Source organism: Phyllostomus hastatus, unplaced genomic scaffold, assembly GCF_019186645.2.
Source record: "Phyllostomus hastatus isolate PE091 unplaced genomic scaffold, TTU_PhHast_1.1 phas_scaffold_177, whole genome shotgun sequence".
NCBI lineage: Eukaryota > Metazoa > Chordata > Mammalia > Chiroptera > Phyllostomidae > Phyllostomus > Phyllostomus hastatus.
Window position 1 is genome coordinate 1,346,540 of NW_025334012.1, and position 71,586 is coordinate 1,418,125.

At 41.5% G+C, this 71,586-nt stretch overlaps 1 protein-coding gene and 1 pseudogene across 9 annotated transcripts; one reads left to right on the top strand and one right to left on the bottom strand.

Moving 5' to 3' along the window:
* The first annotated feature begins 4,667 nt into the window (after nucleotides 1-4,667).
* On the top strand, nucleotides 4,668-53,060 carry CTNND1 (catenin delta 1). Of its 9 annotated transcripts, XM_045858406.1 has the most exons (20): nucleotides 4,668-4,901; nucleotides 26,052-26,165; nucleotides 27,355-27,644; nucleotides 29,664-29,735; nucleotides 30,877-31,029; nucleotides 32,201-32,736; nucleotides 36,049-36,512; nucleotides 37,593-37,776; nucleotides 38,624-38,741; nucleotides 39,471-39,624; nucleotides 40,517-40,585; nucleotides 41,132-41,259; nucleotides 41,357-41,507; nucleotides 42,484-42,676; nucleotides 43,027-43,141; nucleotides 43,693-43,780; nucleotides 49,041-49,103; nucleotides 49,992-50,095; nucleotides 50,508-50,594; nucleotides 50,876-53,060. In XM_045858406.1, the coding sequence occupies exons 3-20, from the start codon at nucleotides 27,450-27,452 to the stop codon at nucleotides 50,885-50,887; spliced, it is 2,886 nt and encodes a 961-aa protein (XP_045714362.1). In that variant the 5' UTR covers nucleotides 4,668-4,901; nucleotides 26,052-26,165; nucleotides 27,355-27,449; the 3' UTR covers nucleotides 50,888-53,060. The 9 variants fall into 9 exon arrangements, with proteins under 9 accessions (XP_045714362.1, XP_045714361.1, XP_045714364.1 ...); XM_045858405.1 differs by lacking the exon at nucleotides 26,052-26,165; XM_045858408.1 differs by lacking the exon at nucleotides 26,052-26,165 and having other exon boundaries at nucleotides 50,879-53,060.
* Nucleotides 53,061-69,941: 16,881 nt separating this feature from the next.
* Nucleotides 69,942-70,901, bottom strand: LOC123831405 (annotated as a pseudogene).
* Between the last annotated feature and the right edge of the window lie 685 nt (nucleotides 70,902-71,586).

The window sequence follows — 71,586 nt, forward strand, 5'->3', positions numbered from 1 at the left end:
AGTGTGATGAATGGAAACAGAGCGGCCACCACCGAGGCCAAAAGAAGGTAGAAAAGGAAGACGCCTAAGGGGAGGAGAACCTGCAAAGGGACGAGACGTGGAGGGGTGAGTAGTATGGTGCACTCAAATGTGTCTTTATTGGCATCTAATATTTTTTTCAAAAAGGATTTGCGGTAGTTGACTAAGCAATTGGGGAGGGGGCGGGTGGAGTGTCGAGCATTTCCAAGTCAGGTAATATTTTCTGTAGTTTGAGACCTCTGCTCTTAAGATGGAAAAAGAAACCAGAACAGAAGACATTTTCGGTCGCAGTTGTCATATTTTGAAGAGGAAGCAATTCGTGAAAGGACATAAAACTTAACAGAAGGACAGATTGTAGATATTGTCTGCAGCGTGCAGATACACAAAAAAAGCAAGCAAGAAAAAAAAAAAGACAGAACAATACTTGTTTGTGGCATCTGTTACTGCGGAATCAAGAAGGGACTACACAGTGGCGCACCGGTGCAGTTATAGATGATTCTGTGGAGTTCTGTAACAAAAATATAAATGCCCTATCCCCTTATGAATATACTGTTATTAGATGAGCAGAGAGGACTCACTTCTTGGTTGTTTTTTAACCCAATACTATTTTAATGAAATCTTATATTGAATTTCTAAAGGGAATGTTAAATGGCCATCCTACCTAGGGCTTCAAAAATGACAAACTTGGGATGGTAATGTGTAGCCACCAGAGGGTAAAAAAGGATAAAAAATGTTTTGTTTTCCTCTGTATAGATAGCCAGTGTTTTTTTTTAATTGATTTTTTAAAATACCTTCTTGGCATATATAGTTTCAGTCTATTTTATTTTTTTAATCACCCTAAGCAGAGACTGAACCCACAACCCAGGCATGTGCCCTTGACCAAGAATGAAGCCGGCAACTTTTCACTTTGCGCATTGACCCCCAGCCAGTTGGGCCACATCAGTCAGGGCTAAAATGCAGTTTAATATCCCAGTTCTCCCCGAATCTTTCACCATTTAATGGTATCTTGTCTTTCTTTGTGTGCAAGTAAAGGGCAATGGTTGTGAGTGGGAAAGTTAAACTTTGAGAGTTGTAAATTGACTGCTGAATGTAATATTTCATGCATATAAAAAAGGCAAAAGAAAGAAAGAAGGAAGGAAAAAAAGCAGAAACAAAAAACTACACTGTCTCTCTAAATATGTCCTCAATCCACTGACTTCTCTCCATTTTTACTGCTACCACTGTAGAGAACTGCCTGTCACCACCACTTGACCTTCAAACTAATGTCCTTGCTTTCACTTTTGTTTCACATTTGTCACATAAGTAGCCTGATCTTTTCAAAATGTGAGATCATATCTTTCTGCTCTCTAAAACCCTCACAGGCTTTCCCCTACCTAAGAATAAAATAAAACTCCTTTCTTTAACCTATAGAACCCTTCATATTCCGATTCCTGCCTATTCCTCCCTCCCCATTTGCAAAGGCTCTGCTGGATCCAGTGTGTTTCAGCTCCACACTTCAGAGCTTTGGCATTAGTAGTTACCATTGCTCATATCTTCTCATGGTTGGCTGCTTCTTACCATTCAGATTTCAGCTTGAATGTCACCTCCCGGGGGTTTTGTCCCTGACAGCCAATCTAAAACAGACCACAAGTTCCCATTAGTCTGTTTTAAATCTCTGCATCGTCCTCCATCTGATATTTATTAATCTTTCCCCCGCCCCCTTAGAATGGAAGCTTTCTGAGAGTAGGAAATGTGTCTGTCTCATTATTCTTGACACTTACTAGCTTATAGTAGGTGCTCACACTAACCCAAGTGGAACTACTCTTTTTATTTTCTATTAATGGAGTGTAAACAGTTTTTCCCTGGTGCATATTAATCCTTGAGGTACTTTATCTGAAGGTAGCTCTTTCAGATAAATTTAAATTTTAACAACTTTTCCACCACTGAGTTGTTTTTTTACTTGTATATAAGTTTATTTTGAATATAATCTACAAATTCACTGGTGTTAAATTACTTGTCCAGGATTGCACAGTTAATAAGAGACTTTATTCACTCACTCATCTGTTGCTAAATATGAGACATAAGGCTGAGCTCTTGGGATATACTGGAACTAGAAGGACACTGTTCATGCCTTTATGGAACTTCTGGTGGGGGAGACAGAAACACACATACACACACATGAAAAAACCAAGGCAAAACACTTGTTTTTAGTTGTGGTATGTTAGTGGTGGTATGTTAGTGGTGGTATGTTGGGTTGTTAGTGGTGGTATGAGGGAAACAAGACCAGTCCATCTCTAGAAAATCATTCAGTATTTAAAATATGGCTCTCATCAATGAACCAATGAGGTCAGCAAACATTTTTGTGTTGTTTTACTTTGGTAATCATCTTTGGCTTTTGAACTTGCTGTGGAGGAGCAGGAATAGATGGAAAGTAGAGGTAGAAGACATGATAAGTTAATAGGAGATGATTCTTAGATATTGAGAGTTTAAGGCTGTTGTTCATTTCTCTGTTAAATGTATTCATTTCCTACTCTAGTTTTTTTCAAGCTCATCAAACAAGTGCTGTGATGCCTGCTTGGTTTTCCAACACTTATGAGGGAGTCTTTTTTGGCCACTTTCGACCTAATAGGAGGGTTTGTGAGACTATAGACCAAATACGAGGGGGTAAATAATAACTAGATCAGCCTGATGAGAAGTGCACATTTATGCCGAGGAGGAGTGGAATTGGAAGTCCAGTTTAGAGAATAAGGAAAGGTCAGATTAGGGTTAATAATAACTGTTACTTTAATGTTTTGAATGAATAAATGTGGCACCTTGAAAGCAGATGAGGAACTTGGCCTTTTTCCTGATTATAGTGTAAGGTGATGGAAAGAGCATGGGCTTTGGAGTCAGACTGTTGTGGGGTTCACTTCTTAGCCAGATGAGCTCAGGCAAGTTTCTTAACCTTGTTGAGCCTTGATTTCCTCCTCTGTAAAATGGTGGTAATAGTCCTGGCTGGTGTAGCTCAGTGGATTGAGTGTGGGCCTGCAAACCAAAAGGTTGAAGGTTTGATTCCCAGTCAGGGCACATGCCTGGGCTGTGGGCCAGGTGTCCAGTAGGGGGCTCATGAGAGCTAACCACACATTGATGTTTCTCTGCCTCTCTTTCTCCCTCTCTTCCCCTTTCCCTAAAAAAATAAATAAATAAAATCTTTTTAAAAATAGAGGTAATATTATCTCTATGGTGGTGTTTTAGAAGTTAATAGATAATGAGTGCAGAATACCTCTTATCTGATAGATGCTCCATCATTGGTTGCTATTATTGGGCAATGGTGAGCCAATGAATGTTTCTGGGCAGGGTAGATATTGATAATAATAACAAATCAATCTTAGTGAGTTTATACTATGTCATACATTGTTTTAAGAACTTTATGTGTATTTTAATTCTCACAGAAGTCCTGTGAGAGAGATATAGCTATGATCTGCCTTTTATAGTTAAGGAAACTGAGGCACTTAGAGCTTATATAATTTGTCCAAAGTCACATAGTAAGTATTATATTTACTTAAGTGACTGAATGTACTTAGAAGGTTTAAAGCCAGTCATTTTGACTACAGAACATGTGCTCTTAACCACTATTCTAGATTATAAAAACTTTATGATAATTCATTTGGCAGCAGTCTACAGGATAGATCTGATTTTTCAGTAAGATAGAAAAAGGAAAATTTCATCTCATCATTATCATCTTTGTTTAGTAACCCCTGAGTGAACATGAAATAGTAGTCTTTGTCAAGCATGTAAAAAAAAAAATCCAGTCTCTGTTCTTCATGGCCTAATTTAAGAACATATTAAGATAACTCTTAACTCATAAAAAGAATACTTGTATAATCTTTATTTTTTTAGGACAAGTGTAAAAGAATATATGAACTAGATAATCTTAAGTTTGAAGTTCACAAAGAAAGCTAATTTTCTTGATGTGAGACTTTTCCTTACACATGCTGTTATCTCCCCTAAAATATTGCGTGTTTATTGTGTTCCATTTATTCTGCCCCTCAAACCCACATTACTTTAATTTGGGGACAAATGGAAGGACAGTGATTTTCCTCAACAGCCCAGTGGATTCAGCTTCCTTCTTGTTGAGAGCATAGACACTAAGAACTGTTAAGTACAGGCATTTATTTTTTTAATTAGCTTGAATGCAGTTAAACCAAAACAATGATATCCTCTATCATCCTTATCAACACATAATAGTCCTATTTTTAGGATTTCTCTTTTCCTCCCTTCCTATCTTCCTTTGGGAAAATGCTTTGGGGTAGAAAGCAACACACCAAATAGCAGTAGGCAAATAAAATCAGTTCTTTTCTCTTTCCCCACCTGGAAAGGAGAGGGAACAAGAACCCCACCATCAAGAGAACCGACTCTCCGGCATGTCATTCTAAAAAGCCCTGTTCCTTTGGGCCCCCTGGAGCTCTGCAGTAATTCCTCAGAGATTGTACCGTCTCCACTTTAAATATTAATATATATATAAAACTTCCCTCTGTCTCTCTCCTCCTCTCTCTCCTTTTTTTTTTTTAATTTCCTATAATAAAGTTTCCTATTGGATAAAATCAGCTCCCTGATTTATGCCTGGCTCCTATTGGAAGTTCTCAGGGGCTGACATCACTTAGGAAAGCGAGGGGGTAGGGCTGCCAGATCAGTTTGTCACCACCCAGGCTCCCTAGCCTTTGGCTGGGTGCAACTTCCATTTTAGGTGTTGGATCTGAGAGAAAAAAAAGAGGGAGAGAGAGAAAGAAGACCAGGAAAGATCCTGAAAGGAGGAAGAGGTGGCGAAAAAATCAACTGCCTTGCTGGATTTGTCTTTCTCGACACATTGACGAAGCCTTGGGTTTCTTTCTGAAAGGACTGGTTTTTACAAGTCCACATTTGAGGTGTGTGCCTTTTAAAAAAATGTGTATATTCAGACGGGTAAAGGAGGATAAGCCAAGTCGAATTTTTGTCTTACGGTAACCAGAGGGAATTTAAAAATGAGAGAGACTGCTATGCTGACGGGTGACTTTTAAGCAATTACTAATTTTCCTTTCTACTTACTTCGGGGAATTTTATTGTATTAAAAAAAGGTAAAATATTCAAGACCCAGAAACAAACTTCTAGATCTCTCTAACAGAGGGAGATGAATAGATTTAGAGGGGTAAGAGCAATTCCATAAATTTACGTTTTGGAGTGTTACTTGATTTTATACTTTTTTGTGTGTTAAACTAACAAACTTGTATTTTCAGAGCCCAAACCAAAGGTTGGGTTTTTTTTGGCATGTTGTGTGTGGGTTGGGAAAGGAATTTGTCCGGGTAGAAAGCTGGTTATACATATGGTTCTTAATGTGTTTCGAAACTTTTATCCCTCCTTTTATCATTAGATTTGTGGAAGTGGAAAGTTGCAGGGAGCTTTGCAGCTTAAATGGTGGTGTTTTTCCCCCTCGGAGAGTTTGAACCGCCCAGATGGCTTTCAGCCCTGCTATTCCTGGGTGGGTCCCTCTTTTACTTTCCAGGTGTGGTGGGTGGGAGCCTCATTCTCCTGCTAGACGTTGCCTCCCTGCTTTGCCTTATAAGAGAAAACAGATGGGTCCATGTTAGCTGAATTGTAATCTCCTTTTCTTCTAAAACTACCTTTGATGGCAGAGATTTGTGGAGTTGTATGTTCAGACTGTAAATACGATAACGTTTGGTTTATGAAAGGGATAAGGAAATTCTAATCATGCTGTTTAGTTCACCTGAGTAAAGTGGCAACACACCTGGAAAAATGTGCAGTTTTGTACTGTCTTAAAGGACCATGGATTAAATAAGGTTAGGCTAAGAGAAAACACTTATACAAACTTTAGTGTTCAGAATGCATTTGAGAGAGCACAAGGGGAATTCTTATTTTAAACCAAACTGAAAGTTCTTTTTTGGAGGTGAGGTTTTTGTTTGCTGTGAAATCAGAAATCTGTAAGAGCTGAAGGCCCATGACTGTGCTTTCATTATCTTACATTTAATCTTAAGATCTGTGGTGTTCTTGCAAATACATTCTTGCAGAAATACCGATTCTAGATAATTATATAGCCAACTCATCAGTAGTTGAAAACTGGTATTCTCTTCCTTCTCCTTTTGAAAATGCGAATCAGTCTGAAAATTATAGCTGGATTAGATGCTGCCCTACTTGTAACAAGATGGGCCTTAATATGTAAGCTGCTTATTAGCTTTAAAGTGATATGTGTCTGTTATCTCTGACTTTTGTGCTTCCCCCACTCAATTCTTTTCAGACTAGAACACTTCCTTGTATTTCTTTTCTAGAAGTGAGAGTGTACATTTTGCAGGATGATTTCATCCTTATGAGGTTGTGGCTTCATAGGAAACAACTTTGTTTCTCCTTTTAATACAATCTGTGCAAGGGCTGCAGTAAGATTTTTAATGTCTGGATGTCATGATTATAGCAAGTGCAGTTAAAAAGAAAAGAGACAATGTGTACTAGAGTCTGTTGAGCGGTAGTTCTTATTTAATATTTTCCGATTTTTCTTTCAAATGCTCTTTCTGTCTTGACTCCAGCCTAAGGAGGTTTCTTGGTGCATCTTTGAAGGGTTGGTCATGTTGCTGCCAGAGTGTCGGTTTTCCATTCAACCTTTAGGGGGAGGGATGAGGGAATCTGAAGGAGTACAAAGGCAGTTTGAAAATAGGTTCTGGATGACTGGATGGTGGTGAGTTGGGTCCAGATTTAAATACTGGGCTTTGTGTAGCTGCAGCGAGCATCCTAGTCCAGGACTGTTTCCACGAACTGAAGCATTGTTTTGACTGGTATGTACTATAGAGCCTTTCGGATGATCAAATGGAAGATTGTCTTTTACCTCACCTCTGCTAGTTCTAGTTCAGGAAATATAAGGGGTGCATATAAGTAAATCTCTTAATTTTTGTTTTACTCCTCATTTTGGTTTTAAGATAAAAAAATGACAAGCAAGTATAAGTTGTGCAGATTTTTCTCTCCTTGTTTGACTCCGGTATACTGTTGGTTTCTTTGTTACATGACTAAGGTATGGTCCGTGCTCCAGGTGGGGGTCTCTTGTGGGTGGTTAGAGTTCCAGTGCTTTTCTTAGGGTTTTCAATTATGGGGAGTCAAGAGGGGCTAGAACATGTTCTTTCAGCTAGTATAAAGATTGAGACCGTTGGAAATTAAAAAAAAAACTCCCAGTAATTGAAATTCACCCTTAGGTTTATGAGGTAGTTGCTCTCTATGGATGGATGCAAATAAATTAAGCAAACATCACTATTCAAATGAATAACACAATGATTAACTCTGTGTAATTTATTGCTTTCTATTTTGGTATCTGATGGTCCTGTTACTAACTGCCAGCCCCTTTCCCTCTTCTTTCCCCCTCTGTGTGCTACTTAATTTCCCACAAACAACTGTTTTTTTTTGCTTTGTTTTTATGTGTTTTAAGGAATTTGAGCTTCAGAGAAGCTGAGGTTTGTTGAAAATCTCACTGTCTGTAAGTGGCCAAGGCCAGAATTAAACACTGGACTGACTTTCTACAAAGTCTATGGGCTTAATCACTAATACACTTCCATTTTCCAGAGAGAATAGGAAAAAGAGCCAAAACTAAAATAAGCCCTTGCTAGAAGGAAAGGTGTTTCATCTTGCAGAGGGTCAGTCCTTGCTTTTGATTACCAGTGAAATTACTTCTTCTAGAGAATTTTCAGGCATGTGGTTTAAAATGATATTGCCAATTTGCAGGGCAGAGGGCCATAGCAATTAGTTCAAATGTTTATCACACTGTATTAAAATTGTTTATTTTTGTCTTCCCCTCTAGACTGTGAGCTGCTTGAGTGTAGGTACTAGCTTATTTCTGTATTCTCTTCTTCACAACTGTCTTAGTGTCTGATATATACCGAGGTGCTGCTCAGTAAGCCTTGTTTAAATAGGCACTTGATGGAATGATTGAGGGACCTTTCTGGGGGAGGCTGAAAGGAAGTTGAGATAGGAAGCAATACCACCTAGATTAATAAAATTGCAATGTAATTTTGAAACTTTTACTGTAGTCTATAGTTTCCACCTTTGACACTTTAAGGAAATTTTGACGCATTTTTAAGTAAAGTTTCTTGACATACTGAAGACTTAAAATTTTAATATTTCTTTAATCTTATTTATTTTCTGGGCAAGCATTTCAAAGAATAGTATAAAAAAGTAAGGGTCCTCATCAGTTCATTTCATAACATAAGCAGCTGTTAACTTCAACCACTGAGTGGAGAGGAACTAGGGGAGAGGAACTTGTTACCCAGAACATTTTAGGGTGGCACCAGGGAAGTATTGCTTTGAGCCATGTCAGAAGTGAATGGTTTTTATACTTGTTAATAAAAACATAAAAACCTTGGGGTAATAGTTTGAACATCAGTGTTTGAACAAAAGTGTGTTCAGATATCATTATGTTTTGTCACTGCTTCCACCGTGAACCTTCAGGAGATTTTGTTCACAAATTGTATTGGGAAGTTTTATGAGTTTAAGAACCCACATTTTCATGGATAATTTAGAATAATAACAAGGAACTTGCTTAAAGGAATGAATTGTAGTTAATCAGTATGTGATTTCATGTTCTCTTCCCTCTCAAAAGGGGTTAAATGCCATTAGGAGCTGAAATAGGGATTGCTCTGCCTAAATGCAGCTGCCTTCAAGGTTTGCAGTAGAGAACATTGACGTAGCCTGGCAGGGAGATTGTATGGACAGAAGAACAGCTGTTCTGGTTAGAGCTAATAAGGGGAGAAAGAAGAATATTGATTGATTTGTATTCATTCACATTGTATAATGTACTTTTGGAAGTAATTTCCCCCCCTAATTCAACTTGGAATTGCATGTTGTTGACTATAACATACTAATCATTGAGAACACGGCCCACATTTACAATTCCGGTTCAGGTACAGTGTTCCCCATTTTTAGGGCCACTTCTCCAGTGAGTGCTTCAGTCTGACTCCAGAGGTGTGGGCAGTTTAGATCAGGCATGTAGTGGGGACACTAAGGATCCAGAGTTTTCTTTTTCTAAAGCTGCCGTTGCTGGCCAACAGGTAATGTGGTCACTACTTTCACGAAACATGTCTCATGATATAATGTATAATGATAAAAGCAACTTTTAACTTTTTATTTTGAAAAGAATTTCAAACTTACAGGAAAGTTGCAAGAATAGCACATAACTCCTGTACACTTATATTCACATAGACACCAATTGTTAACATTTGCCACAAATGCTTTATTCTTTATTTTTTGATCAATATGCTGACCAAACAGGAACTTTCCAATCTGGGAGTTCCATAAATGTGGAGAGGCAAGGCAGCATAGCACAGTGTTAAGAGCATGGATGCTGGAGCCAGACTGCTGGTGTTCAAATCTTGCTCTGCCACTTACTAGCTGTGTAACTTTGTGTAAATTGTTTAATTGCTCTAGGCCTTAGTCTCCTTGTCTGTAAAATGAGGACAATAATTTTAACCATTTCATAGGATTATTGCGACAAGTATGTGATAGAATAAATGGGCTTCCTGGATGGATAAGCTAGCTTTTTTTAATGGGGAAAAAGTATCTTTAGTAATAGGTACGTTTGGGGAGTTGCGTGGATGTGGTTACCCAGAAGAAGGGTGCTGGGGGGATGGATGGATAACCTTTAATAAAGTAAAGTGAGATGTGAGTGGGGCAAGAGAAATAGGTGGCAAAGCTTGAGTATCTTACAGTAATTTCTTGAGAGGCTTAGATGCTTTAGGAAAGAAAAAACAAAGAAAACAAGTTTCCCTCATTTTTTTGTATCTATAAGAGACAGAACTCTAGCATCCCTGGGTAAACTTTAATTTTGGCAGAGAATTGATTGAAAAAGCTTAGTTTAGGTTTATTACTTCCGACCTTGAACCAGATTTTTTAGCTCGAAGTCTCACTTGTCCAACCAGGATTTTGTAGGATAACATTCCATTATGAGTGGTTGTACAGGAAACAATTATACAGAAATGAAGACAGGCTTTCACTATTCCTTTTCTTGAAATAAACCTTCCTCTTTTATGTTCAGGAAACATTCTCTGTTTCAATCCTTGTTTGTGGACATTTGCAAAACTGAGACATATAGAAATTTTTAGTTCATCAGTGCTTCCTGTGAGAAGTGTGCTTCTAAGAAAGAGGTCTGCTTTTACGTATGGAAAAGCCAAACATGACCTCTGGGAAATACATATGTGTTAGATGCACCCTTGCTTGGAAACTTCTAGGTTTCTTCCATCCCTTCTGTTTTTCCTTTCCCGTATACTAAGTAACTCATGAAATTAGTGTTTTGAATAGTATTTAAACTAATTTCTGTTGGTACTTCATAGCTTCCTGTCATAACTCCCTCACCCAGCTCTCCACATTTTAAAACCCACATAGTCTCTCTACTGAGTTTCCTACATTTGCTGTTTCTGTTTGCTGTTCTGTTCTCTGGTGTCTCCCTTTGCCTGCCCTATCTTTTTTTTTCCCTTTAGGCTATTGGTCTTTTGACTGTTGCTTTGCCTCACTAACAATATGGAAAAAGTTTCTGATTTTTACTGTAGAATAAATTGTACTCATGTGCTAAAGGTACAAGTGTTGGGATACCGCTTCTGGTTTGTTTCAGTTAGATCTAAATTAGGATTAATTGTTGCGATCCAAGAAAATTGATCCCTTTTAGTAATTCAGATTTTGATATGGGATTTTAGTAATTCAGATTCAGATTCAGACCTCATCCACATTTGCTAATTAATTACTCATTTTGGTTCATTTAACAGTAGAACAAGTGAAATTTACTTTTCCCACAATAAATATCAGTTTTGTGTGTGTTTCCCATGTTGTTCTATATTGTGGTACAGTAGCACATTGAAAGTTCTTTTTGAGGAGTGGAAAGATTTTTGTTTTAGGGAGCATATATTTTAAGAAATCAAAATATATTCTGATGGTTTTGGACATAGGACATTGTTATAGAAACTAGGTCAACTTTTCAATACCTTTATCAAAGCACCTACAGTTCATTGCAAGTGAACTAAATCTCATTGAAATAAAGTAACTGGTGTATATTCAGCACACTTTTAAAATAGAGTAGTCTATTTTAAAGGAGAAGTTGGTGCCAATCTGATTTCTTTCCACTGTGTCTTTGTTGGAATGGGAGTTCTATAACCCTTCTGCTGTTCTCTCTCCATGGACTATTTTGTTAAATCAGGGCAGAGTTGGCTGTTTGAATGTCCGCGCTCCCGAAGGTCAGCCAAACCTGCAGGTGAGGCTACAGGAGACCCTAATTGACGGGCCTAAGAAAAACAATTGGAAAAAAAAAGTATAAAAACAAAAATGAAGCAAAATTTATTTATTTTTCTAAAATTTAACTTTTTGTTTTCATTGAAAAAGTAAAATGTCTTCATTCATTCAAAAGAAATTTGAGAGTCTGCTGTATGCCATGCACTGGAAATAAATGGTATATACCAAATAGACCTCACAGAGCTTAACATTCTAATTGAAAGAGACAGATAAATAAATAAGCAATAAATACATAATATGTTAGAGTGTGATACTATTGAGAAAAATAAAGCAGAATACATAGGATGGTGAATAAGTGCAAAGAGGGGAAGTGAGGTTTTTTTAATAGAGTGGTCAGGGGAGGTTTCACTTAAAGGTATATTTGAGAGAGACCTCAAAGAAATTAGGGTGGAGTCATGTAGATGTGAATAGAAAATGCAAAGGCCCTGAGGCTGGTGGTTACCAGTGAACAAGAGAGATGTGGGAAGTGGACCTTTTCAGAGAGGTCCAATGGATGTGTGTTGGGGAGAAGGGGAGGATAATGTAGGAACTTGTCATGCACTGTACAGTACAAAGAAATGATGACCTTGTCTCATCACTTCAGACCCCGTAGACAATAGCTATTAACAATTTTTGTGTATTTGTAAGGAGTTAACACCTGACCTAGCTTCCATCTTGGTTCCACTGCAGAAGTTCATGTGAATATAGTCAGCAAATAATTTGCAGAGGAGCAGATTTTGCATAGGTTAATGACCTTTGTCTTGGAGAATAATAGTAGGGCAATTACTTAGAATAAGTTTGTATGTATTTGGGAAGTGAGATCAAAATTTTCTTCCCTAAAGAAATGTATTTCTCCATCTTCTTATCTACATGGTCAATCTTCTGTGAACAGGAGAAGTAACAATCTAGACCTGGTACAGTTTCCTTTTGAGTATACTTGTTGGTTTGGTTTATGTGCTTTTGACCAAATACTATGCTTGCCTTACGTATATGCTGCTTTTTCTTTGCTTATTTGACAAAAATTCCTGGTTCCCCAAAGCTCTAATCATTGGGATTTAATGGCTTTCAGGGACTACTTTATAGGTCACCATATCCATATTTCTGTCTTGAATATTGGGGGAGATAATCATTCCTGGTAACTGTATATCTGCTTTCCTTTTACATGTGTATATTTAAGCAGTAAGGGTTATTAAAGCATATACTGAAGTACTTGGCCTCATCGACTTTGGTAGGATTGAGGAAGAAGCAACTAGTAATGTTCTGTGGTAACCCCTTATGGAAAATTAAAGATTTTTGATTAACAGAGTACTTATGTCTTGAATCATGCATTCTTATTTTCCCTTCTCTGGATTTCTGGTTTAGCTAGTCTGTCCCTCAGTGAAGGAGTCTGTCTGTCTGTCTGTCTATCTGTCTGTCTCTCATTTGGAGTTTAGCCCTGGAACTTGACTTGGTTATCCTCTGTTCTTCCTTTTAATTATACCTATCTAGTTGTCATCCTGTTGCTTAATATCATCCTTTGGAGATGACTTCAGTCATGTAACTTTTTTCCCCTTTTCCTTTGGTCAGGTAACTGTTATCATCTTTCATAGGAAATATTCTAGGCAATCACAGATTCTCTCACATTTTGAAGTTGCTTTAAAATAACTGCTTGAGCCAAGGCTGGTGTGGCTCAGTGGATTGAGCGCTGGCCTGAATCAAAGGGTTGCTGGTTTGAATCCCGTTCAGGGCACATGCCTGGGTTGCGGCCAGGTCCCCAGTGGGGGGTGCATGAGAGACAACCACACATTGGTATTTTTTTCCCTCTCTTTCTCCCTTCCCATTTCTAAAAAGAAATAAATGAAATCTTTAAAAAAATAAAATAACTGCTTGGTATGTATTACCTTAATAGTTATAGATGTTTATAGTTGTCTTGAAGGTATCTCTTCCAATGCCATTCTTCTTTTCTAAATCTTTAGTGACTACATGCTACCTTGTGGAAATATTTCTCTTTATGTTTTTTTCTAAAAACAGTTTGCTACTCTTCCTCTTACTTAAACCAGAATTTGAAGTGACTTGCTTGGATATGCGTCAGAGGTAACACTTGGATTCAGAGATTTTGGTTATTTCTATTATATTGCCAACTGGGCTAGAGTTATCTAGGGATTTAGGACTTTGGCACTTTTGGGATGGAGTACCAGACCAGTCTTTGAAAACGTGGGATAGCTCTTTGTTCCCTGCAGGAAAGTTAAAATGAATTGTTTTAAAAATAATCCTGTTGTCCAATCTGCACTGTAAATAAGGATATCCTCCAGTGTAGCAACTCGGGATTCCAAGGAAGGGAGACAATTCTTTCTAGATTCTGAGTCTAGAATATAAGGATTTAGGATTGTGTCATTCCATCTATCCTTATATTTAAATCCATGCTTTCAAAGTGCCTCTGAATGATTATTCAGATTGAATAATGACGTGAGCTGTCTGGTGAACAGTAAAGCAGACCTAAGTAATATATTTTATAACGACTGCCTTTAAAAAAAGATTTTATTTATTTATTTTTAGAGAGAGGGAGAGGGAAGAAGAAAGAGAAACATCAATGTGAGAGAGAAGCATTGATCAGTTGCCTCTCGTATGCGCCTGGACTGGGGACTGAGCACAAACCCAGGCACGTGCCCAGACCAGGAATTGAACCAGCAACCTTTTGCTTTGTAGGTTGACATCCAACCAATTGAGCCGCACTGGTCAGGGCCCTGTGTCCTTTTTGCAAGAGGAATGTGGTGAGAGGGTTGTCAGAGATAGGCCAATACAGTGGTTCCCAACATTTACATCAGGATCACTTTGGTAACATTTTAAAAATATGAATTTCTAGGCATTCTCTCCAGAAATTGATGTATGGGGGATGGAGAGGTAGATTTGGGAGACTATGTTTTAAAAAAAGTGTTCCAGGTGAGCCTGATCATTCAGATTTGAGGACTACAAAACCTGAACGTTTGAGTTAAGTTACATATTATGTAGTTTCTCAGGTGGATGTTCATTTAATTAGTGTGCGAAGTAGTGAAGACTGGCTCATGGTAGTGGGCGTGATGAACAACAGATGGGTAATTTCAAGTTTTCTGTCATGGTATCCTGTATTGTTTTGTAATCACAGATCACACCTGATTTGGGGGTTATGCTAGCACTTAGCATGTTATGGAGGACTTGCCCTCTCCATTTTAAAATTGTGGAATAAATTCAGGAGAGGATGTTAACATTGAAACTCAACCGGACGATTTGTTTAAAACTTGGCAGGAAGGGCTAATGTTACTTCCTGTCTGAAAAGGAAGTGCTGGCTTCCTTCCCTTCCTCCTTGGCTAACTCTGGTCAACTTAGAATATGGATGGGGGAGGCGCTGATCATGTTAATACTTTTAATGGCCACCCATGCCTTGAGAAATCAGGTTACTAGTGCGGAAACATAATGTTCCCTCCCTTCTTTCCTTACTTGAAATGCGGAGAAGGGTGCTATGTCCCGTCTCCTTGCCCTCACAGTCCAGGAAGCCTTCCAATCTACCAGATATTATTTTACATTCAACCTTATACCTCCCCTGTATTTTCTGACATTTGAAAATAGATCAAGGAGTTGTAGAGAAGAAACTGAGATCCTTTTGACACTGAGAGATAGGTTGTGGAAAGGAGAACATAATTGAGCAGAGGGGAGTGGGTGACAAAGGTTTCTTATTTTTAAATTGAGCCAAGAAAGCATTCCTTCTAAGTGGGACCAGTTGGCACTCTTCCTGCTATTTTAGTCCAGGCTTCTCCTTCCTACTGGCCTGTCAATTGTATTAAGTGTTTGATGTGAGTTTGAACTGTGTTCTCTGGAGTTGGGGGGAGGGAGAGTGGTGGAAACAGCTGGTGCCTTCATCAAGCTATCTCAATTACGCTTCTTTTCAGAGTGTGGCTTTTTCAGAGTGTGGCGGGTGGGGGATGGTGGGTGGCAGAGGGACTGGATGTGTGTTAGCCGAGTTCCAGCAACTGTCACGCAGTGGGATTGGATTCTCAGGCACTCTTAAGTCTGTGCGGGATGTTGTCTAGTGGAATGTAGCTAAACCTTTCCCAAACGCATTCATTTCTCTGCCTCCCCTTCCCTCAGTTCTTTCAGCTTTGGATATGATTTGGTGAGAAAGGGGTATATGGGAAGTTAAATAGCAAAACAGATTCATGCTTTTCCAGCCATTGAGTATTCATTCAGCTTAAGTCTTTGGGCCCCTCCATTGACTTTCTTTTTACCCATTCATTATTATTGTACTTTGGTGGGTTTTCCAAATATGTCTGCAAACACCTAGAGATAAAATTAGAACCAGAACTTCTGGTGAAGTCATGCTGAATTGTAATCAGTTGGCTATACTGGTCTCCTACCTTCCCTCCTCCCCTGGGGTGACTATATTTCTGAGTCAGCACTCCCTTTTACCTCTCTCCTTCTCGAGTTGAGACAAAGAATCTATCAAGCATCCTTTCGGAGCAGTAGCATTGATTTAGGTGTGTCCAGTTCTTTGTCTTCTGGGGTGTGTCTTTTACATTTGTCTTTTTAAGTACCTCAGAAAGCTCTCCCACTAGACTCTACTATTTTTGTCTGGTTTTCTGTATCCACCTCCCACTATAGTACTTAATTGACTGATTTATTTGGCCTGGGCAATGAAGTGAGGGAGAATCTGATAAGAATACTAACAATTATAACTAATTTTTCAGTTGTTCTTGAGAGAAAAACAGTCTGATTCAATGCTACGTAAGAGATCTTAAAACTTGTTGTGTGCTTCAGTGATGAAGTTTGCGGCGGCTAGGTCCTACTGTTGAAGTTTGGTTCTAAAACACAATGTGGCTAAATATTTTGTATCTAGCCCTAGAATGGCTGACTGTTGTGTATATTCCAGCTCTACCTCTTTCCACCTAGTTATGTCGGATACAGACATGGACTAATTTCTTCTAAGTTGTGCTGTTTTAGCTCAGTTCCTTTTGTGTCATGTACTATCTAAATCAGGGTTTAGCTCAGAGTACTTCTGGTAGATCCAAGAAGGGGGAAGGAGTCTAGGAGGAAAAAAGGTAATAGCGTATTACTGGTTAGTTGCCTGGAATATCCCTCTAGTCGGAGAACACTCTGGTGCTGAGCCTTGTCCTGTGCGGAGAGAGCCTTTATACAAGGAAAATTGAGCCCTTTGGGCAAACAGTGTTATTTTGGATTTCAAGAATCCCTGGCTAACAGGCTTGACTTCTGTTTGCATCTTTGCTTCTGGGCTTTAGGGCTAAGGTCCATTGGGCTTGTACAAGACAATAGAAAAATGTATCATTTATCCCATTCTTGGAAGCAGCTGAGAACCCTTATTAGGAAGAGAGGCTTTCTTTTCTGAGGAGGCTCCAAATCTACAGCTTCTGACCATTGTGGGGGAGTGGTAAGCAAAAAAATGCTGAGGTTGTTGTCTTGACCTCTTTGTTGCCAGAGCTACTGTGCAATTCCTAGTCATTCTCCTCTCAGTCCCTAGCAGAGTAAGGAACTTTGTACCTCGCACCTGCTAGTGCCTATATCCTGCCTCTTTGTAGGGTGGAGTCTGCTGCCTTTGTTTGCTCTCTGTGGGGCCTCTTTGGAACCAACTTTATGCTTGTGGGGAAAAGTGTTTGAAAGACTTTGGAATCAGTGGAAATGGGTGATCTAGAAGGTGACAGAGGTTGTGCCCTAAAGTGGTTCTCCAGGAGGGAATATTCCATTGACTGATTCAGGTTGGAGATCAGATTGTCATGATGGAGCTTTCTTTGGGATGCATTTATTACATGTAGCTGACCTGAGTGTATTATCAGTGGTAGCTTTAAAATCCTCAGTGCAGTGCCTCCAGAGTGAAGAAACTTGCCAAGTAGAAATCTGAAAAATTCCCTCACCCCCTCCGAACCCTTAGATCCACACACAATATCTTTCTGCTGATTCTTAAAGGCTTGAGCTTTGTCCTATGCAGTGTTGGCTTGGGGCAGGGAGGAGGGTTGTTTTCCCGAACATGATAAGGAACTGAACAGGGCAAAGTGGGAGCTCTGGCTGGTGATTGGTAGACAGGATGCCCTGGAATGCGGTTGGCCTGCAGCCCAGAATCCAGCACTTTGTATTTGTTTGTTTCTGGGAGACTGTGGTCTGGTGCTACTGTGACAGGAAGTGAGAAAGCTGGGAGTGGGGAAACGGAGAGGGGCGATGTCTTTGTGGTTCTCCTGTGAAATCTCTTTGTCCCTGGAGAGCAGCTCTGCTGCAGGACTCTACTGAGAAGAGAGCAGCCTTTGTGTGTCTAATGGGTCTCAGAGCATCTAGCTACTCTGAGGGATTAGGGAGTGTGAATTCTGACTGTGGCATTTTGCATTTTAGCACTGAGTTATATAAATGAACTCAATCTCTTAGCATTGGGGATCTCCCTGAATTTTTGCACATATTACTATTATTTATAGACCTCTAGGAATTAATTATGAAAGGAATTCTAGAAGGAGATAGATGCTAATTTGTATATTTTTAAAAACTGTATATTGCAGATACCTTGTTGGTTCTGAAAGGCATTACTGAGGCTCTACATTCTAGGTATCATCCTTTGAGTTAGCACTCTATTACATCCAGAGCTGGAGAAACCTACCCATTCTTTGATTTCAGTATTTAGAGATACTGGCAAGTCTCTGTTTGCACATAACTAAGGAATGAACGTTGGTAGTTTTTCTGGGATTCTGCCCCCCTCCTTTGTCTAGACTGAAATAGCACCTGTAGCACTTCTCTGTTCCCCTCTGCCCCCAACCCCCCGTTGTTTTGTCTTTTCCCTGCCCTCCATTCCAGCTGTGAAACGGGCATCTCTTCTCACTTTGTGGATTGGGTGGCTGAGTCCTTAAACTTCTTGCCAAGCTGGCTAGCCCCTGAGCACACACACACAAACCAGCCTTTTATTTCTGGGAAGGACAGCTGCCCTAGAGGCAGATTGCTAACATACCTCTAGAACAATCCCTCCCCTCTGTTCGGATACTGGCTAGCACAATCTTTCCTGCTTCTAGTTCCTTCTGTTTTCCACCCCCAGCTCTGATCTCTGAGTTTGGTTTAGTGAGATGTCATATTAAATATGAGAGTAGAGATATTTGTGATTAGATTTTCTTTCTTGAGGTGGGAGTGATTAGAGAACATGGCACGTAGCTAGATTTCTAGAATAGCCCTTCTAGTAAAAAGTTCAGTGATTTTGTACAAAGTGGTACTACTTTTATCTCTCGTACCATCCCTCCTTAGTTCTTGTTTCTTGTAAAGTGTGAAATCTGATGTAGATTGCAAGCTCTTCTTCCCCAGAATTGAAAAAGGTCTCGTTCTTTAAAGTGAAGGGAAGACCAAAGGTTTAGCTGCCCCCACCTCACCCTTTCTCACCTCCCTCGCCTCCTCTCCCAGGTTTACTTTTGGTCAGCTCTATTGGTATTAGAATGCCCTTTAACCACAAGAAGCATAGAAAGTTCATACTCCTTTCATTCTGTCCAGGAGAAGGAACATGGACTTGGAGTACAACAGATGCTTTTCCAACACTTAACTAGTATGTGGCCTTGGGCAGGGTACTGAATGCTTCTGATACAATTCAGGGGTGTCAAACTCATTTTCACGGGGCGGGCCACATCAGCCTCGAGGTTTGCCTTTGAAGGGCCAAAATAATTTTAGGACTGTATAAATGTAACTACTCCTTAACTGTCAAGAAGTTGAAATTACATTAGGCCCTTTGAAGGCAACAGTGAGGCTGATGTTGCCCCTGGTGAAAATGAGCTTGACACCCCTGAGTTGTTAAGATTTTAATTAATTTATTTTTAGAGAGGGGGGAAGGAAAGGAGAAAGAGAGCAAGAGAACATCAATGTATGGTTGCCTCTTGCCCACCTCCCACTGGGGACCTGGGCCTGCAACCCAGGCATGTGCCCTGACTGGGAATCAAACTAGTGACCCTTTGGTTCTCAGGCCACCGCTCAATCCACTAAGCCGCACCAGCCAGGGTGACACCCCTGAGTTTTAAACTATGTATCAGATACATAGATTAGAAAGGGGCAAATAAAAAAAATAAAAAGGGGCCAATATTAACTCAGAGGTTGTTTAGAAGATTATGTGATAATTTATAGGGGAAGATGAATAATTAACAACTCACAACTTTTCTTTCCCTGTGTGGTCAGATTTTCTTTTATATAGGGAGAAACATTTCCTTTAGCTCTCTATCCTATAGATGAAATAGGACCTTCACATTTGCTCTGATTTCCTCATAGACTCACACCTTCTCTCTCTTTGTTGCTTGTCTCAGAAGGGAGCTGTATTCTAAACTTGTTGGAACAGATGTCTTTTAGAGAAGAAGGTGAGGGGGGAGAGAAATATTGATTTTGTTGTTCCACTTATTTATGCATTCATCGGTTGCTTCTTGTATGTGTTCTATGAGGATTGAACCTGCAACCTCCCGGTGTATTGGGGTGATGCTCTGACCAATTGAATTAACCTAGCCAGGGCTGGAGGGGATGTCTTGTTGCTCTTTTTAAAGAGGTTTGAGGAAGCAGGACTGTGTAAATATGACTCACTTATATGCTTCCAACTTTTCTAAGTGATCTTCAAACAGCGGGAAAGAGATGGTAGGAATGCCATTGACAGAAAGTAAGGGGGCTGGTGAGAAGCTGCCTCTTTAAAAAGAAGAATGTGAGCTCAGGTGGGTAATCTCTAGTAAGGTGAAGGTTAAGGTTTTTTCCCCATGAAAATGTTTTTTCTCCCTTAGGGTAAAGGAAGAGTAAGATATCCTGGTTAATTTTAGGATTTCTCTTTTATGACAAGAGTTAAATAAATACCTTTCTATTTTGATTAGACTTTTTCTTATTGTCCATTGTATACCTGACTCCCTCTCTTTTTCTCCTTTTTGTAAGAAGGGGAAAGGCAATTGGTCTCTCCCCTTCCTCCAGTCTGACACCTCCCTCTGTTTTTGCCCCTCCCTCTTATCTTTGTTTTCTTTTCGGCCTCTCCTAAAGCTTTGCTTTCTCCTTATAAGGCTAAGTGAGGCGCCTTTGGCAGGGTTGCAGCAAGGATGCAGGTAAGTAATTTAGTGTGTCTCAGACTCTCAGGATTCAGAGGAAATTTTGTATCGTCTGTCCCAGTGGAGGGCCTTGGAGAGGCCCTGGGTGCTGGGGGAGGAGAAGAAGGAGGCCTGGCCTGAGAGATCAGAAGGACTTGTTAGACCAGTCCTGTGTGTGTGTCATACATGCTCTAGAGAGAAGCAGGTTTTGTTTCTTCACGTACCCTTTCAGTCCTAGTCCCCCTCACTAGTTGAGAGCCACACCCTTTGCTTCAAAGCCAGTCCAGTCTTTAGCCATTTCAGTATGTTATCGTTTGCGGGGGGGGGGTCCCCAGAATACTTGGGAGGGCAAAAGAGAGCAAGAAAAATGTTCCATCTGGTTTCTGAATTTAAGGTTAAGGTGGTGGAGGTGTGTTTTTTATTTATTTCCCTTTTAAAGTCACAATAAAATTTTAAATCCTGACAGGTAACTTTGGGCCAGGTCAACCTCTTTTTAACAAGAATATTTAAAAAATTTTAATGTATTTATTTTCTTCCTTTTCTTTGAAACTCCAATCGGATAGAATACATCACTCTTTGCCAGAATTCCTTAATTCATCAAAGAGATTCATGGTGGGCACAGTGAGATCTTTGTAACAGTGAAAAATCCTTCAGTCAACCGTTTCGTCGACTGGGAGAAGGGGGAAAGGAGGGCCTGGTATAAAAGATCCACAGGGAAGTACGGAAACCGCTAACACCTAAACAAAGCCTTTTTTTGGGATATCCGTTTAGTAACTCTGAAAGTGCTCAGTTGAGATGAGATTGTGAAGTGAACCGAGTTCTCTTTTGCCCTGATGCAGCTCATGTCAGGTTCTTAGGCTTAGTGCAGGAGTGAGACTTCCCAGCCAAGGGAGAAATACTAGAATTGTCTGAGCTTCTAATGGTAGAACATCAGGTGATGGTGTTAACCTAGGCTTTGGACCTCTGGTAGTAAACACTCTTTGTGATAAGAAGCCATGGAAATACTATTGACAAAATATCTTCTTTTATTTTAAAAGTAAAATGGCAATTTTCTGTGCATGGATGAACAAGTGAAATAATTGCTTTGAATTCTGGGGCAAATGCCAGTTACGGCAAATGAATAATACATTTTAGGTATCTAGAAGACCTACCTTTCTTGGCTTGAATGTTTGTAATACAGTTTAATAGTGTTACAGGTGCTATATTTTATTGGTCAGTGTTCTTTAATAGGAGGGGGCTCAGTGTGCTTTAACAAGAAGCCATTTAAAATGGCTGGGATGTCACGGAAGAGAAGTTTTGCTTATCATTGATTTTAGAGGGAAAACATTTCTTTGTGACACTGGTTTTGATTTCATAATGAGTAAGTAGGAAGAAAGAAAAAACTGATTTTAGGGCTGGCTACAGAAGATAAAATTTCTTTCCTAACAACCCAAAGACTATTTTGGGGGTTTAGAATTTTCAGGACAAATAATTTTCCCTTTTTTCTGCAGAGGTTTGCTTGCCCAATTCTGGTCATGTCTTTTACATATACTTAACTGAATTGCAGGGAGGTATGATTGAGGTTTACAGTCACCCAGGCTAAAATTTTACGTATATTAGCCCATTAAAGCTAAACTCTGAAAAGTAGTAGAAATTGAAGCTTGCAGGGGTTATACCTTCTCTAAGATCTTACAACTAGTTTTTGGCAGAGTGAGGACTTGAAGAACTCCAGGTCTTTTGACCCCTAGTCTGGAGTTTGATATTGTTTTTCCCTTTGAGAATGTAAAGAATTCCTGTAGTTTACAGGGCTACTGTAGATGGGACAAGGTAACATGTGGAGACACGTGTGGTTTATTCAAAAGCCCTACCAACACCACCAAACCTCTAGTCCCTTGTGTTGCTATTTCTTGTAGTATTTGTATTAGCAACAACAGCTTTCTGTGCGTCAAGACGTTTTTCTTAGCACTTTATGTGGTTTGTCTCATTTAGTCCTTACAGCTACTCTGTATTTTATTTCTTCCATTTTTACAAAAAAGGACCCTGAAGTTTGTAGAGAGATTGTGGTACTTTGCCCAAAGTCATATAGGTAAGAAGCAATGAGGCTGGTATTTGAACCCAGTCAGTTTGATTCCAAAGTCTATATTCTTAATTGCTAAGAATTGTAACTCCAAATTATATTTCTACGGCCACTTCACAGCAGAACAAATCGTTATAGGGACTGTGCTATTGGCAAGTGATTTTTGCCCTGCTGTCTGTTTGGCATTGTCCAGCTGTTTGGTCCTTCTGGCTATTTGATTGAATTTAACTTTTTGTTTGGTATTCTTACATAGGAGACTGAATTTTTACCATTGTCATTGCTTGAATGCTGAGCCTTGTAGTAGACTCATAGGACCTATGACTTGTTAAGAATAAAACTAGTTATTCTCAGAAAAATCTAGTCTTAGGGGAATAGCAAGGTTCACGTATATGCATCCCCCCTTCACTTTGGGAGTTCCTTGATGGTATTTTTTTTTAAGTGAGAGCAAGTATAATTCATTTGAAAATATTAAGTGGCAAACCTGGAAAGGTGTTGTGTTGGCTTAGGCTCATAAGACCTTCCTGACTCTTAACTACCGAAGTCAGTTAAGCCCTGGTTGGTGTCAGTGGGTTGAGTGCTGGCCTGAGAACCAAAAGTGTTGCTGGTTCAATTCCCTATCAGGGCACATGCCTGCGTTGCAGGCCTGGTCCCCAGTAGTGGATAAGCGAGAGGCAACTATTCATTGGTGTTTCTTTCCCCTTCTCCCTCCCTTCCAATCTCTAAAAATAAATAAAGTCTTTAAAAAAAAAGTCAGTTAATGGTTTGCAGATTCTGGTCTATTGCATGTGTGTGTGTGTGTTTGTTTATATTTATATTTGATGTATATGGCATGTAGAAGGATCTTTCCTTAAGTGTCTGAGTTATGAGGCAGTATACTGTAGCTTGCCTTCATTCTCTTCCCTCAAGTATGCTTTCTTTTTCCTCCCATTTATTTTTGTTCTCCCACTTGTCTTCTGTGTAAACATATGGATGAACCTTTTTTTAAAAAAAGATTTTATTTATTTATTTAGAGAGAGGGGAAGGGAGGGAGAGAAACATTGATGTGTTTGCCTCTTGCATGCCCCCAACTGGGGACCTGGCCCACAACCCAGGCATGTCCCTGACTGGGAATCTAACCAGTGACCTTTTGGTTCGCAGGCTGGCACTCAGTCCACTGAGCCACACCAGCCAGGGCTGGATGACCCTTTAACCTGAAGATAAATGGAAACTTTTTCTTTTCCCTTTTTTCCTGTGATATAGGGGGAAAATGCTGACAAGGGTTGTAGGGGAGAGGGGCTGGACCATCCATCTTATACTGGACTTGTATTTTTTGGACTTGAAAGTGTGCAGTAGAAAGAGAACACAGTCTTTGGAATGGCATAGATCTGGGAATAACTTCAAAATTTACTATTAGCTGAGACCTTGGGTAATTTCTTCACCTAGAACCTGTTTTCTGGTTTGCAATAAAACTTCCGTAGGGTAGTGGTAAGGATTGCCAGGATAATAAATGTAAAACATTCAGTAATTGTTAGTTCTGTTCACATTAACTTTCTCCTTGGTAATAACCTGCAAAGGCCTTGAATAAGGAATCAAGAACTCATAGCAGAAGTGTAATGCGATGACTGCCAGGCCCTAGAGAAGCACCCTGTGTTCCAGAAACACTGGTCTAGGTGGGACCTCCTAGTAGATAGAATTGAAGTAGGCAAACCAGCTTATCCAGTCCTTAGAACCCAGTTATGCTCTTGATACAGTTAATTTCATCTACTAGTTCACAAAATAGTTTTGGGCTGAAGCATTACCATTAAGTAATGTAATTGGAAGATAGAAACTAGCTCTTGAAATAACTTAATACCTCATATTTGTATAACATACATTATCTCACCTGATCCTTATGGTACCTCTTGAGTTAGACTGGGCTGGTGGTATTGGCATCTTACAGATGAGAGCATGGCAGCGACTTACGGCCATTGTGGGCAAGTGGCTGAGCGAGGACTGGGACCCGACTTCTGAGTCCTATTCTGTTTCTACACAGCCTCTTCTACCCTCTTTCAGGCAGAAAAATCTACCCATGTTTTTAGGCCTAAGAATGCGATTTCTTTCTACTTAACTGTGCTGTCTTCAAATTAGAGCCAGGTGGTCAGCTTTTAAAGCCATGAAGACAGGCAAAGATATTGTTTCCTGACTTAGAGCCCTGGGTAGTTTCCCTCTATCCTTCCTAACTCCCTTGTTGAATTAAAGTCATGAGGGCAAAAAATGGCTGTTTATGTCAGGGTGACAGACAATTTCTGTGCACCAGGGAGTGTTGTCACTGTATGCTCCATAGTAGTGGTAGTTTGAGCTTTTATTAGCAAAGGAAATTACAGGGTGGAGGCTGCTAGAGTGGTAACTGCAGTTCAGGCCCTGTTGAAACCCAGAACTGGAAGAATCTCTCGTGAACTTAGAGTCCTCTTGGTGTGGAAGGTTCATAGGTCATTATACATAGCGGACAGGGCAAGTGCTTAAAATGAAGAAATAGAGATGAGAAGACAGCAACATTTTAAAAAAATAAGGGTACTTATTAAAGACATTTGAGTGGCCTGTTGGAATGTAGGGTAGGAGTATGAAAAAGTAACAATGGGCTTTGGACTGAAAGGAAGAACATAAGTTGATAAGTGATTATGGCAGGCCAGGGCGTCTGGAAGTAGGAGGAATTTATCTTTTTCTTTTTTTTTAATCCTCACCTGAGGAAATGTTTATTGATTTTAGAGAGGGAGGAAGTGGGGCAGAGAGAGAGAAAGAGAAAGAAACAAGGATGTGAGAAAGAAACATCGATTAGTTGCCTCCTTTATACACCCCAACCAGAGATTGAACCTGCAACCTTTTGGTGTATGGAATGATGCTCTAACCAACCGAGCCACCTAGCCAGGTCTGGAGGTAGTAGGAATTTAGAAAAGGGTTGCCACATTCTTGGATTTAGGGACTGGATTCACTGGAAGGAGTCTTAGTGATGGAAAGTTAATTAAGGAGTATATTGGGTATCTGTTTATCAGTTACTCTGGGTACTCTTGCTTGCTGAATGCTGCATATACCGGCATACCTCGTCTTACTGTACTTCACAGATGTTGTATTTTTTCACAAATTGAAGGCAAGACCCTTCACCAGCAAAAAGATTACAGCTCACTTTATAGCAGTGATCTGGAACTGAACTACAGTGTCTCCGAGGTCTGCCTGTACTCTAAGGCAGAGAGGCCCAAGTGTGCTTGGTGGGGCTCTGGAGAGCGTGGGAAAGGGAACTGAAGCAAAGCCTAGGCTAGTCTCCACATGTCTTCCCCACTACACTATTGCACTGGTTTCTCAATGTCTTTGTGGGCATGCTGGGACTGGGCTTTGAGGTTTCTGCCTTGGGGGCGGGAAGAGGGGGAAGGGCATTCCAACAGCATTTTTTTTTCTTTCTAATTTGGTTGCTTGGAAGAGGGGGTGGTAAATGAATTTTTATTCATGTTATAATCTCCTGGTTCTGTATATAAGTACAAGTAGAGGAACCTCTGATATGACAACTACACCCAAGGTCCAGGCATCTGAAAACAAAGTCCAAAGGGCATTTGTCCCATTAAGCAATTCCAAGTCATCTTTTCAGTTACTCCCTTCCATTCCCAGATTGTCTTTTTCCTAATACCTGCCCTTGCTCTTATTTTTTAATGCATTGGGTATATTTTATTTTCCTCTCATTTCCGTTTTTCCTCCAAATATTTCTGCAGCTCTCTCCTTCCTGCTTCCTCCTTGCTGTGGTGGCTGGGATGCTTCTCCCATGATTTTCTGAATCTAAACTGGGCTCTGTGTTAAAACAGTCACTTACGAACTTCTCTTAACAGGTGTGTATGAAAATATGTTTATTAAGAATAAAAACGTTTTTAAGTGGATTTTTTCTTGAGGGATTAATGAGAGGGTGGGGGAGAAGGTTTATTCTAAAACCTGCCTTTCAGCATGGTGTATTTTGGACTGGCTGTAAAGTCTGCTGTAGCCAGGATGCAAGAGCGAAACCCCATTAAGTCCAACAGTGTGGCTATAAATGCCCCTCCATTCACTAGCCAACTTGCAGTTTATGTAATATGGTATGGGGAACTCTTAATTTTTATTTAACTATCATTTATTGTATAAATATTAAATATAAACCTAGATATTTTGATATTATGCCGAGTTAGAATAAGTAAAGAGGTAAAATATATAGTCTGTTTAGAGCTTCTGTAGGATAACAGGTGTAGGAAGTGCTGGGCATTGATTTTTCTAGAGGTTATGATATGAAATAGTCTGAGGGACAGCTTCATAGTTTGAGTCTAATGTTCCTCTTTCTACTCCACAAAGAGCTGAAGGTCACTGAAAATTGTGCCTTTTTACACATAGTTGTTTTGGAATTCTGTTGCTTTCTTGTCTCTGTTAGCCAACACGCACACTTGCCCCCAATACTGTAGTATGGTTTTGAAACATAGAAAGGCCCCCTCATAAAGATACTAAATAGAGGGCCTTAGTTGTGTTTCCTGCCTTCATTGGTAGGAAGTATTTTTCTGCTTCCACTTCTTACTGGTATTTTAATTAGCATATTCTTTTAGTATGTTCAGATTTGGGAGAGATTTTAAGTTAAGATCTGTAACTGACCCTTTATCTGTAGAACTGGCCTGCTCCTGCAGGACAGCTTTTATCAGGTTTGAACAGCTTTAATAAAGTTAATGTCAGCAAAATTTTCCAGGGAGAAGGAATATAACTTTAACCTCATGTCATGACTACAACCTTTAGCCAAATTCTCCCTCTCCTGCCTATAGTGCAGAGACTTGGATCTAGTACTTTCCCTTTCAGTGGTTACTTCTGGAGGGGTGTTAAAGAAGGTAGAGGGCAAAGGCTCCTGCTTGAGCAGACACTGGTGATGGGCTCTCAGGCTTGGTGGTGGCTCGCTTTCTGCACTGCAGTAAAACCACAAGAGGGCATCTTTGGCTCTGGGGTGAATAATTCATCTGTCTCCTCTGACCTGTGACCTTTTCTCTCCTCTCTCTTACCTTCTCTCGGTAGTGTGAAGTGAGGGGGGCCTTCTCCCTCCTTCCTCCTCCTTCTGTGATCCACCTTCCTTTTTACCCTGCCCTGCGGCGGCTCTGCCCCTTACCTTCATGGACGACTCAGAGGTGGAGTCGACCGCCAGCATCTTGGCCTCTGTGAAGGAACAAGAGGCCCAGTTTGAGAAGCTGACCCGGGCGCTGGAGGAGGAACGGCGCCATGTCTCGGCGCAGCTGGAACGCGTCCGGGTCTCTCCACAAGATGCCAACCCACTAATGGCCAACGGCACCCTCACACGCCGGCATCAGGTAACCCCTCCCTCCATCAGACCTGCAGGTAGGACTTTGGCGTGGTCATAGAGAGGCTATGATTCTTTGTCAACTGCTGCCCTCATGGTGATGGGCTGTCCAGAGCCCATGCTTTATGACGAACCTTTACAAGGGTAATAAACACTGACTGAGAGATGGGTAATGTTGCTGCTGTGCTGAGTTGAGTGGACTTATCTCTAAAAGTATCCACCTGACTTCCTGTTGCTGGAGTGGGGTTCCTTGGTTGGGGTGCAGTTCTAGTAGTGGTATATGATATAGTTTGGAGCTGTACTCAGGTTACTTCAGTTTTCTATCCCCCCCCCTTTGATATCAGAAATTCAAGAAAGCAAATGCTTTCCTGAATTTAAATGAAGTGCTTTCCTGAAAGTGAATGCTTGTGGTTGGGGAAGTTGGGCACCTTGCACTCCTATCTCTGGTTCAGTCTCCTTCAGGGAACAGTCTGTACTCAGCAAGTGTGGCAGTGTCCATGAATTGTGTATTCCTGCTCCATATTGTTCCTATGTGCTCTTTTTGTTGGCTGTGCAAATCGGGTGTCTTGGAGGAAGGGTCATTGTTAATTTTGTTGGTTAGACTTGGAGAGGGAGCATCATTCTGCTATTTAACCCAAATAACCACAGGAGCCAGTGGTCTCTGGGTTGGCTGACTCTGTGATGTGACTTGGGACAGCTGGTGTTAGAAATAAGAAGTATCTTATGTTTCCTATGGTTTCTCTAGTCTGACTTTGCTATGATGTAATCTGTCTGGGGTTTTGTGTATTTGTATGTGGGTGTGATAGGCATTGCCTGATAGATTGCATCTGAAGAGATCTCTGGTGAGAACTAAGAACAGTGCTCATGCTTCAGTAGCCCTTTTTACTGATTATTTAATTATTTTTAAGGCAGAGAAGGTCCCTTATTGATGGGGAACCTGTTGAGTGAGAGGACAGAATTCTGATTGGTGGATGCTTGGGCATTTGGAGGCAGTGTGTTTGAAGGTTTCTAGGATTTTTATCAGAACCAGAATAGAGGATTAGGGATAAGAGGTAGATACTGAAAGGGGAGAGCAGGACTGCTTAGGCTTGGAGGTGGTGGGGAATTCCAGGGCTTGTAAATGCGTGGTCTCTCCCTTTTATTTTTAACTTCTGCTCAGCAATGAAACCACACCCGTCCTTCTTCCTGAAAATGTTTAATTTCCTCTCCCTGCAGCCTTATACGCTACGTAATGGGAGTAGGGTGAGGGAGGAATCTTCCAAGGTGGATCTCAAGGTATTCTATTGGAAGAGGAGCCGTTAAATGTATTTTTATATAGCATAATGTCAATAGATTATTTCCTGCTGTTTAAGACAGAACAACTTAAGGGCGACATTTGTGTTTTCTGGCTTTAATAATTGGTGATGAAGATATTGAGACATCTGTTTGCTTGAGGGGAGTTGGGGGTACTTGTTTTCTTCCTACTTGGAAAGAGAGACTCATAGTTCTTGCTTCTTTCTTTAAAAAGCCGCCTGGTATGGGAGTTTCCAGTGGTAGTGGAGCCTGAAGATGTGTGGAGCAATAGAGAACGCTTTTGGAAACTCCCCAACCTAGCCTTCCCAATTTTACTTATATTCTTGTGGCTTCCCAAACAGATTGTGTGCTGTGAAACGGTCTGAGGCTTTGCTGTTTACTCAGCAAGTAGTTTTTGAGTGCCCATTATGTGCCAGGCACTGTTTAAGGCACAAGGGGATGCATCATTGGACCAAACTGCCCCCCGTCCCCCCAAAAAACCATCTGCCCTCATGGAGCTTACATTCTTATGTTCCAGAAACCCAGTTAGTTACCTTGGTTCCAGGTCTGATTCCAGTTTTGAGAAAATGCTAAGACTAAGGAGTAATGTGGTTCTTTTATGAGTACTGACAGAAGGACTCCAGGCCACAAATATCTTCTTGAAAGCCCTTTTCCTGTTTGGAAAAAAGATCATTTGTGTTTGATAGAGCAAACGAAGGCCACAAAATGAATTGTCTTCTTGTGGGCTATGTTTCAGAACGGCCGGTTTGTAGGCGATGCTGACCTTGAGCGACAGAAATTTTCAGATCTGAAACTCAACGGACCACAGGTAATTATTTTGGCTCAAGGTCTAGGCTGCTTCATTCATATCTTCTTACTTCCCCAGCCCATAAGAGCATATTGGTGTCTTGTAAAGTGCCTGGCACATTGTAAGCACCCATTAGTTAGTTTCTTTTATTTTGGAATGAAAAAAATTTTTCTTAATTCTCACCCAAGGATATTTTCTCCGTGCTTCTAGAGAGACACAGGGAGAGAGGCACAGAGGAAAGGACTGAAAGAAGGAGGGGTGTAGAGGGAGGAAGGGAGGAGGTTGGGGGAGAGAGAGAGAGAGAGAGAATGCGAGCCAGTGAGGGAGAGAGAAACATTAAGAGGTTGCTTTCTTGTATTGGAAACCTGGGTATGTGCCCTGATTGGATATTGAATCCACGACCTTTCCAGTCTATAGGATGCTGCTCCAAGCAACTGAGCCATGCTGGACAGGACTTGGAATGAATTTTGATGACTGTTGATCCAGTTTTGATCCTTCAATTACTGTATCCCCTTTATAAGAATGAGTGTGTGTCTATGTTGTAGAAAATCCTGATCTTGAGCTTTAGGCAGTACCTGAAGGGTAACACAGCTAATCAAAGATGACTCTTACTGGGATTTTAAAAAGGTGTTTTAAGTTTATTTTTAGAGAGAGATAAGGGAGGGAGAAAGAGAGGAAGAGAAACATTGAAAGGTACCTCCCGCATACCCCCCAACCGGGAATGTGGCCTGCAACTCAGGCATGTGCGCTGACTGGGGATCAGACTGGTGACTTTTCAGTTCATGGACTGGTGCTCATCCCATTGAGCCACAGCAGCCAGGGCATCTTATTGGGATTTTCTGGTTCATCTTAAAAGTTCTGTTTTGGGTGAACTTTTTAATATCATGCAGATGTAGATGTAGCTGCACTTAACATAGTTCATGTTCACTTATGTAACCAGAAATGGGAAATTAAATCTGCTGTCTCTGTTCTTAGAACTGGGAAATTACTTCTGCCTTTTTGTACAAGTTCAAAAGATGGGTACAGCTACCCCTCTAAAATTGTGGGCCTCATTGAAGATATAAGAGGGGTCTCTCTCTTCAGGGAGACAGTGCTCCTCATGGGAATGGATTGTTAATGTATATGGCTTTAATAGTAACTCCTTTTTCTATTTTCCATTTAGGATCACAGTCACCTTCTCTATAGCACCATCCCCAGGATGCAGGAGCCAGGGCAGATTGTGGAGACTTATACGGAGGAAGACCCTAAGGGAGCCATGTCTGTTGTCTCTGTGGAGACCTCAGATGATGGTACCACTCGGCGGACAGAGACCACAGTAAGCTAAGATTTGTATAAGGTCTAGCCTGATGGAGGAGGTCTTCCTATGATCTGCATTACAGGAGGGGTTAAGCACTTAATTAAGCTGGGAGAAGGGCCACTGATGTGTAATGAAAGTATAAAGAAAGTGATCTCTGTTCGGACAGAGAAGGTAGACATATTGGAAGATGGAATGGAATGGAGAGGAGAGATGGTATATCAAGGTCTACGGTAGCTCTTCTTATAGACATACTTACTGCCAGGGTGGTTTGTCTGCCTGGGAATTCCCTGTAAGTTGGAGAAAAGGTAGATAGTGGGTTGTAAGGCATTTCTAAGTAAGGTGAGATGGAGGTAGGGGTTTGTTTCATTTCTTTTAAGATTTTATAGCCCTGGCTGGTGTAGCTCAGTGGATTGAGCGCGGGCTGGGAACCAAAGTGTCCCAGGTTCGATTCCCAGCCAGGGTACATGCCTGGGTTGCAGGCTATAACCCCCAGCAACTGCACATTGATGTTTCTCTCTCTCTATCTTCCTCTCTTCCCTCTCTACAAATAAATAAATAAAATCTTTAAAAAAAAAAAAGATTTTATTTATGCCCTGGCTGGTGTGGCTTGGTGGACTGAGTACTGGTCTGTGAACCAAAAGGTTGCTGGTTCGATTCCCAGTCAGGGCACATGCCTAGATTGTGGGCCAGGTCCCCAGTTGGGGGCATATGAGAGGCAACTGGTTGATGTTTCTCTCCCTGTCTTTCTCTCCCTCCCTTCTCATCTCTCTAAAAATAAATAAATAAAATCTTAAAAAAAAACCCCACAAAACACAGATTCCAAAGCTCTGTCTCTGGAGACTATGTTTCAGGGGATCTGAGTGAGTCTAGGGAATCCCCATTAAAAAGACCTTTTTTTTAAAGATTGTATTTATTTATTGTGAAAGAGAGGGGAAAGGAGGGAGAAAAAGAGGGAGAGAAACATTAATTGGTTGCCTCTCGTGTGCTTCCATCCAGGGACCTGGCCTATAACCCAGGCATGTACTCTGGTTGGGAATTGATCCAGCAACCTTTTGATTGGTAGGCAGGTGTTCAGTCCACGGAGCCATACCAGCCAGGGCAGGGTTTGTTTCTTTTCTTAGAGTGGTCTGTAATTTAAGCTTATATTGTTCACTTCATTAATTTTTCTTTTCTTTTTCCTTACTCCGAGGTCAAGAAAGTAGTGAAGACTGTGACAACACGGACAGTACAGCCGGTCCCTATTGGACCAGATGGACTGCCGGTGGATGCCTCATCAGTTTCTAACAACTACATCCAGACTCTGGGTCGTGACTTCCGTAAGAATGGCAATGGGGGACCTGGTCCCTATGTGGGGCAAGCAGGCACTGCTACCCTTCCCAGGAACTTCCACTACCCTCCTGATGGATATAGCCGCCACTATGAAGATGGTTATCCAAGTAGCGGCGACAACTACGGCAGTCTGTCCCGGGTGACCCGCATTGATGAACGGTATAGGCCCAGCATGGAAGGTTACCGGGCACCTAGTAGACAGGATGTCTATGGGCCACAGCCCCAGGTTCGGGTAGGTGGGAGCAGCGTGGATCTGCATCGCTTTCATCCAGAGCCTTATGGTCTAGAGGATGACCAACGTAGCATGGGCTATGATGACCTGGATTACGGCATGATGTCTGATTATGGCACTGCCCGTCGGACCGGGACACCATCTGATCCTCGCCGACGCCTCAGGTAGGCAAGAAAAAGGGGAAGGAGAGAAGTCTTCGCAAGATACTGTTAAGGGGTAGCTCTTTCCTTTCCTTCCAAGTGCTGTTTAGTATCAAAGAGACTTATGGCCTTCTCTCCCTTACCTTTTTTTGTGGAAGTCCACCCTGTTCTCCCCTTTTCTGATTTTACTAAGTATCAACTTTTTTGTCTTTTTTATTTGTAAAAGTCATATATTCTAATTATAGAAAATGACTTGTCATGGTTATTGGTCTGTGTCCTAAAGATCGGCCTTTGCTTCTTGTTGAGATTTTCTGGTTATTTCTGCCTAACGTCTGACCCCCTTTCAGTGATGGCGAGCACCACAAGGAAGCCTGGTGTCGGGGACTCGGGAATACTCATTAGTTCCTGTGAATTTCTTCAGCTTCTGGTTTCGTATTAGGAAAAGAGTTAAGTGTTTCAGGCTCTCAGGATCAGAATAGACAGATATAGAACCTCCCTGTCTTTAATCTCAAGTTAAAAACAAACCTTGATCTAACAAAAGGCCTGACACTTTATACTTAGATTCTTATATTTGCTTATAAAGTGAAACCAGGGTAGCATCTTTAGAGGGTGGTACATTAATGACACTCGGAGAGGTCAGGAAACAGGTGTGTATTCTGACTTCCCTGCTCATCCCTGGGATTCTTTGGTGATGTGAAAAAGGGGAGTGATTGATTTGGGACTGGTGGATAGATGGTTTGCCTTGAAGAATGTTTGAGAATGGGGGTTGGCAAACCTTTTCTGTGAAGGACCAGATAGAACTATTTTAGCCTTTGCAGGTCTTGTATAATATTGGTTGTATATTGTTATTTGCGTTGTTCTTTTTATGACCTTTTAAAAATATGAAAACCGTTTATGCTTTTGGAGCTGTACAAAAACAGGTTTGGCCCATGGGCTGTTGATACTGCTTTATAGTAAATCAGAGACAGTGTTTTCCAGTTAAGGAGAAACAAGAAGGTAGATTCATGGATGTCTTGATGGTAAGGATAGCCTGGCAGTTGTTGCTGAATTTCTGTGTGAGGTCATGTCCTTCAAAAGAAAACGTGTTGGTGCTCACTTTCCTCATACTAGGTAGCTTTGGCTCACAGTGAACTGGGTTGGGCCCCGGGGTATAGGCCCCATTATCTGAGCCTGAGTCACTTGCCTTTCAGGTAACTTTTGGACAGCTAATCCAACTCCCATGTGACTCACCTTTTATTCCTGGGGTGGGGGTGGGGCACCTGGCCTCAGCTGGTACAACTTGGAGCACTGGTAGATAACAGCTATCACCTAAGGAGTCTGTCTGTCCAGGGTGTTGGCTCCTTCTGCTTACTGACAAGTCTGCTTTTTCTGACTTCCTCATTAATAGAGTGATTGGTGGGTGTGGGTGGCCAGGTCATTCTCTGCTGTCCCTGGCTGAGGCACTTGACATAAGAGTTTGGGCCTGGTTTTTGGGTTTGTTCCAGGGTGGCACTGGACTTGGAAACCTGCTTGACTAGAAAGAACATTTGTGGCTTCCTGTTCAGGGCCTAGGAGAGTAATACAAGGTCAGATGAAAACAGTAAGGCATAATGATTAGTGGAAAAAGCACTGAACCAGAAGACCTTAGTTCTAGTTGTGCCTTTGCCATAGGCTTTGTAGCCTCAAGTGAGTCTCATTTAATCTTTCTGGGCACAGCTTTGTTACTTGCAAACCAAGGGAAAGAATGTTACCATCCTCTGCTTGTAAAGAAGGAAATACTCCTTGATTGACCGAAATCTTGGTTATTGTAATTGCTTATATTAAAATGATAAAAGTTAAACATGCTCACTCCAAAATGAGAACCCAGCAAAGCCCACCATCCGTTGATGAAGAACTATAGTTAACACTTTTTTTAAAAAGATTTTTATTTATTTAATTTTAGAGAGAGGGGAAGGGAAGGAGAAAGAGAGGGAGAGAAACATCAATGTGTGATTTCCTCTCATGTGCTCCAACTGGGAACCGAACCAGCAACCCTTTGGTTTCACTGAGCCACACCAGCCAGGGCTATATAGTTAACACTTTGAGTTCTTTTTCCTATGTGTGTAAACATACTCTGACTTTATTTTTCCCCAACTAAAATGGAATTTTACTTACATACTATTTAGTAGCCTGTTTTCTAAATTTAGCCATATAATCTGTTCGTTTTGTTGCGTTGATATGAAAAACTAGTGATTTTTACTAAATGCTTTGTTCATCTGAATCACTGTTGTGTGGCTGATACGGACAGATAGGAGGCGGGCCCTCAGCTTAGGCTAACCTTGAGGATTTGGTGATTGTGGGAGTGGTTCTGTGGAACAAACAACAGGCTTATTTGGAGAGTTCCATACAATAGATTCTCCTGTCTCCTGTGGGAGGCACAGAGTGAGATGAGCTCTCAGATAATGGATCTCTTCCTTTCTCGTGGTTATGAATAAATAATTGTGTGACAGACTCACCCTCTAGTGGTTGTTGGTAGTACTGAAATAGGGATAATAGTCTCCTTACCCTCAATTGCTTTGTCTGTGTTCCTTTTCTTAGTGACTGGGTATCTAAAATGGGCTAGTGATCAGTAGTCTTTATTTTGACAGAATTGGAGGTATTGTCTTTAGAAATTGGGGGCTAGACATCTATCTTCAACACATTTGTTGAATAGGAAAGATGACCTTGGGATGAACTGTGAAAATTAGTGTTCAGATTTATACTTCATTGGTATTATAGCCAGGTCCTCAGATGATACAGGAAGTTCTGTACTGTTTTTACTCCATCACCTCTTCTTTTATTACTTCAAAACAGGGTAAGGAGATGCTTAAATATGAAGTGTCTTTAAGGGTCTTATCCCACCAGCTGTTTCCTGTATGTGAATGTCTTGTTTCCTGTTTAGCTAATAAGGGCTTATAAGAACTGTTCCCAGACATTGTTTGCTGACTTCTCTGTGGCACTGAGTCAGTTGCTTAGGTTAACTCTGCTGCCTGAAGGTTTATTTGGATTTCTGTGCAGCGAAGTGAATAGCTGTCAGGTGTCATTAACTGCTAAGCAAAATTTAGTTCTTTTTTAGTAATTAATGTAACAAACATTTTAGAATGTTTGTTATTCTTTTCCAAGGTAGTAAACTTTTCAGAACAGAAAGGTAGTTTTAATCTAGTTGCAGATGCCTTTAAAATTATTTATCTCATTAAGAAAAATTGATCAGTATATCATTTATGTAAAGCGAAAAGAAGATCTAGTATAATAGGACTGGGGTTAAGTGGGTAATGGGAGCTCTCCTGGAAACACAACTTGGTATATTTCTCTTTCCTCTTGGTTCTCTCAACACTGCAGGAGCTATGAAGACATGATTGGTGAGGAGGTGCCATCAGACCAGTACTATTGGGCTCCTTTGGCCCAGCATGAACGGGGAAGTTTAGCAAGCTTGGATAGCCTGCGCAAGGGAGGGCCCCCACCCCCCAATTGGAGACAACCAGAGCTGCCAGAGGTGATAGCCATGCTAGGATTCCGCTTGGATGCCGTCAAGTCCAATGCAGCTGCATACCTGCAACATTTGTGCTACCGCAATGACAAGGTGAAGACTGATGTCCGGAAGCTCAAGGGCATCCCAGTACTGGTGGGGTTGTTAGACCACCCCAAAAAGGAAGTGCACCTTGGCGCCTGTGGAGCTCTCAAGAATATCTCCTTTGGGCGGGACCAGGATAACAAGATTGCCATAAAAAACTGTGATGGTGTTCCTGCCCTTGTGCGATTGCTCCGAAAGGCTCGTGATGTGGACCTCACGGAAGTCATTACTGGTAAGCTCTAGGTGTAAGGGGAAACTGAGAGGTTACGGTCACTGTTGTCTCTGGAAATGCTGAGAGCCAGAAGGCTTTCTAGTCCTTTTACTTTGGATTAAAAATTGTGAACTGGTGGCCTTTGGGTCAAATCCACTTCGAAGGTTTGTTTGGATCATGCAGGGTTGTCAACATTGTAAAGAATTTGTTGCGCTGTTTAAAATTCTGGATATTTCTCTTAAAAATCCCAGAGTCTAGGCTTCTATTAAAAATGTGTGAGGTCTGTAGTATCAATGAATCTCTTTTGCTACTTGACAGTAGTTGGTTTGAGTTGATTGAGGTATGTGTTCTCCAGTTGGCAATAATCTCCGACACATTCTGTTGTTTTGGCCACCACTGCCTTATAGAAAGCGGTCACACAGATACTGAAGCTGAGTGTCACTGCCATCTATCCATGTTCTCACAGTGTCTTTTAAATATCTGCTTGTCCTGACTCATCTTCTTGGCATGTGTAGACATTTGAGCTTGTGATCCTTTCTTCAGAAGAGTGATTTTTTTTTTCAGGTTGTGGGTTGTGAGCCATTGGTGTGTTTTGAACACAATTTTGTGGATTATAGCCAGCATTCCAAGAGAAACTAAGGAAAGAAGGAAGGAAATTGCAACAATGATTGGTTTTCAGATGGGGGCAATTTTGTGCCCTACAGGATGTGTTTGGTTGTCATAATTGGTAGTGGGGTGGGGGTGGGGAGTACTAATGAGCAGTGGCCAGAGATACTGTTAATTATCTAACAATGGACAAGATAGTGGCCCCCAAATCAGAGATACAGAGGCTGAGAAACTTGGGTGTACATAGCTCAGAGAACATTACTAATAATAAGCATTATTTTATGTAACTGTTTCAGGATATGTATGTTTGTATTGAGCCATAATGTAAACTATAGTTGTTATTGTGGGTCACAAACAAAAGCTTGAATATCATTCATTACAAGATACTTAGTCATTGCGGAATACCGAGAAATGATGGAAGAGGAGACTCTCTTTGGCATTCTTCAAACATACCTTGGGTGCTGAAAGAGCTGTCTGACGAGTTTTCTCTGCCAGGAACCCTGTGGAATCTCTCATCCCATGACTCAATCAAAATGGAGATTGTGGACCATGCACTGCACGCCTTGACAGATGAAGTGATTATTCCACATTCTGGCTGGGAGCGGGAACCTAATGAAGATTGTAAGCCACGCCACATTGAGTGGGAGTCAGTGCTCACCAACACAGCTGGCTGCCTTAGGTAACACAAGGGCTTTGAGAGTATGAAGATTAAATTTTGAATTTAAATTTAAATTTCTTTAAAAAGAAAGTTTAAATGCTGTAGCCTGTGATTCAGCCTCCATTCTATCTATCTTGCAGGCTGTGACTCCAACCTGTCTTTCTACTTTAGTCGCTACTTCTTGTGTTACACATACGCCCATGATGTCGGTTCACTTGCTGTTCCCCACATGTCCTCTTTGCTCTGTGCCTCTTTGACTTTGTTCGTTTAATTTGGTAAACATTTGTTCAGCACCTACCACGTGTAAGGCACTTGTCTAGTCCTGGGTGTGTGTCCCTGCTTACAGTCATCTGTATTTCAGTCAGGCCGCGATCAGTGCACAAAAAAGAATACAGAGTTGTAGAAGGGTCGGGGTGGGGTGAGGAAGGTCTGTTTTTCCTGTCTGTAATGCTCTTCTTTCCTTATTTATCTTTTGAGGCTAAACTCAAGTGCCTTTATTTCAGGAAGGTTTTTCTCGTTTTTTCTTACATCCTGTAATTGTTATAATATATTCTTTCTCTCTTTGGGATATGCATCTGTGTGCTCTGCCCCATTCCTTATTGGTACTTCTATATAAGAAATACCTATTTCGTCTTGAATTATTGTGGTGTTTATACTTTATTTCTACTTCCTCATCCCCTGCCCCTGGCTTGGTTATAAATGTCCTGAAGTCAGGGACTGTCTTACTCCATTTTCAGTTGCAATGCCTTGCTTATTATGGGTATAGTGAATAAAAAAAGGTAGTTAAGGAGGCTTATAGATGTTAAGGGACCTTGAGGGGAGGATTTCTGGGTTCAAATCATCTCGACACCTCTCCCTTTCTCCTTAGGAACGTCAGCTCGGAGAGGAGTGAGGCTCGCCGGAAGCTTCGGGAATGTGATGGTTTAGTGGATGCCCTCATTTTCATTGTTCAGGCCGAGATTGGGCAGAAGGATTCAGACAGCAAGGTAAGCTAATGACTGAGTGAACTCTGTTTACAACAACCATGAGCGTATCTGTAGTACAGAGCTGTTCTCCCAGGCTTTGAAATAACATTAGATATCTGTACCAGCCCCTACTCCCTTAAGGGGTGGGTATTCACCTTGGAAGAGAACTGTTTTCTTTAGAATTTCCTTCACCCCTATATTTTAAAGCTCTTTAACTGTTCTTCTAAGGTTGCATGTTTTTCTAAGTAGGAAAAAGTAAAAAAAAACTTAAGGAAAAAGACCCTAAGTTGCTTTTTTTTTTTTAAATCCTCACCCGAGGACATGCTTATTGATTTTAGAGAGAGGCGGAGGGAGGGAGAATGAAATATCCGCATGAGAGAGAAACACCGACCTGTTGCCTCTCGTATGTGCCCCTCACTGAGGACTGAACTTACAACCTAGGCACGTGCTCTGACACTGGTTTACAGGATGATGCTCCAGCCAGCTGAGCCACATTGGCCAGGGCAAGACCCCAGGTTTTGTGTTACCTACCAAATGTGGCAAAAAAACCCCCCCAAAAACCTTCCATTAGCCTGGGCTACAAGGATTTTGAGAAGCTTGGGGCACTTGGAGGCACTGTGAGAGATGATGGAGTGGACTGTGCTTTTTGCATCAGTATTGTAATATCTGAATTATGGAAATCTGTACTTGCTGGGAAATCACTATAGACATTCTCTTCTCTCATCAAGCCTTTTCTCTTATGTTCCCAAGCTTGTGGAGAACTGTGTTTGTCTTCTTCGGAACTTGTCATATCAAGTACATCGGGAGATCCCACAGGCAGAGCGTTACCAAGAGGCACCTCCCAATGTTGCCAACAATACTGGGCCACATGCTGCCAGTTGCTTTGGGGCCAAGAAGGGCAAAGGTGAGTCTTAGTTCCTTGTTCCTTGCTCTTTAAGGTATGACCTGGAAAGGAAGGAACACTTCACTTTAGGTGCAAAATTCTTGACGAGCAGTGTAGGAGTCTGCCTAGTCAAGTACGTCTTTTTGCTCTACTGCTGCCTCCCTGTGTTGTGTGCTTCATTCAAGGTGGTGGTGGTGGTGGTGGAGGTGGAGGTGATGGAGGTGATGGTGGTGGTGATGATGGTGATGGTGGTGGTGATGGTGGTGATTTTGGTATCAATGACTGGGGCAGTGAAGGACAAGAACTCAACTAATCTGGGGCCTTCTCCCCCATTCCTCCTTTGTGTTTCCTGTGTTTTTCTTTTCTACTTTGCTTTCCTGCTTGTGTGCTCATGATCCCATCGATATCTCTTTCCTGCATTTTTCTTTCTTCATTTCTCTCCTCTGCTTTCCACCTTGGGTGACGCACTGGAAGATGAGTGGTTCTCCAGAGGTGAGTGGAATCTTTTAAGGCGCTTATCTACTTCTAATTTGCATGTTTTGGTTTTAGCTTCCTTATTGTTTCCTTGCCTAACCCTTCCCTGTGGATGCATGTAGGAGAATTCAGTTGAGGAAGACCATTGAAGCAAGTTTCGCTCTTCTGAGCTAATGGCCCATGGCATGCTACTTCTGGGCAGCAGTCCCAGTTATAGAACTCAGGACAACAGCAACAACTGTGGTCATCCTTATTTTACCTCGTTGCTGCCTGTGTTCTGTCCTTGTTTCTGCACAGCCCCCTGCTGGGACAACCTGGGGGGCCCAGATATTTTTCCCCACTTGATGAATGTCTGATTCAAAGAACAAACAGTGTAGTAGGTAAATTCTTTCCTTTCTTAAACTTTTTACCCCTTCCCCTCTCTTTTTAATTTCCAAAGGGAAAAAACCCACAGAAGATCCAGCAAATGACACAGTGGATTTCCCTAAAAGAACCAGTCCTGCTCGAGGTAAGTTATCTTTTCTCTCTTCAGCCTCCGAGGGTCTCATAAACATACTCTACAGATAAATATTTGATGGCCTGACAGTAGACTATGCAGCATGTTCATGGTTCTCTCTCCTTTGATTTATGGGTTTGTAGTGATGGTGAAAGTATTGGGAAACTATACTATTATAGCAGTAGCTTACAAAGCACTGCTTGTTATGGCCACTATTCACATTACTTGAGGATAGGATAGGGTTCTGATGGTAGTCTAGACTAGAACCTTGGGTACTGTGGGAGACTGTAAACTGTGGGAGAGAAAAGGCAAGGAAGAAGAAGAAGGACGTTGCATGTGATGAATTGATGTGTGCTCTGCTCTTGCCATGGACTAATTATCCTTAAGGAGGCACGGAATCAAGCCTCTGAGTTTGGTGTTGGGTAGGTTGGGTAGGTGGGAGCCTAACAGTGTAGGAGCATAAACTCATTAATCCAGAGTGAAGGATGGACTGCCAGCCACAGCCTGGTTCATAGGTACTGATTAGCATCCTCTCCTTTCTTGTCCTTTCCTGCCCAGGCTATGAGCTTTTATTTCAGCCAGAGGTGGTTCGGATATACATCTCACTCCTCAAGGAGAGCAAGACTCCTGCCATCCTAGAAGCCTCAGCTGGGGCTATTCAGAACTTGTGTGCTGGGCGCTGGACAGTGAGTACTTTTAGAAAACAGATTTGGACGTGGGAGAACTTAGCGATCTAGTTTGCTGCCATTTGTAATCTGTTCTACCTCCATGTGCTATTTCTAGTATGGTCGATACATCCGCTGTGCTCTGCGTCAAGAGAAGGCTCTTTCTGCCATTGCTGACCTCCTGACCAGTGAACACGAGAGGGTAGTGAAAGCTGCATCGGGAGCACTGAGAAACCTGGCTGTGGATGCTCGCAACAAAGAGTTAATCGGTAAGGAGTAGGATGTTAGCTGTTACCTCAGCATCTAGTACAGTGCTTTAACCCAGCCGGTGCAAAGTAATTTATTTATTGAAATGATTGAGAGGAAGGATCCTAGCCCTCCACAGTTTGTGAATGTGAGAGTTGGGCAGGATTATATAGCTGATCTTGAACATCATGGGGTGCTCACTCTCATACAAAGCCACGTGTATCTTTTGACTCCCAAAAAACTTAACTACTAAATAGCCTGTTTTTTACTAGAAGCCTTAGCAATAATATAAGCAGTTGATTAACATATTTTGTATATGTATTATATACTGTATCCTCACAATAAAGAAAGCGAGAGAAAAGGAAATCATAAGGAAGAGAAATTACATTCATAGTATTTATTAGAAAAAAAAATCTGTAAGTGAACCTGCAGTTTAAATCCATGTTGTTCAGGGTCAACTGTAGTTTAATTGTTCTTGGAAAGACACAAAGTGATGACTCTTTAAAAATAGAATTATAATAGCTGTTATTATTTTTAAAGATTTTATGTATTTACTTTTAGAGAGAGGGGAGGGAGGGATTAAGAGAGGGAGAGAAACATTGATCAGTTGCCTCTCCTACGTACCCAACTGGGGACCAAACTAGCAACCCAGGCATGTGTCCTGACCAGGAATCAAACTACTGACCTTTCGGTTCACAGGTTGGCGCTCAACTCACTGAGCCACACCACCCAGGGCCTGTGTAGCATTTTTCATGTAATTATTTACATTATTTCAATGTGACTGTAAAAGGAAAGAATAAATGAAGAAATAACGAGGCCAATAAATTCATGGCTGTTTGCAAGTTCTTTTCTCTTTTAATATGATAATAGAGAATGAAGTGGATTCATAGAGTTAGTACCTGTACTTTCCATGATCAGTGCAGTAGAACAGTGTTAGGCTCTCCATAACTTGACCCAGCTTGTTCTCCCAGCACATATTCCTTTGTTGTACTGCTCTAGGTAAACACGCTATTCCTAACTTGGTAAAGAATCTGCCAGGTGGGCAACCGAGCCCTTCCCAGAATTTCTCTGAGGACACTGTGGTCTCCATTTTGAACACCATCAATGAGGTTATTGCTGACAACTTGGAGGCTGCCAAAAAGCTTCGAGAGACACAGGGTATTGAGAAGCTGGTGTTGATCAACAAATCAGGGTGAGCTTAACACTTCAAATTACAATGGGAAGAATTTGAGTAGAGGGGAATTGCTAGAAAGGAGCTTTTCCCTTTTTTGCTTCTAAGGTTATTCTCCATTAGTTACTTGTAAAATGTGAAGAGGCATTACTCTGTTTTCTGTCTTAATGTTGGTTCATAAATTAATAATAAACTTTTCCATCAGCTATTTCGTGTGTTACTGTTTGGGACAGAATACAGGACTTGGTGCATATGTGATCTTACCCATTTTAGCGTTTATGTTCATGTTACATTATGTTAGAAAGAATAGGTTCTCAGCTTCTTCCCTGGTCTTACATCCAAATTCCATGTGCTGTTCCTTTCCTCAAAAGGAACCGCTCAGAAAAAGAAGTTCGAGCAGCAGCACTTGTATTACAGACAATCTGGGGATATAAGGAACTGCGGAAGCCATTGGAAAAAGAAGGATGGAAGAAATCAGACTTTCAGGTGGGAAAGCTCTTGGGACTGAGACATTTATTTTTTATTTTTTCTTGGTCTCTGGTAATGTCTCTGTGTTCGGTTTCTTCTACTTCACATTTAATTCTACTTTTGACCCAAATCTCTGATAGTAAGGCAATTATTTGGTTTATTCCTCCCTCAAAGTGAATGGTGCTGACAGTTCATTTGCTGCCCAGACAGCTCCGGTCTTCCTCTGTGTCACAGTGTACTGTACATACTGGTAGCTCTGAAGTATGGAGGCATTTTGACTTTTCCCCACATCGGCAACAGCCCTTTTGAGGGACTTTGCCATTTTCTGAGACTAGGGCTCCTTCTGATAGTACAAGTGATTGGTACCTTTGTAATCTTCTGTTCAGGAACACAAATAAAAGCCATAATATCCTAGTTTGTTTCACTGTATAGGTATTTACTTAACTCTTAGAGTTACTTTTTGTAAGAGTTGTATTTGGGAATGGAGACCCAAAGATCTTACCCATTAGGAAATAAGATGTGAGTAAATTCAGGACTTTGACATTGTTGTATTTTATGTTTGCCTCCAGGTAAATCTAAACAATGCTTCTCGAAGCCAGAGCAGTCACTCATATGATGATAGCACTCTTCCTCTCATTGACCGGAACCAGAAGTCAGGTACAGTATCTGGGAGTACGCTCCCAGCTTTTGTTCCACCTCTGCTATTCTTTAGTGGGCTTACTATCTAGGAAATAGGATATATAATTATTTTCAAGTAAGCTACTCTTTGGCAGAGGGTAGTAATACTGTACTTCAGGATTGTAATGCAGAAGCTGGTGCATTAGAAAATAACACAAAACAGGCAGGTAGCCCAGGTGTGACTCCTGTCTTTGCCAATGGACTGAAAATGACTAGAAAGTGAACCGTATCTGTTTGCTCTATTTGAGATGTAATTGACATATAACCTTGTATAAATATAAGGTTTGCAACATGATTATATATATATGTGTGTGTGTATATATATATGTAATATGTATGTAAATATAAAAATATAAGCCACAGATATATATATCCACATCCTAGGATTGTGCCCTGACTGGGGATTGAACCTGCAACCTTTTGGTGCATGGGACAGTGCTCCAAGCAACTGAACTACCTGGCCAGAGCATAAGCCTTGTATTCTTAGTGACACTTGGCTTTTGCCTCAATCAGAGTTCTTCAGATGTACGGGGATCCCCAAGTTTGTTGATGTGTGTGGATGGTGTAAAAACTGCAGTGTTGTTAGTGTTGGGGACTGAGTATAACCCAGGGCAATGGCACCAAACCAGTCTAGTCATTGTAGTCTTCACTGCCATGTCTGAGAGTTAAAAAAAAAACAAAAAACAGTTTCACTTCAGGATGTAATTGATGGAGCTATGAAAATTGTTAATTTTATTGTTTCTACCTTTTAGCACACATCTTTTTAATATCCTGTGCTGATGAAACAGGAAGTACTCATAAAGCACTCTGTTGTATACTAAGCATGACAATGGTTGTCTTGAGGAAAAACACTTGTGTTACTAATTGGATTAGCCACTCTTATTTTTTTTTTAAAGATTTTATTTATTTATTTATTTTTAGAGAGGGAAGGGAGAGAGAAAGAGAGAACAACATCAATGTGCTGTTGCTGGGGGCCGTGGCCTGCAACCCAGGCATGTGCCCTGACTGGGAATCGAACCTGTGACACTTTGGTTTGCAGCCCGCGCTCAGTCCACTGAGCTACACCAGCCAGGGCGGATTAGTCACTCTTTTTTGGAATACTATTTTCACTAAAAAAAAAAAAAAAAAAAAGACATCTGGTCAAGATGGTGGCATAGGCAGACATGGCTTGCCTCATCCTCCAACCACATCAAAATTACAACTAAGATATAGAACAACTATCACTCAGAACTGTCAGAAAATGAGTTGAAAGGAAGTCTGACACTATGCAATTAAAGAAAACACATCCATCCAGACTGGTAGCAGGAGCGCAGATGTGGAATGGGCTGGTCCCATATTCACGTGTGGTGGATAAAAATTCAGGAGAGGCATCTCGGGAGCAAGGAGTCCCAGCCCCACACAAGGCCCCCCAGCCTAGGGTTCCAGTGCCAGGAAGGTAAGTCCCCACAATTTCTGGCTGCAAAAACCAGCAGGCATTGAGTCGATGGAAGAAACTTCTGGAGCCCCAAGCAGTTCCTCTTAAAGAACCCACTTATTCAGATTCACTCCCTAGCTCCAGCACCAGGGTAGCAGCTTCAAAGGCACCGGTGGCATACAGGGGGAATCAGACGTGTCTGGCATCAAGACCACCAGAGGCCATTGTCTGTTTTCTGAACCTTCCCCCGGCAGAGCTGGCAAGCTGGTGCCATATCTGAGACTCCATCAACTTAGCTAACACTATTTGCCCAGACCTGGAAATCCCCTGAATTTCCACCCCACCCAAATTACGTACCCATCCAAGCTGCTTTTCCATATGAGTGACTGGTCCTGGCTCATGTTTCACAACTTTCTAAATCCTCTCAAACAAGCAACAGCTGGCCTTAGTGAGCCCCAGGCCCAGCAATAGTAGCAAGCACCATAGATTCACAATTTGGCTTTGTTTGGGAATTTCCAAGCCCAGCACAGGTAGCAGCCTTCTCAGATTGTTTTATAACTCAGGCAGGGTGGCCCCCAGGCAAAGCACAGATGGAGGCTGACCTTTCCCTGCACCACCAAGGAAACTCCAGAGCCTGTGCACCCTGTGGGCAGCTACAGACTACGTCAGAGTACCACCACCTTGCCCCTGCACAGCTGATACTCCATGGAGGCCTGAGGGTGGTAGTCAGTGGTCACACACAGCCAGTTCTTACAGCTGACTTGCCTGGACAAATCCCTCCCATTGATACATTGTCAGGAACCAAGTCTCAACCGCAAGAGGAGAGTGTACTCAGCTCACACGAAGGGCGAACCTTGAGTACCCAACTTGGGTGTTATGGTAGTCTGTGCCACTGAACCCTACAGGACACCTACTGCATTAGGCCACACTACCAAGACCCAGAGTCAGAGCAGCTCTACATAATACATAGAAACAAACACAGGTAGGCTGCCAAAACAAGACAAAGAAACATAGCCCAAATGAAAGAACAAATCAGAACTCTAGAAAAAGAGCTAAATGAAATGGAGATAGGCAATCTTAACAGGTGCAGAGTTCAAAACACTGATTATAAGGATGCTCAAGGAACTCAGTGAGGACCTCAACAGCATAAAAAAAGATCCAGCCAGAAACGAAGGATATGCTAATTGAAATAAAGAACAATTTACAGGGAAACGACAGTAGAATGGATGAAGCGAAGAATCAAATCAATGATTTGGAACATAAAGAAGCAAAAGACAACCAATCAGAACAAGAAGAAATGAGGATAGTATAAGCAGCCTCTGGGACAACTTCAAGTGGTCCAACATTCACATCATAGGGGTACCAGAAGGAGAAGAGAAAGAACAAGAAATCGGAAATCTATTTGAAAAAATAATGAAAGAAAACTTCCTGCAGGTGTGGCTCAGTGGATTGAGTGCTGGCCGGTAAACTGAAAGGTTGCTGGTTCAGTTCCCAGTCAGGGCACGTGCATGGGTTGCTGACCAGGTCTCCACTTGGGGTCATGTGAGAGGCATCCAGTCAATGTATTTATTGCACATTGATGTTTCTCTCCCTCTCTTCCTCTTCTCCCCTCTCTAAAAATAAATTAAAACTTCCCTAATATGCTGAAGGAAATAGTCATGCAAGTGCAGGGAGGACAGAGAATCCCAAACAAGTTGGATGCAAAGAGTCCCACTCCAAGACACATCATAATTAAAATGCCAAAGGTTAAAGATAAACTCTTAAAAACAGCAAGAGAAAAATGTTAGTTAACTACAGGGGAGTTCCCATAAGACTGTCAGCCAATTTCTCAAAAGAAACTTTGCAGGCTAGGAGGGATTGGCAAGAAATATTCAAGGTCATGAGAAGCAGGGACCTACAGCCAAGATTGCTGTACCCAGCAAAACTATCATTTAGACTCAAAGGGCAGGTAAAGAGCTTCACAGGCAAGAAAAAATTAAAGGAGTTCATTATCACCAAATAATTATTATATGAAATGTTAAAAGGACTTACTTAAGAGAATTGATGGTTGCCAGATGGAATGGAGGTGTGGAGGACAGGGTGAAGAGGTGAGGGGATTAAGAAGTACAAATAAGTAGATACAGAACAGCCATGGGGATGTAAGGTACAGTATTAGAAAAGGAGAAGCCAAAGAATTTATACGTATAACCCATGGACATAAACAATGGTGGAGAGGTTGCCTGAGGGTGTGGGGGGTGCTGGGTGGAGGGGGACAAAGGAGGAAAAATGAGGACAACTGGAATGGCATAATCAATAAAATATAATTTTAAAAGTGACTGACAGACACTCTGGTTATTCATACATAGGTATTTGGCAGACATTTTTCAAAAATGAATGCAATGAGCTTGTCACTTTGAGGAAAAGGAACTATCAGTACTTATCTGAATTTTCAAGTGACAATTATAATTTTGGAAAACTTGTGTCTGCCACACTGAGCCTGGTAACATCCTAATACCTGAAAGACTTTTAATGAAATCAATGGTGGTGATATCAGTGAATGTGATTTTTTGATACTAACATTTAGAAGATGTGCATAACTGAACCAGTATTTTCCAGGTGACCAAGAAATGTTTCAAAGTCTTGAATGGGTAATTAATCCATTCAAGTGCAAGACAGAACAATAGATTTTAATTTAACAGAGCATGAAGAGATTGTTATTTTGGAATCAGACTCCACATTGCTGCTAACTTTAAAGAAACTCTACTTTTGATTATTAGCACACTATCAAAGAATATCTAGCCCTGGCCTGTGTGGCTCAGTGGGTTGAGCGCCAGCCTGTGAACCAAAGGGTTGCCAGTTTGATTCCTGGTCAGGGCACATGCCTGGGTTTCTGACCAGGCCCCAGTTGGGGGCATGCCAGAGGCAAGCAATTGATGCTTCTCTCGCACACTGATGTTTCTCTTCCTCTCTTTCTCCCTCCCTTCTCCTCTCTAAAAATAATAAGTAAAATCTTAGGAACACAAGGAATATCTAAAATTATCTGAAAAGACTACTCTTACTCTCCCTTTTCCATCTTCTTGTTTTATGAGGCTGGATTTTCTTCATGTTATTCAACCAAAATAACATCACAACAGATTGAATGCAGAAGCAGATAAGAGAATTCTACTTCTATTAAGCCAAACTTTAAAGAGATGTGCAAAAATGCAAAACAATCCTTTTTTTAAAAAAAGTTATTTTTGTTAACATGGAATAAGCTTATTGTTATTTTTAAGTGAAATAAATATTTTAAAATTCTCAGTACAGTAAATAGTGATACATATAATGCACACCAATGCAAGTTCTTTGGAGCCTCATAATTTTTAAGACTGTAAAGGGTTCCTGAAACCAAATAATTTGAAAATTGCTGGCTTAGAGTAAAAGGTTTCTTTTTTAAAAAAAATATTTATTTATTTTTAGAGAGGGAAGGGAGGGAGAGAGAGAGAGAGAGAGAGAGAGAGAGAGAGAGAGAGAGAGAAACATCAATGTGCAGTTGCTGGGGGCCATGGCCTGCAACCCAGGCATGTGCCCTGGCTGGGAATCGAACCTGCGATGCTTTGGTTCGCAGCCTGCGCTCAATCCACTGAGCTACGCCAGCCAGGGCAGAGTAAAAGATTTCTTTATGTTAGGAGTCTGTTGGGAAGGGCTCTCTTTTAAGTCCCATGAGGGCTTTGTCTAGTGCCTGGCATGTGCTGAGTGCTCAGTAAAAATTTGGTGAGAGGGAGGGGGAACAGACTAGAGAGTAATTTTTATGATGAATATACATTTTAAAGAGTTTGGTTTTTTACTTGGATAACTTTCTTCATATAGATAAGAAACCCGATCGGGAGGAAATTCAGATGAGCAATATGGGATCAAACTCAAGGTCATTAGGTAGGTGATTAATTCCTGCCTAAGGGTACTGTTTCATTGGGGTGATGAGAACTACTGAGCTCTGCAGTGTTTTCTGGCACCCTCACCATTTGCCCTTCTGGAAGAGCATGACTAGACATTTCCATTTGGAAAGACGTAAGGAAATGTAGTAAAACTTGATGCACCCACTTCCACATTCCCATTTGATCAAAGTTTTTTTTTTTTAAATGTCTTTGTATGCCTGCCCCACTACTGCAGAACCAAGTTTGTGTCCCTAAGCTGCTACTCACAGCCTTTCATAGGCTGACAGTAGGCTCCTCTCCATTTACTCTGTTTCTGCCCACCAGGTCTAACTTGCTATTTTATTTCTTCATTCTAGACTTCTTTGATTTTGCTCGTGTAATGTAATGCCTCTTCTGGAATGTCATTGCCTTGTGCTTTTCTAAATTCTTATTCCCAAAGGCTTAACTGAAGTCCTGTCTTTTTTGTTACGACCTTTCCAACTCTTACAGCACACTTTGCTCTCTTGTTTTAATGCTAATATATTTTATAGACAGACCTCTTCCATTTAGCTTTATTTACATACAGAGTGGGGCAAAAGTACATTTACAGTTGTGAGTACATGAGACACAGTTTTTTCTTGTATTATTATTTGTTAATTTTTGTATTATTTTGGATATGAACTGTAAACCTACTTTTGCTCCACTCTGTATGTCATTCTCTGCATATTTCATATACATTATCTTCCCAATTAGATTCAAGTTCTCTTTTTTAAGCCAGGGGCCACCAGAGCTTAATGTGTTTCTGGAGCATTTGGCAAAGTTGGTTTTGAAACAGAACTACCTAATACATATTTAATATATAGTATGTACTAGAGGGGAATGTCGTGTGTGTGTATGTTTTCTTTAGATAACAGCTATTCCACAATAAATGAGAGAGGGGATCACAGTAGAACACTGGATCGATCAGGGGATCTAGGCGAAATGGAGCCAATGAAGGGAACACCCCTGATGGTAAGTTCTCTATATACTCTTGTCCTTCTATGTCTGATCCTATTTTGAAGCCTACATGTTTTGTGAAATAGGGAAAAATGTACCTAGTGAAAAGCAACATCCTCTTCTGCTAGGGATTTTCGGGAAAAGTAGGAGCTTTGACTCCTCTTGGGATTTCTTGGGCCATTTATGCTGCGATGGTTGAGATATGGGGGAAGGAAGCCTATAAATGTGTTGCTGACATGACTAACCCTAACTGATCTAACACATTACTCTCTTCCTGTCCCTGCCTGTGTTTTCTTGAAAATCTTGCCTATACTACTACTTTGTTTTGGTTGAGTGTACAGATTAGGGCATTTTCTCTAGATCTGCCACACACTCACAAGGTTCCTATTTCCTTACTCTCATACTAACAAATTGCATGTGTTCACAGCAGGACGAGGGACAGGAATCTCTGCAGGAAGAGTTGGATGTGTTGGTTTTGCATGAGGAGGGGGACCAAGTGTCTTACCCCCCCATGGTATGTCCTCCAGCCACCCCCAGGATCATCACTGAGCAAGGAGGCCCCTGGGTGACAGCAGTTTGCCAATCATGCCCATCTGATCAGGCTAGAGACTCTAGTCTCAGCCACCTGGTGCTTGGGGTGCTGTTCTGTGATTATTTCCTCTTGAGGCTGGGACATCTGCTGGTGATCTGATTCTCCATTATGTGCTACCTTCTGCTCTCCAGATTTATTCAACTGTCTTTTGGTTTTCCTTATTTCCAACCCTAGTAACATCTCTTTCTCTTTTTTCCTTACAGCAGAAGATTTAGCACCACTATCTTCGCTACATCTGGGCGTATAATATATGTACTTTTATTTGGTGGTGAAATGGACTGACGATTTTCCCCTTTCTTCGCTGGACTATTGTGCCAACTGCCAGGCTGCCTCCTCCCCTTATAGCCCTAAGTGGCTGCCTTCTTTCCATCGACTCCTAACTTCTTCCAATGAAGTTTGATTGTCCTTCCTCCCCACTCCAGATCCTCTCCAATTGTTCCCAAGAACCCTGACTCTGTTATACGCATTTCTTGAGAAACTGCTGCAGATTAGCTCTTTCTGCCAGCTCTCCCTGGAACTCTTGGCCTGTGTGGAGGGAGGGAGAGAGAGTGGGAGTCTTCACTGGAAGCTGTGGGAAGAATTGGAAGTCACATGCTACATATGCATCATACAACAATCTGATAAATCAATGATTCTTAATCAAGACCTTTTTTCCTGATGGGACTTTCTGTTTTGTTTTGTTCTTATTTGTTTTGTTTTGCTTTCGGATAATGGGAAGTGTGTGCCCTTCCCTTATTCCTAATGACTATTTTTGAAGCAAAGAAGGCTGGCAACATTGGCATATACCATCTGGCAAGGGCCCTTGAGTAAGTGAAGGTCTCTTAGAACTGACATAAGAAACTTGGTTCTCCTCATCTCCAGGGCAGGGACCATCAAGGACTTACAGACTCCATCTCTTTTCCAAGCCTCGTGCCAACCCTGGGGGGCTGCAGCTGCCCCTTACTGAGGCCGTCCTTAACCCTCCCCTCCCATCCTGTGATAGTGTCTGCTAACTTGGCTTGGCCATTTGCAAGAGGCTGTAAAAAGAGGAGAATGTATCGAGGAAGACTATTTGGGTGAGACGGAGCAGAAAGATGTTTTCTGGGGAGGAGAAGGAACCTCTAGGAGGAGCTAGTAGGAATGTACATGAATCGCTTAGTCTGAAACTGGCAGGAAGCTTCAAAGCTGGCTTCCCCTCTCCCGTTTCTCCTTTTGTCACCCTTATAGCCCTGTCCTTCCTGCCTGCTCCCTGGATTGGTTGGCTGACTAAAGGACTTGGTGTACATACTTCTGCCCCCTTTACCCTAAAAAGTGGGGGTCACCCCTGGCTTTGCCTCTCCTTTGTGCCTTTGGCCTGGGGTGCATCTCCTCCTTCCCTTCCATGTGCCTTCCTTTGCCTCTGCATTCTCATTTTTCATGATTTTGCAAATTATATTTTGTTGATTCTTACCCACTATTAGCCCTAAATAGCAGGAAGAAGAGGAGAGGTGACCTAGAGACCCTCAGATTCTCCATTGGGAATTGGTGTAGCCTCTAATTTCAGCCATAGCAAGTTTTTGCTCAACAGTATATAGTTGGGATTTTGCAAAAATCCTATTCTTGATGACTCTTAAATGAGGTTGGTGGGAGGAGTGAGTGGTATGATCCTTAGTTACCCAGAGTGGACCGTCATCTCTGAAGGGGTTGTAGGGAAGTCATGCCTGCCCCCATCCCCAAATACCTCCTCCTTTCAGTTTAGTGTATATTAGCTGGTTGGGTTAGAGGACTCAGCTGCTATGCTGGTTGATTTTTTTTTAAATCCCTTTCCTTACTTGCTTTTGACTCCACCCCTTAATCTAAAAGCTCTGTATAGTGCAAACTGGAAATCCTCCTTATTCTCTCTCCCCTTCCTTTATCTAATATATGGAGCCTGTGGGGTAGGAGAAAAGTGCCCTACCCACTGGCCCCTTCCCCTTCCCCTTCTCCTTCTCCTTCTTCTCCTATGCATTGAAATCCTTGACTGTTTTCTGCCTTCCCATTTCTTTTCACTCCTTTTCTGGCAAAAAGGAGCCTTTTCCTCCCTGACCCTCAGAACATACTGCACAGGGGATGCTGCCCTGCCCAGACATGTCCCCACTCTTGTTTCTCTTGTCCTCTCTGCTCTTTTGCTGGTGCTCTTTTTCTTGGTGGGGTGTGGGTGATAATAGAACAGCCATGGGCTTTTGGGGACCTTTAACTGTCTTTTTTTTTTTTTCCGTTTATAGAAACACTAAACATTCAATTCCAGAAAACCAAAAATTGTACCTTCCCACTGAACACTACTAAGGGGCATGTCTTCTGCTCCATACTTTTTCTGTTTTTCTTTCTGTCTTGTTAATGCTTTTAAAAACAAATGAGTTTTTTATATAAATAAAGTTTTTAAAGTGTGTATGTGGGGGGTCTGTGTCATTTCTTCACTCCAAGTTGCATCTATCTCTTCCCTCCGTTTCGTCATGGCTATTTTCTCATGTATCGGTGTTCTTTTTCTCTCCAGAGCACAAAGAAGGGGCTGTGCCAGGATGGATTTCTTTTAAACTCAATCCCAACTTTGTGAAGCAACATTGTTATAAATTACATATGAAACGTTTTTCCTCTGAAGATTCTTAAAAATTAAATCTGACTAAGTAGAGCGCAGGAAACTTAACTGCTAACTTAGGAAAATGAAGTATAAAGAATTAATGACTTTCTTAGTCATGGGGATTCTTTGGCAATATTAACAATTAACGTTGAACAAAGTCCGTTGCAGTCCAAGGCCCTCTTGAACGTGACATTTATGGGTAGAAGATGAGAAGCTACCAATTCCACTGCCTTTCCAATAAATAAATGTAGAATTAAAAGGCTCATGTACAGAAGTGCTAACAACTGAGCCACACTGTTGCTTCTCAGTCTTTCTGCAACCCTGTAGAAGACAAAGGACAGGCCTCTGGCTTTCTTTGTGTCCTACCAAATATATGAGTGGGCAGTAAATACTGGTTGGGTCACTGGGGATTGTCTTTACTACAGAGATCAAGGGTTAAGACCTATGGAGAGAGACTTATTTTTCCGGGGCCCGTATTTCCTGTTCTATAATAAAAAGACTTGGGGATTTATGTAAAATGTTTCTGTATGCCCAATCTTTAGATTAAAAATATATAGCTACTTCTGATGATGGTCATGTCTCAATTTTGTTGAACAGGCTGATGTGTATCTTGTGGGTTGGGGATAGGAAGGGATTTAACTGAATGGAAAAAAATGAGTAAAAAGCTACATGTATTTATCAAGTACCTTGCAATGTGCTAGGTGCTTTACTGGTGATGAAAATGTGGTACGCACAGGTTCTTGTTGCTCCTGGAGCTTGTGGTGAACTACTTTACTCTGAGGGCAAAGAGGTCTACTCAGTGAGGTGACCAGATCACAAGCTGTAGAGATAGTGCGAAAAGGAAAGGACAAGATGACCAGTTGGAGGAAGTTGCAAGATTCTAGGTTTGTGTGACGGTGGCTTAGACTGGGTCATAGTGTAGGGATAAAAGTGTCAATTTCAGACCTATTTAGCAATGATGGTAGTAGGTAATAGCTCTTAACTATGTGTAAGACATTGAATACTTTGAATATGTTGACATTTAATCTTCACATCAACCCTATAGGGAGGAGAGTGACATGAACATATGATGATAATAGCAAATATTTTGGGGCCAAGCTTTGTGCCAAAGGCTTCCCATGTATCAGTCCTATTTAATATTTGCTACATCTCTGATCATCCAATGAAATCTTAGAGCAGGTAAGTAACTTGTGTTAGGTTGCACTCAGTGACAAAGGTTAGATTTTGACCAGGTTTGTTTGATTCTAAGTCCTGTGTTTTTAATTTCTATGAATGCTTCTGACCCATTAAAGGCAGAACTGACACAACATAGGATGAGGGCCTGGGGAAAGAGTTAAAGAGTTATGGATAATTTCCAGGTGTCTGGGGGTATCAGTCACTGGTTGAGGTAGGAGATGGTAGTAAAATGTTGGAGAAGAAAAGTTTAGTTACAATATGAAGTTGGTGGTAACTGGGAGACAGTGTAGTGGATGGAAGTATCCAAAAAGCAGTCGGATGTGGGGCTCTAGAATTCAAGGCTGAATTTTAGAAAGAAATTTGGTGGTCAGCCTCCAGGTCCTGCTTCACACTCGGGGTATCTGAGCTGGTGCAGGGGGTGTTAGCGTGAGAAGAGTGAAGAGTTCAGTTTTGAACCCTGGGATTGCATCAATATTAAAGAAGGGAAAGGAGATACTGAAAAAGGACTAAGAAGGACTGGAAATTTGTTTCCTGCAATGGTAATGGCATGAAACTAGATAACTATCTGATTTAAGAACTTTTTTTTTTTTTAAGAAGACTGCCTGGCTTCCCAGTGCAAGAAGATGTAACTAGCAGCAAACAGTAGGGGTTTGCTTTGATCTGTTTTATCTTAAGATGATACATTAATTTTTTTCTTCTGATCTTCCTATAATATTTGGGTCTTGGTCTGGGGGCATGGATTCAGTCTCCTTTTAACTCTTCTTTCCTGTAGTATAAAACTAAGGACCACTTTATCAGTTGGACAAAGTGGGCGATAGCTCAGTTTGTCCCTGCAGAGCCTGACTGCCCCTTGCTTGCCCCTTGATCCCTCTCCTCCTTTGCTTTCCTCTTCATTTCTCTTCCACTGTATCTCTGCCGCTCTAGACAGAGTCGCCACTCCAAACCTGTACTGCTCAACAGTCTTTCAAGAGTCACTCCCCTGGTTTTATGTGTCGCCGCTGCTCAGGAGCTTGTTTCTCTGAGAGTGGAGAGCGTAGCTGATGGAGGCGGGCCATCTTCCACGCTGTGACTGATAGAGGGAAGCCACTTCCAGCGAGGCTGTGTCTGCCTGGAGTCCTCCCTACGGAGCGGAAATGTCCAGCTTACTCAGGGTAGCGACCCTGGAGGATTGGCAGGACTGACCTGAGAACACTTTCCATTTCTGTCCCTTACGCTGTGGCTCACCCTGATTCCAACAGACCTATTGCCACATGAACCCATGTTCAGATGAAATGGGACCAGTACAGAGTGGGGACTTGCCCTTACGGAGTTCTCTACCTCTGAGATAGGACGAAGCAACAAACTCAGAGCATAGCAGGTGCGGAGTGTGTAAGTACACGGTATCTGTCAGTGATGAGTGGTGCCCGGTGCTGGCAGAGCCCATGACCACCTCTGGCAAGACTGCACACCTTAAGCCCACCTCCACGTACAAATTTAAAATAATAAGGCAGATGATGGAATTAAAGTTCCTCCTTTTATGTTACCCCTCAGGGATAATGACTAGCCATTTGTAGCCTGTCCTCCCAGATTCCTTTCTTGTATGGGCCTATGCAACAGGCTTATTTCTAATGGGATTTATGCTCTGCAACTTGTCTCCCCCCCCCCCCATAAAAATATGTTACGGACATCTTTCTAATGCATACAATGATCTACCTTAGTTTCCTCATGATTGCTTGGATATCTACTGTCACTCTGCCATGATTTTATTTATACCCTGACATATTTCTGCTTCTGGGCCATCTTTTTGTGGCTAGCATGGAACCCGACATCCCACTTCCTCAGGAGACTTCTCTTCTAGGGTGGAATGTCTAGCCAGTGATCCCGTGGCTGGGATGGACAGACTTCCCCTCTGCCTGCCTCTCTCTGGGTGGGTCAGGCTGTCCACCTCCTCACCCCACCTCCCCAGAGGATTTGGAAATAAGCTTCTTAATGTTCTGTGCCTTGGGAGGAGATGCTAGGCATCTCCCCCTTCCCTTCCCTCAACACAGTGGAGGATTTAGGCTTTTTTTCTCAGATTTCATTTGAAGGTAGGGATTGCTCTGCCTGCCAGGCTGATGTGAGTGCAGAGACGGGAAGTGGGATGCAGCTGGCTCTGAGTTCTAGCCAGCCTGACAAAGGCTACGACCTGCTCTTACCTGTTACTGATTGAGTTCCTGGGAAGGACCCTGGCTCAACCCAATACTCATCATGTCTTCTCTGCACTTGGGAGAAGTCAAGCCCCAGGCTCTGCTGTCTTGGTCTGGTTAACGTCTGACTGTGGACTTTGGTAACTCAGCTCTGATTCCATCATTACTTCCTGTAGAATGTCCTGAATTCTGGTAACTCTTACCCTGCTGATGGTTACCTCATTGCCAGCTGCTGTGTGACTTGCATTCTACATAATGCCACTTAAGTGATTCCTTCCTAAAGTGAAATTCTGGCTGCATGAGTATTTCATTCATCTTGCAAATATTTGTTTGATAACTACTTTATACAGATGTTGGGGCAAAAGACCATTCCTGCCCTTTGTCTTTGAGGGGCTCTATTCCCAGGGATGGAGGCATTCAATTTATGAGTGAATGAGATAACATTTGTTTTAATGATACCTTTCTAGCATTAGAAGAGGGGTGAACTCTACCGGGAGAGAGGGCAAGCCTTCACTGAGAGGTGATACGTAGGTTGGTTTGAAATGATACCTAGGAGTCTACCAACTGGAGAAGATGTGAAGACAGACAGGTCAGATGGGATAATATGTAAAGTACAGTGGTGTAGAAAGAATATGGTTCACTGGGTATCCTGGTAGGTGAAGGGAACTTCCTCTTTAGAGAACCATTTCATCTCATGAAAGAGTGATTGAAACAGAATGTTGCCATTTTGTAATCTTTAATAAATAGATCTTAGGCATTGAGCACCAACAGCTCCTAACATCATAAAAAGAGACAATCAGATACCACCTACAAAGTAGTTTTGCAGAAATACAAACAAACACTACGTCTGATCAAGCTTCTAGGACCAACTATTTTTATAGAAAATACAGAGGGTGGGGAAATGTTAAACTATGCCATGGGGATGCAATTAGTAAGATGGAAGGAGGGTCACAAGACACATAACCCAACCTCTTTAATAAATTAATTGCAAGGAAAGAAAAAATGGGAGGAGACCTAGAGATTAAAAGTAAGACAACCAATCTCAGGGCATAGGTCTTGCTTGCATCCTGATATAAAGATGACATTCTATGAGACAATTGGAACTTTAACAGTGGATACTTGATATTACTAAGGGATTATTATTATTTTCTTAGATGTGACAGGGGTATTGTGGGTAGTAATTAATTCCTTGCCGATGTGAGCAATGCAATGAAATTTTAATGAGTGAAATTTTAGGAGCAAATTTGCTCCTAAGCAATGTGGAGGAAGAGTTGATAGGGGTGTAAATGAAATACGATTGGCTGTGAGCTGATAATCATTGAGGCTGGGTTATGGGTATATGGAGGTTCATTATACTATTCTATTTGGTTTTTATGTATGTTTGGAATTCCTTATAATAAAAAAGTTTTTTTTTTTTAATGCTGAAGGCACAGCAGGAAGTGTGCTAGGAAGGGTGGTTGGTAGGTGGCAGTTGTGGTGCTTGGGTTATGAAGTTCCTTTCCTGCCATACGCAGGCACATGGGCTTTAAACCACCGAGGAGACCCAGGGTTCTGGAGTAGAGTCTCCAGAGCAGCCACAAGGATGGGGGAGAGGGGCCAAACAGGGGACTCTGAGTTGCCTACACATTTTAACAAAACAGTGTTGCTTTCAACTTTTATTAAATTGGGCTTCTGGGTAACATTTCACTTAAGAACAGGATTCTGGTGCTTAAATTATTTTCCCTAACCACTGGAGGAAGAGGTGAACATTTTAAAGGCAATTGAGCTGTTCTGCAGAAGACTTGACATGGGGATGTTGACGTGGGGATGTCGGCTAACAGACGGTTATGACAGCACAAGTGAATGAGAAATTGGTTTCGAGAGGAATTTAACTAGTACAGGTTTGGTCCAGGAGGTAAACCATTTATGATAGTATTTATGTAGCTGTTTCCCAGGCCACATTTCTAAGGGCAACAAAGAGGGTGTGGACATGTGCTCGCTTCCCTAATAACAAAGTGAGTCTCTCTGAGCATCTAGGAGAGTGGGGGCCAGAACAGAGCTCCCTCTCTTATCTTACTCTTGGTGGGGCACCCGGAGACCTGTCCTCCTTTCTTGCTGCAGTCTCTGGTCTTAGTCGGGCTCTCTGGTTTGCTGTGACTGATAGCATAGGGAGGTAGGGAATGACACTGGTTATTTGGGCTCATGGTGACCCTTCTATCAGCAACCTCAACTACGCCCCATGGCCTCTACCTGACAGCACTCTAGCTTCTTATAGTAGTTTGAACTCCAGACTGGAAGACCCAACAGTTAACTACCTTTTCTTCCCTTATCTCCACAACCTTAGAGTCTGTGGCCTTAGGATAACCCACAGGCCTTCCCTCTTCTAGAGGGAAGGTCAGTCTCTCAGGAGGTAATGTTTTCCCGGTCCCTGTGCATTTAAGCCCCACCCCACCCACCAGGTGCCTGTGGCTAATAAAAACAAGCTATTAAAATTCTAGGATACAGGGACAAAACCAAGGGGGGCTGGGATCAGGGGTAGGGATGGCTGGGGTTAGGGGGAGTGGTGGGGGGAAAAATGGAGACAACTGTACTTGAACAACAACAACAAAAGAAGTAAAAAAGAAATCCTAGATTTATAGGTGAAAATGATACAGGTGCGTCCTCACTGATCTCCACCCCGTTGGCTGTCTGCTGTGTTTCTGGTGGTTTGGCTTTGTTTGTTTGTTTTAACCTTGCCCTTGCCCCTCTGACTTGATGCTTGAATGAGGCTTCCTTAGTTCTTTCTGTGCTTGTCAAGATAATTCTAGCCTTCTTGAATTATGGAACTCCCTGAGAATCTGATGATAGTCATGGACCTTCTCCAGAAAATACACACATACAGTATTTTGTCTATAATTGATGAGCCTCTAGGTTTTTAAAGCGGTGCTCAATGCACCAGGAGGCATTTAGATGGTAAAAATGCAGTGTTCTTGGCTCTCCCCCAGACTGTTAAATCAGAATTTCTGGCGGTAGAGCCTACAAATCAGCAATTTAAATAATCTCCCTGGTAATTCTTAAGTATACTAAAATTTGAGAAATTCTGCTCTAAAGACTCAGCTTATCTTCACAGTGTATCTCATCTTCCCCTCCCAGGCACTCTTATTAACTCTGGCTCCAGGGGTCCAAACCCTGGAGACCCTCTCAAAGGAAACAACTACTGTGCTGTAGGACAGAAGGGAAGCCCTTTCCTGCAGAAGCTCTGGAGTCTGAGAGCGGGTCTAGGTCACTGCCCTTTCCAGGCACCGTTCTGAATTTAGAAAACCAAGTCGTGTCCCAGAGAGTCATGTTCCCTCCTTCCTTTACACATCGCCCACCAATTCTTTCTGTGCTCACCTTTCTCCAATCCAGAGTGGAACCTCGCCTGGGCTGGAGACCATCTCCACACAGAGCAAGATGTCCTGTGCTTCTGTATGTTTGCCTCATCTCAGGCCAGTGGTTCGATAGCCAGTGGTCCAGAGTTCGAGGGCCTCGGAAGCGGGGTGGAGGGATGTAGTGGGCAGGTTGGCGGGGTGAAGCCTGCCTACATGCTAGCAGGTCCAGCTGCATCCTGAGGTTCAAAACTGATGCCAGAGTAGAGGAGGCTTTGAATAACTTCCTTTTAATCGATTCTTTTACTGGCTAGAAACATTTAAAAAATAAAATATGTCATTATTTTTATGAAGAAAGTTTGTAAACTAAATAAAACCCATAGTATTTTGTTATAGTCAATTTATGTCACTGTCTTTAGGTTTTTAGATTTTTCTTCTAGGAATATATTCAGTTAAAGAAAATATCAGTCGTTAGGTAAAAATAGATTCTTCTTTCTGAAGACAACACATCTAACTCGATATTTCCTTGTCCCCAGAATTAATTATAATGTGAGTCTAAGTTCACCATTTACTATTATATCTTTATTTCCCCCCTCAATAGATACAAGGAATTTATTTTCAGAAAAAAAGTTTAAATGAGAGTGGAGTTATTTGAAACCTACCACCCTATCTAGGTATACTATCTCTCTCTGTGGGTCCTTAACAGAGACCTCCAGGCTGGAACATTTATTTATTTATTTATTTATTTACTTATTTACTTATTTACTTACATTGAATTTATTGGAATGACATTGGTTAATAAAATTATATAGGTTTCAAGTGTATAATTCTATAACACATCTTCTGCACACTGTATTCTGTGATCTCCACCCTAAGTCAAGTCCCCTTCCGTCACCATTTACCTTTCTCTACCACCTCCCACCCCCCTTCCCCTCTGGTAATCGCCACACAGTTGTCTGTGCCTGTGAGGTTTTTTCCCTAATCCCTTCACTTTTTCACTCAGCCCCCAACCTCCCCTCCCTTCCCCTATAAACATTTTTAAAAACTGTCATAATCGAAAACAATTTAGAAAGTCCAGAAAGTTTTTTTTGTTTGCCTATTGTTTTTGTTTTTTGAAAGCAGAAGGATAGTCAATTAAAATCCTGGGTTGTTCCATCGTGAGGCAACCACTATGAACATTTTGGCATCCTTCCATTTAGTGTTTCTTAAAACAAACAGACAAACAAACAAATATAACAGCTTATACAATATAAACAACACAGTCTCTCTTACCTAACATTGTTTTATAACATTTCCCAGTTAATTCTTCAAAACCATACTATTTCATGGCTGCAGATAGTTAAGCCAATGGATATACCATTACGAATTTAACTTTCATGCAGATGTTGGATACTTAGGTGTTGGTATAATACTTACATATACTATTATAAATATTCTTCCATACTAAACATCTTGTGCCTAAATCTTTGTCATCTGGGTTATTTCCTTAGAAGAGGAATTGCTGGGTCAAACGTTATGAACATTTTAAAGGCTCTTGATAAACTTTACTGAATTATTTTCTAGCTAGGTTAGGTCAGTGGAGTCTTATGATACTTAGAAGCTACACTGCCTAACAAAATGCTTCAAAGACTTTGCATATGAACAAGATACTACAATGAAGGTGGGTCAATAGCGTTGAAAAGAGTACAAATGGAAACAATCCATCTCCCGGGAGGAGGTGGAGTTTATTTTGTTAATACTAGAAGCACAAGTTTTCAATCTTGTACCACACCCTCTCAGAGACTTCAGGCTTGGTTAAAGTTATGACAGAGTTTTGGACTATGAACCCGGATCCAATTTGCCACTGGTATTCTAAACTGTCAGGAGAATTGTCTCCTTTGTTCTTGTTCTTTCTGCTCTGGCTCCTCTGCTAGAACTACTGCTGTCTTTTTCCCAAGACTGTTCCTGCCTTGGAATAGGAATACAAATTTCCTCCTTGTTGGCTAACTCTGGATGGATCATCAGCTCTAGTAACCACCTTTACTCAGCTTTACTCTTTCAAGTTCTTACAGTTTCTTCCATTCAACAACTCGGAACATGTTTCCCAGAGACTGAGCTGAGGCAGAGTCTCATGTGAATAGAACCCCAGTGTTCTGTCTTATCCTAGATTTCCTGAAGTACGTTTGCATATTAGGTCCCTTCTTTTTGCTCACTACACCTCAATTAGTAAATGAACACACCTCTGAAATTTCCTACAGTTAAACTCTTTGAAAAATTGGTAGATTAGATTTAGATTTGACCTGTGTCTTCTGATACATGTTAAAGACACTTGGGTCCTTGTGGGGCAGATATCACATGCTGAGAGAGCTGCACTGAGAAGTCCAGAAGCTACTGTTCCATCTAGCACCCTCCTCTTACAGCAAGGGTATCACTCAGAGAGATGCACACCACTGTTTCTGCCCCAGCGTGGAACTTTCCAGCTCTGGCGTTTTGCCAAAGGGAAGAGGCTGGCTCTAAAATAGAGTTCTTTTTTTTTTTTTGACGTTTTTTGTTTTGTTCTTTTGGTTTAGAGTTTTTCATTAAGGAACAGACTATTTGAGATGGAGTGTAGAGCAATTCAAGTCAGGGCACTCTCAAAAAATGAAGCAGATTTTGTTGGGAAGCAATGGAAAAGAAGCCAGACACAACAGCCTTTGTACCTCTTCAGAGCCCTCCCCCACACAGAGCCACAGTGCGGTGGCACCATAAATGAATTTCCATCAACCTGGCTCACATGGTAAGCCTTGCCCTGATGATTACCTAAGGGTCCGCCCCATCTAACTTATGGCACACTCAAGCTGGTAACAGTGGCTTTTCCATTTGAAGGGCTGGGCTTGGTGCAGGCTTCAGACCCTCTAAATCTGCTCCAGCAAGCAACAGTCCAGCCCTGTACCTCTCACTGAGTGGTCCCAGGCCTGGCATTAGCAGCAGTTATCTACAGATTGCATGCCAAGGGACCCCAAACAGAACACAGGTGGAGGCTGACATTGGTCTGCACAATCCAGTAAACCCCAGGACCTGTGCACCAAGAGGGCAGTTACAGACCATGTCGGAGCATCCCACAGCTACTTCCACAAGCCACAGAGGGTTGCTGGCCATGGGGCACATCCAGTCCTACCAGCTGTTTGGACTAGGTAAATCCCTCCCATTGACCTGCTGACAGCAATCAAAACTCATCTACAAGAGGAAGGAGTACTCAGCCCACATGGAGAGTGTACCTCGAGTCCCCAGCTTGGGTGATATGGGAGGCTGTGCCACTGGACCCTATAGGATGCCTACTACACTAGGCCACACTATCAAGACATGGAGTCAAGGCAGCTCTACTTAATACATAGAAAAAAAAAAAAACCCACAGGGAGGCTGCCAAAATGAGGAGACAAAGAAATATAGCCCAAATAAAAGAACAGAACAAAACTCCAGAAAAAGAACTAAACAATGGAGATAAGCAATCTATCAGATGCAGAGTTACTGCATCTATCAGATGTAGAGTTCAAAACACTAGTTATAAGGATGCTCAAGAAACTCAGTGGGTACTTCAACAGCGTAAAAATAACCCAGTCAGAAATGAAGGAGACACTAATTGAAATAAAGAACAATGTACAGGGAATCAATAACAGAGTGGATGAAGCCGAGAATCAAATCAATGATTTGGAGCATAAGGAAGAAAAAGACATCCAATCAGTACAGCAAGAAGAAAAAAGAATCCAAAAAATTGAGGGTAGTGTAAAGAGCCTCTGGGACAACTTCAAGTGTTTCAACATTTGCATCATAGGAGTACCAGAAGGAGAAGAGAAAGAGCAAGAAATTGGAAATATATTTGAAAAAATAATAAAAGAAGGCTTTTTTAATTTGGTTAAGGGAATAGACATGCAAGTTCAGGAAGCACGAAGAGTCCCAAAGAAGATGAATGTAAAGAGGCCCACACCAAGACACATCATAACTTGAGTGTCAAAGGTTAAAGATAAGAGCAAATCTTAAAGCACCAATTGAGAAATGCAGTTAGTTACTTGCATGGGATTTCCCATAAGACTGTCAGCTGATTTCTCAAAAGAAACTTTGCAGGCTCGAAGGGGTTGGCAGGAAATATTCAAAGTGAATGAAAAGCAAGGACCTATGACCTAGATTACTCTATCCAGCAAAGCTATCATTTAGAATCAAAGGGCAGGTAAAGTTCTTCCCAGACAAGCTAAAGGAATTCATTATCACCAAGCCCTTATTATATTAAATGCTAAAGGAACTTATTTAAGAAAAAGATCAAAAAGCCCTTATTATATTAAATGTTAAAGGAACTTATTTAAGGAAAAGAAGATCAAAATGATAACATTAAAATGGCAATAAATACATAATTGTGAACAATTGAATCTAGAAAATGAACTAAGCAAAACAAGCAGAACAGAAACAGAATCACAGATATGGAGAACATTGGGATGGTGGCCAGTGGGGATGAGGGCCTGGGGGAATAGGGGAAAAGGTGAAGGAATTAAGAAATACAAACTGGGCTCTGGCTGGTATGGCTCAGTGGATTGAGTGCCAGTCTGCAAACCAAAAGTTGAACAAAAGGGTCACCAGTTCGATTCCCAGTCAGGGCACATGCCTGGGTTGCTGGCCAGGTCCCCGGTAGGGGTCATGGAAGAGGCAACCACACACTGGTATTTCTGTTCCTCTCTTTTTCTCTCCCTTCCCCTCTGTCTAAAAATAAATAAAATCTTTTTAAAAATTAAAAAAGAGAAGAAATATGAACTTGTAGTTACAGAATAGTCAGGCAAATGTTAAGGGCAAGTATAGGAAATGGAGTTGCCAAACAACACATGCATGGCCCGTGGGCATGAACAAAGGAGGGTGGATCGCCGGAGGGAGTAGGAAGTGCTGGGTGGAGGCAGCAGAGTGGTTAAATGAGGACAACTGTAATAGCAGAATCAATAAAAACGAACAAACAAATAATAAAAAGAAGCCAGTAGCTTTGTGAGTGATACAAGCTAAACCATGGGCCAGCTAGTTTACTGAGAAAATGAGTAAAGAGACAGCTAAGAAGAGCCCTCCTGGGGACAGGGCAAAGCTCAAAAACTATTCCTACAAAGGAGTACAAATTTAATTGGATTAGATTGTGGAGTAATGTGTGTCCCAGGGTGCTGTCACACACAAAAGCCTAAGAGCTGGGAGTAATCAAGGAAAGAAGAAAAGGGAACCTTGCTAAAACCCACCGTTATTCTAGGGAGACTGTGTGCATGCCCAGGACTGCTCCCTTCAAGGAGCAACATCGGAGCCTTTGTTCTGAGGAGGAAACAGGCTTCACTAAAGTAGTCCAGCCAGTCAGGAAGCAGACAATCATAATCAGCCCTGGAGCAGAGGGAGGGAGCTGGTATCCGGAACTGATACCATGCATTATCTAAAGTGTCCAATTTCAACAAAAATTACGTGACACTCAAAGAAACAGGAATGTGTGACCCCCAACACAGGAAAATAAGCAGGCAACAGAAACCGCCTGTGAGAGGGACAAGTGTGAGGTTTAACAAAGACTTCTCACTCGTCATTAATATATACAGGGTGTGGCAAAGGTAGGTTTACAGCTGTCCATATTGAAAATAGTGCAGTAATTAATAAATAATAATACAAGAAACTCTGTTTTGTGTACTTACAACTGCAAACGTACTTTTGCCCTACCCTGTATATTTAAAGAACTAAAGAAAACATTGCTTGGAGAAGTAAAAGGAGATGTGATGACAATGTCTTATTATGTAGATAATATCAATAAACAGAGAAATTATAAAAAGAATCAAATGGAATTTGCAAAGTTAAAAAGTGCAATAATTGAAATGAAAAACTCACTGCAGAGGCTCAATAATAGTGTTGAACTGGTAGAAGAAAGAATTAGTGTACTTGAAGATAGATCAATATAGGACTTGATCAAAATTGAAAACTTTTGTACATGAAAGGACGTTATCAAAAGACTGAAAAGGCAACTCACTGAATGGGACAAATACTTACAAATTATATTTATTATCTGTTAAAGGACTTGTATTTACAATATATAAAGAACACTTACAAGTCAATAATTTAAAAAACTCCTCAATCTAATAGACACTCAATGAGTGTCTAATAATAGACACTCAATCTGAATGTACATTTTCTCCAAAGAAGCTATACAAGCACATGAAAAAATGGTTGACCTTTTTAGTCATCAGGAAACAGCAAATCAATATCATAATGAGATATTTCACATCCACTTGGATGTTTAACCAAAGAGATAACAATAGCTAGGTACTAAAGGACAGACAATAACAAGTGTTGCTGAGAATGTCCAGAAGGTGGAATCCTCATATACTGCTGGTGGGAATGTACAATCAAACATGGTAGCTACTTTGGAAAACAGACTAGTAAATCCTCAAAAGGTTAAACATAGTTTCTGTATGATTCAACAGTTCCTCTCCTAGAGAACTGAAAATACGATTTTATACAAAACTTGTACATGAGTGATTATAGCAGCATTATTCATCATAGCTGAAAGTTAGAAACAATTCAAACGTCTACCAACTGATGAATGGATAAACAAGATGTGGTATATCCATGCAATGGAATATATTCAGCCATAAAAAGGAATGAAGTACTGATGAACCTTGAAAACAATATGCTAGGTGAAAAAAATGACCACGTATTTTATGATTCCATTTATATGGAATGTCCAGACAAATCTGTTAAGACTGAAAGTATATCAGTAATTGTCAAGGGCTGAAGAACATAGAGGGATTGAAGGACAATGGCTAAATGTACAAGGTTCCTTTTGGGGATGATGATAATGTTCCGAACTTAATTGTGGTGATGGTTGCACAATGCTATGAATATACTAAAAATCATCAAATCATATGCCTCAAATGGGTGACGTGAAATAATAGATAAAAAAATATACATTGATTTCTGCTGCTGATTACTGGCATGGGTACCTAAAACCCTCATAATTTTCTAAGTGATAAGAGCACTAGGAACGTCTTTTGTCCTAATATTGGTCTTTGAACCTCTGACACAGAGCTTCAGAATCCTTTGGGATTTGCTGGTTGATAACAGCATCTTTTGTTCTGATGAGGTGACTCGGGGAGAGTTGGTCACCAGAAAGCCCAGGCCATGATTAGAAGCTTGAATTTTTGGCTCCATTGCTCATTCTCCAGAGAAGGTGAGGGGTTGGAAGTAGAATTAATTATTGATCATGTCTATGTGATAAAGTCTCCATAAAAATTTCAATAGTATGGGGTTCAGCGAACTTCCAGGTTGGTGAACACATCTCCATGCTGGTAGGGTGGCTGCACCCCAACTCCATGGGGAACCTGGCCGGACCTTGCCCTAAGTGTCTCTTCATCTGTATCTTTTATTGCGCCCTGTATTTTATAATAAATGGATAAGTGTGTTTCCCTGAGTTCTGTGGGTTCTTCTTGCAAATAATTAAATCCAAGGGTGTGTATGGGGGGTGGTCATGAGAACCTCCAATTTGTAGCCTAGTCAGACAGAAGTTGTGGGAACCTACCACCTGTGATTGGCATCTGAGCAGGATGAGGGCAGTCTAATGGGACTGAGCCCTTACCTGCGGGGTCTGTGCTAACTTTGGTTATTGTCAGAACTGAACTGAACTGTCAGACACCTGGCTGGTGTTGCAGAGAATTGCTTGGTGTAGGGGAAAAAAACCCTATACATCTGATTAAAGGGGAAACACACAGGAACAGAAGTGGGTTTTTTTTTTTCATACTTAGGTGAATTGTAGGGTACGGGAATTATATTTCAATAAAGCTGTTACAAATATAATTGTTATGACTTATTTATACTTAGAGATGTGAAGGTGGGAGAGAACAAAAAATTAAGAAATGAGAATTCAGGTAATCATTAACTATTGTACAACTGGTCCTTCTATTGATTATGCATCCACACTTCTCAACTTTCTGCCTATACCAAATTTGGCTTTTATTTCAGTAGATGAGTAATTATTTTAAGTTACCTCCTGGTACTGCTGACTGCCAGCCAGGAATGTTGCTATAGGAGTGTTGCCTCTAAATACGGCAATGTCTGTGTGGCTGCTTGAACACCGTAGTGCACACTTGCCCTTCTTTATAAAAAGCATAGTAGAAAATAGAAAAATACAGTGCTGACATTAATGATTTTACAGTTGAGACAAAGGGAGCTATCACTTGGTGTGCCAAAAACAGTAAATCTGATGCTTACTGAATTTAAGCAAGTCTGACAACTGTGTTCAATGATAAAGGAAAATGACTAAATTTAAAACACATGTCCAAAATGCTATAAAGATGTTGTCCGGGTTTGTGGTAAGGGGTCGTGGTGGACCCAACGTGTGGATATTTACAATTAGGTGTGGTAAGATCTTACTCTGATACACTGATTTTCCTTCTGAATTTATTTTTTAACCCTGTGATACTTGCCCCCCTTGGCAGCCATGCCTTGGGGTAGGTTCATTGCAGCATAGTGCAAATACCAAAAAAGCCAATCCCTGGCCTTTGAGGTTTAAAATATGTTTTGCAAACTCAAGACAGAGACAAACCCTTTGTGATAAAAAAAAAACTTCTGAACTTTAAAAACTAGAACCATGAATAACCCAGGGCATAAACTCATGCCTTAATTATAGGCATGCAAGGATATGGGATCAGTCAGAACCAGTTTTCCAGTGTTTTCTTTCTCTTGAAAACTAGATAAAGATTCCCTAGGCTTGCAAGGTGACGAAAGTCAGGGCAGAAGTGAGCTCAGTGGCTGGTGAATCCCTAGGAAGGAATCCTGTGGCCCAGTCTCTGGAGCTTCCACACTTTGGAGGTGTAGGAGCCATTGAGAAGACACAGTTGAGTGGCAGGGCAAGACAGAGACAACCTGCTCACCCACCCAGTGGCCTGGGACAGTGGGTGAGTGTGTCTGATGGCTTTGAGAGCCTAGAGAAGTTTTGCTTTCGGGACATGCAGGCAGGACTATTAATTAAAAAAAGATTTTATTTATTTAGTTTTAGACAGAGGAGAAGAGAGGGAGAAAGAGAGGGAGAGACACCACGACTGGTAATCGAGCTGGTAATGTCTCACTTTGTGGGAGGATGCCCAACCAACTGAGCCACACTGGTCAAGGCAGGCCTTTGCATTAATTTAAGAGCATAGCCACCAGTCCAGTTTCAGCCTGGAATTAGGTCAAGTTCAGCTCCTTCATCTGTGCTTCTCCAAAACACATATACTTACCATATTGCGTGTATATTTAAAGATGTTCACACCAAATGTGAATTTTTAAAATCAGTCTCCTAAGCACAGTGTCTTATATAATGCTGTAACTGCCCAAATATCACACACACACACACACACACACACACACACACCCCTGAGAATTATGAGACATGTTCATAAAACATCTGTTTTCTAGCCAGATGTAATATAGGGGAAGGTCTCTCTTGATCCCAAGGTTTTATTAAATGGAACAGCTCAGCAGAATGTAGCAGCAATAAGAAAAAAGGACAATCATGTCCTGGTCATCTTTCTTTTTGGAACAGGAATGAAAAACTGAGCCAATTGCAGCCTACCCCCACTTTCACTAAGTCAGTGTGAAACAGAAATGATTGTGCTGGTCCTTGTCTGACGTTTCTTGACAGTTAGGATGAGCTGCCAGTAAAAGACTTAGCTGGTGGCCATGGTGTAATTGAAATTTCCCCGGTTTGGGTGTGGAAGTCTCAATCTTGAATACTTATCCTCTCACTAACTGTTTGACTTCAGGTAATTAATTTATTTTCACTGAGTCACAAGTCCTTCATTTGTAAACTGAGATCATCACCATGCTGCCTCCCACTGTGGTGGCAAAGATTCGCTGTGACAATGGATATGCAGATGCTTTAAAAACTGCAGTGCTCTGTGCAGAGTATGATCTCTGCTGTTTCTTCCCCACTTCTTCCACCTCCTTCAAAACCAGGGCTGCTCTTGGTTAGGTCAACTCACTACAGGATTTGGAAGATGTTATGCTTATCTCATGCCAATAAACAACCTTGCAGGGCTCAGCAGGGAGAACTGATAATCTGGAGCTTCTTCTGCAGGGTGTCCTTCACCTCCTTGTTTTAGAGGCTACAGATGAAGGGGTTGAGCATGGGAATTATGATGGTGTAGAAGATGGACACTACTTGGCCACTGGTATCATTAGTGAATCCATGAGTCTGAATGTATGTGAAAAACACTGTGCCATAGAGACTGGTAATGGCTAGGGAGTAGGAGGCACATGTGGAGAGGACTTTCCCCCTCCCAGCTGCTGAGCACATTCTCTCAATGGCAACCAAGACCAAGCTCTAAGTGGTGAGGGTGACTGCAGCAGGCACAGGGTGACTAGAGCAGAGTAGATACAGAGGACCCCTCTTGCTGCAACTATGTAGTCACACACCAGGTACAGAAGGGATGGGATGTCACAGAAGTAGTGTGATACCTGGTTGGGCCCACGCAAAGGCAGGGCAAAGACATTCGTAGTCTGGAGAGGGGATGTAGCTTCACCAAATGCCTAGGAAGCAGCCACCAGCTGGAGACAGGTCCTCTTGGTCACAACAGAACTGTAATGGAGGAGTGAGCAGATGCCCATGAAGTTGTCATAGCTCCAAGGAGGCTAGCAGGCAGCTCCCAACTGTGACATGTGCCATAAAGAAGGTCAGCTGGACCACACAACCCTTGAAAGAGATGGACTTATCAGAGGCCAGAAGGTTGACCAACAGCTTTGGGTTACCACAGAAGAGTAACAAATATCAAGACAAGAGAGGATGCTGAGGAATAAATACATGGGGCTATGGAAGGCAGAAACTGGGAAGATGAGTGGCATCAGTCTCAGGTGGCCCACCACTGTCATGGCACAGGTGAACAGGAAGGCTCCAAAAAGAAGCTTCTGGAAGTCTGGATAATTGGAGAAACCCAGCAAGATGAACTGGGTGACTGGGGTGTGATTGCCACTGGTAAAGGGCTAGTTCTCCAGGTGCCATCTGCAGAGGTGACAATTGATAGTCACCCAAACAGTATTGCCCAGACATGCTCACCACTGTGCAAGCTGAAATGAGGGAGAAAACCAAGCAAGTGCAAGACCTCTTGTACAAGAAGCTAGATGGAAAGAATCATGTTCTGGTGGATAGAACACAGGCTGTAAAGCCAGGGAGACCCAAGTCTTAATTCTGACGGTGGCACTAACTAGTTTGGTATCCTTGGATAAGTTCTGTTGGTGAACCTCAGTTTTGTCATCTGTAAAATGAAGAAAACATGACTACTTATCAGGATTTCTGTGTGTCTTCCATAGTAAAAGTGAACATAAAATGTCTGAATGTCTGGGACACAGTAGATGATCAATAAATATAAGGCTTCTTCCCCAATATCTTGTGCCTGTGTTGATAAATATGCTTATGGCTCTATTTGACAATTCATTCTGTCTTAAAAAAATCAAGATATAATTCACATACCATAACATTTACCATTTTAAAATGTACAATTTAGTGGTTGTCAGTATATTTACAAGGTGCACAACGATCACCACTATGTAATTGCAGAACATTTTCATCAGCCAAAAAAGAAAACTCCATACCCACTAGTAGTCACTCCCTATTTCCTGCTTCCCCAGCCCCTGGCAACTGTTAATTTACTTTCCATCCCTATGGATTTTCTTATTCTGGACATTTC

Excerpts from the sequence above, each read along its gene's own strand:
- CTNND1 (XM_045858406.1), top strand. The coding sequence starts at position 27,450 with ATGGACGACTCAGAGGTGGAGTCGACCGCCAGCATCTTGGCCTCTGTG. Across the intron at positions 36,513-37,592 it reads CCTCACGGAAGTCATTACTG|GAACCCTGTGGAATCTCTCA; the intron begins GTAAGCTCTAGG and ends TTTCTCTGCCAG. Across the intron at positions 43,781-49,040 it reads TGACCGGAACCAGAAGTCAG|ATAAGAAACCCGATCGGGAG; the intron begins GTACAGTATCTG and ends TTCTTCATATAG.